We start from the raw sequence: 72,089 nt of genomic DNA on the forward strand, positions 1-72,089 counted from the left end.
TAATCAAAAAAAAAAAAAATGTATACATCGCACTTATGACTAGCACTTCATAATTTGGTTTACTTGAAGCTCTTACTTACTTCTAGCTCTTATTTGTACCCAAATGTTTAAATGCACTTATTGTAAGTCGCTTTGGATAAAGGCGTCTGCTAAATGACATGTAATGTAATGTAATGTAATCGATTACTAAATTAATTGACAACTTTTGAAAATCGATTAATCGCTTCAAAGCTTTATTCATGATTAAAACAAGATTTCTGATCTTAAATTTAAGTCTAAGCTTTCATCACTCCTTTGCTCTGGATAACAAATAAATTATTAAAAGTGCATCAGTTTGGTTTGTGGACAAAACAAGACATTTGACAACATCATCATTTCTCAATTAATCTCAAATAATAATAAATATAATAAATAAATAATAAATAATCTCAAACAATTCTCAATTCATCGAGAAAATAATGGACAGATTAATCTATTATGAAAATAATCGTTAGTTGCAGGTCTGGCATTGTCAGTGCTACCTGCTTTGATGAGTGGCGGTCTCTCGCTGGCAGTGGTCCTCTAGAAACACTGAGGCTGGAAGCCTGAGATCCTAGGGGCATCTCATCCTCAGTGGATGATAGTGTTGATGGGTGGTTGTCTGAGGAATCTGACTTCACTGGTTCAAACGCAGTCTCTGTGTTTTGCATCTTGTCACAATCAGAGTTGTAGAATACATCAATCAAATTGGACACTTCCACCTGGGGGGAGAGTAAAGTTTTTCACTCAACAGCTCAAACCTTAAAGACATCTGTTTAGAAGTGAAACAATTAATCACAATAACAATAAACACTCTATATCTCTATGGTGCAGAATAACTCAGACACACCATTATTCTGCTCTCCTAGCTTTGGATAATTAACTATCGATTTTCAATGAATCATTAATATTTTTATCTTAAAAATCCAGCCTCTGAAGTTATTAACAGTATAAACACAGGGAATCACAACTTTAATGACTGCTATTGACATTATTGTCAGTCTGTTAGAAAAACATTTAATTTTATTAAAATCGAAAAATAATATTTATAGTCATTATTGTGAAAATTATAATTATTATTATTAGTAGTAGCAGTTATAATGACAATAATAATATAGTATTATTATTATTATTATTATTATTATAATAATATAATTATGCTTATGCAGTGCTTGTAGAAGGCCCTGTGTTCACTTCACCAATGAAGTCCAACCAAGTTCAAAATACTCTGACTTTAATTTTGGAACGAAAATCCCTGCGCAAATAACAACGATTTACTTGTTTTTCAGTGTTGCATTTTAAGAGCCACAGGCAGTATATGTTGTGATTAAATAGTATACATAGTATACTTGGAGAGTAAAGGTTTCCTCCTTGCACACCTCCTGTGAAAATGAAACTTGTGCAGTCTCTTTCTGATTGTAGAGGCATGCACTTTCACATCAACAGTCGCCAGAGCCTGCTGTAGGTCCCGTGATGACATTTTAGGGGTTTTGGAGACTTCTTTTAGCATCTTGAATGTCCTCCACTTGTACACTATTTTCCGGACAGTGGAATGGCTGATTTCAAACTCTTTTGAGATCTTTTTAAATCCCTCTCCAGACTGATAAGCTGCAACGATCTTCTTTCTGAAGGCCTTAGACAGGTCTTTTGATCTCACCATGGTGTTCACGCTCATGTCAACAGTCAGGAGCACACCAAACTGAACGTTTGAGGTTTAAATAGGGCAAGCCTTCTTCAAAATGTTGAGTAACAATGTTCTAATCATGTGCACTTGATGTGATACACCTATGTGTGATATCAGCCAATTTAACTGGGGAAAATGTGGGGGTGTCCTAATTTATTCCTCACCAGAAATTGCATGTTTATTTTATTACATTTTACAGAAAGTTTTAAAAAGTATTTTCTTCAGTTTTACTTGTTTAGTTATATTACTTGAATCTCTCAGTATTGTTAAAATTGTCAGTATCAGTATATGTCTAAATATGTTAAAAAACACACATGTTTTCATAGGGTGTCCTATTTTTTTCACATGACTGTATATATATATATATATATATATTTATATATATATATTCATATATATCTATCTGAATAAAATACTTTGCTTATTTATTTATACTAAACGAGATACAGACTTCAGAGCCAATCAGAAACATTACACATTAGTCACAGAGCAGACATGAGAGAGCACAGGTGATGTTCACATGACAACACAGCACTGAGTTTTAGGTCCAGACCTAAAACAGTCTTCGGCAGACCAAGCCCACTGTGGCCCACTGTAGCCAGGGGTCATGACCCCTCCTTCCATGACATTGTTTCCCCCAAAATAACATAGTTAATATACATAGTATTGAAAGCATAATATATCCTGTATTATGTAGATCAGAGGTCAGACAGTTTTTTCGAGGTATGAAGCTATGAGTAAGTGCATTAAACCCATTATGAATAAACAATAAGTCATGTATCACTCCACTTGTTCAATAAGTATGTGCAGAACATGAAAAGTGATATTTCAGCTGCTTTGACTGAAGTTGGGTGTTTGTTTTTTTCTTACATAACCAGAGTTAGCTGCTAATAATTGCTAACAAGGAAAACAGGGAAATTCTGTTCATATTCTGGTCAAATATTATGTATCATTGGCACTTTTGTTGTTGTAAATTCCTTATTATTTGTGCAGTGAGCTGCCTGTTGAAAAATGTTAAAAATGTTATTTTGTTCAGGCATTATTGTGGGCAGTCTAGTTTGCACTGTGGGGTCCTGGTGCTCTCTCACAGAGAACCAGAGTCATGTGATTATTGATGAGTCAATCCTCTCCCTCACCTGCAGAGAATGTTTTCTGTGACAGATGTAAGTAGCTCATGTTCTGCAGACACATGGGTTGTCTGTGTTTAAATACCTTTACCTGATCTGTTTTACCTGGGGAACACGTCCCCGGCACTATTTATGATCAACAGTTTTGTCCTCACCGCTTCTAAAAAATGTTATCAATTTATCATTAACACTCAAACTACCGTAAATGATGTACCTCTTCGGTGTAGGTCTTCCTCTTGAAATAATTTCCTTCTTTTCTCCAAACGATCGCTGTGAAAAGTGCACACGAAGGAGATCAGAAACATGATGGATCGGTGGTGTTAGTGCAGTGATCATAGCTTACTTCAAAACCTGGCAAAGGTTCAAACGTCGTTGATGACATCACTGGGGGCTAGCGCCAGACACATCGCTGGGCCTGGGGCGTTCTGTCACTATGCATCACATTTTGATTGGCTGACGACACACGTCAGTCAAAGTTATAACCAAATAGGAAATGGCAGCTTCAACAAAAGGCCAGCAATACTACTAGAGCAGGTCCACGGAGCTATGATGCGTTTAATGACATCCAGGAAAATCCAGCTCAGCTTCACAAAAAATAACCATATTCTTTCTGGAAATATAATCATAACATACTGAAAAAGTAATTGAATTCAGACACGTTCAGACACACATTCATTTGATTATTAAAAAATAATAATAATAATAAGATAAATACTTTTTGGATATTGTCAGGGCCAGCAGAGAAGGCCCTGCTGGCCCTGACAGCCCACCACTGATTATTTAATACATTTGAACATGCCGAGAGCTCAGTACTGTAAAATATGTTTTAATGGAGAGTAAGCGGGAGAAAATGCCAGACAACACCGTAAATAAATAGCTCCTTTTTAAAAAATGTCCCCTTCAGGAATTACCTTTTGTGGTACTTAGATCATCATTATCATTTCTGAACAACATAACAAAGGAGACAAAATGTCCAGCAGTACCTAGCCCTGAAACTAACTAGTTATCCTTTAAGCAAGCTCACATGATGAAATTCATGTCTGGGATGCCAAATAATAGGAAACATGAACTGGTAATTAATATTGTAAGTCAGATACAAGTCTTAGCAGTTTACTGCTCAGGCATACAGTATTGACCAACCTAAATTAACTCGGATAACTCAAAGAAAAAAAAACTTTGTACAGCAAAATTAAATGATTGAACTTCCTCTGAAATATCTAAAAAAATGATGGCTACACATTTAGATGAAGTTCCATTAATTCAGTAATTTATGTTATTTGCAAAAGCTAGTGAGAATTACAAATGTCTACTTCATAACAATGCAATGGTTATGCTTGTAAGCAGCAATGGATGACATCTATAAAGAACTACTGGGTGCCATACCATAAAATGTCTGCAGGTGGAGCGGCGAGCAAATAAAGACATTTGGGTGCAGTACCATTAAAATTTATGCAGGTGGAGCTCCAGAGCAAAAAGTGTGTGAAACACCAGGGCTGGAAATCAGGTTTTTGTACCAAATTGAGGACCTCTGTTAAAACCAGAGTATAGCATGTTTACAACCTAAGGAAGTGATTTCAGTGAAAACAAAGTGAGGACCGGCCAAAATGTCCTCACTTTGTAAAAATGACCTCACACACGCACTCACACACACACACACACACACACACACACACACTCACACACACACACTGTGACGGCCCCTGCCTAGTCAAGCCTCAAGTGTGTTAATGCTGGTATGAGTCGTGTGTATTTTCCCCGTAGATCAATGGGTACCTGGGAGAGTGTGGGTGTGGCAGCCAGCTGAATTTGGAGCACCTGTGCCTTGCTGCCACAGAGGATAAAAGGCCCTTCCCCAGTGCTGTTCGGACTCTCTCTGGTTTTTGACGCTTCCACCAGCTGCAGGCCTTTTGTTTGTTTGATTCTGGTTCTGTTTTCACTCCGCAACACCATACACATCATTCTTCACGCACCCACACTTACATGGCTGATATCACTGACTGACACACTTCATATTTGCAAATTATTGTTTAGTTGTCTATTTTGTTATAATAAATATGTTTACTTTCCTGCCATCCATTGCGTCTCTTCCCATATATGTCATGGCCTAGGAGCCGGGTTATGACAACACACTGCTGCCTCCATCACTAAGTTCAAATGTCTTATTTTGTCACTTCAGTGTTTGAAATCCTTTGTTCAGATTGATGTCAGTGACACAAAGTGACCACACGAGGCAGCAGAGGACCAGCAGCTCCTGTGTCCCCGCAGCTAAAATCACTGGTTTCCTCTATGGGCTTTGGTGTGGGAGAGTGAGTGGATGGAGCTGTTAATCTATGACCTAAAAGAGCGTAGACTTAATCTGACATAGATTGTATTAGGTGTCAGTACCTCGTCATCAACACAACAAAGTAGATTAAAGTGATATGATGTGGTTTTTATTGATGTTGAAAATGTCATTCTTCATTAAGCCACAGAAACAGAAACCACAGACACTGATGATGTTTGGAAAGTGCAAAAACCCTCTGAGTGTCATGAGTTTCCTGTCACTGTGGACACGTTCTTCACTGTCGTTCACAGAGCAGCAGGAGGACAGAGGTCATCCTGAGGTCACGCACACTCAGTTTCACCTGCATCACAGCAGAAACCACACTTCCTCATTCATGGACTTAATCTGCTCATGTGTGGTTCATTTTCCATGTGTGTGTGTGTGTGTGCGTAACTCTGATTTTGTTCTGCTCACACGCAGCAGGGGGCGCTGTTGTCAGGCAGCATGAAGAGGAGGAGGAGAAGCAGTGCATGTTGGGACAGAAAGGCTCGTCAGTGAGAAGATGATGTTCTTCAGACAAAGAGTCAAACTCTTAACATCTTTATTTACTTTGTTTTCTATTGGATTGAAAACCTTGAATTTTATTTTATATTATTTTGACATAAAGCATTTATTCATTTTTAATTGATTTTACTTTCTGTATCTTTTAATTTCACTTTCAAACATTCACTTTTTGTTATTTTTATCTCAGTGTGTGTGAACCTGTGTGTTTCAGGCTGGTTCTCAGCAGCAGGGGGCGCTCACAGCGCAGGACGGCGGCTCAGTTAATGACAGACATGTTGATTTTTTAAGTCTTTATTTATTGATGGTTTCAACAAAGAATGACTGAGACGAGCTTTGACCTCGTCCACCACTGAAGCTGCTGTCTCTTCATGTCCTACAGAGGACACAGAGACACTGAGGAACCAGGACAGACCCAGAACCCAGGATAAACCGGTTCAGTTAATGTGGTCCTGAAGGTGTGGAGGTGGATCAGTGAGTCAGAGGAGACGCTGTAGAAGGACAGAGTCCCAGCAGGACAGTCCACATACACTGATACTCTGTGAGAGACAGAGGACATGATGGGTGTTCGTGTCCTACAGTGAAGGACAGAGTTACCATGATCATCAGAGCAGATCAGACTCCAGGACTGATCATTATCTCCAAACCAACAGTCATAACTGTGGCCTTTCCTCTTGATTCCTCTGTAACTCAGTGATATATTAACTCTTCCTCTCCACTCGACCTCCCAGTAACAGCGACCAGTCAGACCAGGTCTACACAGCAGCTGAAACCAGGACTCAAATCTGTCTGGATGATCAGGATACGACTGATCTTCTGTCACACGGGTCACTTTCCTGTTGTCGTCAGACAGTTTGAGGTAACTGTGCATTGTGTTTGTGTCCAGTTCCAGTTCACATGAATCTGATGAAGACAACGAGACACAGCTGCAGTTTATTGATGATCAGCTGATATGTTGTTATTTCCCGTAAATCCATACTTACACTTCCTGAGACCAGGTTTTAACCTGTGCTCTCCAGCATGGTCCATCCTGGAGGAAGAAACAGTCTGAATGAGTTTCTGTCCAACATGAGTCCAAACTGTTGTCTTAATGACGCACTCTGGTGGACACAATGATGAACTACAAGGACAGGTGTGTTTCAAAGAGAAGACGGTGGCTGTTTCTCAATACTCAAGTAAGCAAGTATGTACTTGCTTACTTGGGAAGTATATACTTGAGAAGTACGCTGCGAATATATACTTGCCAAGTACGGGAGTACACATGTAACAAAGGGATTTTATTTAGTCACAAGTCAGGCGTCAGAACCAAGCTCTGCAGCAGCTCGGGAGAATGTGTTCTTGCCGAATCTCCGTACAATTCTGCCTCAGAAAAGCAAAACTAACCTTGTATAGATTTTCTAGCATTCTTATTTGCAGGCATCACATGTTTCGACCCCCGCCTTTCTCCTGTTTCCATAATGCAACAACTTGAAAAACAAGTTGGGTCCGGATATACCATACTGTCCCATGATCTTTAAATTGGACAATATCACCATTTAGTCAAACAAGAGACATCTATATTTCCTAACTAACCATATTCAAAACAGACCCAGAAGTTTCCTGTCCTATACAGGATGCCTATTGTAAAACGTATGGTCTGACTTGTGTCCAAGAGACCCTCTTGTCTCATGTTTACTTATTAATGTCAATCATCAATACATTTAAGTATTAAACTTTAGCTGTGTTAATGTGTTCTTCTTAGTTCATATACTTCAGTATTCTGGGATACATGGCCATCCCAAGTACGCTTAAGTAAGTCACGTCCGATGCATACCTGGTAAAAATGGGCGGAGCGAGAATACTTCCGGGTCCTCGCTGTTCGCTTACTTGAGAATTGGAACAGCACTTGAACAGTACCGGAGTACGCACAAGTACGCACAAGTATGGATATTGAGAAACGGCCGGTGTCTGCAGAACCAGAGACCACAGTTTCAGGAGGCTATGCATTTACTCAACAGCGCCACCACGTGGACAACACAGAAGACAACTTCTGTTTATACATTTAAAACCCACCACGAGTAAACCAGCAACAAGTTGGCGCAGCACAAACCAAGTAAACAAAGAAAATAGATAAAATAGAGGGATTTCATTTGTATTTTTTACAGTGTATCAAATCGCAGTATAGTGGGTCTAAAAAGCATAAACTTTGTATTTGAATTACGGTTGTTTGATCGCTTGCTTGAATCGAGACCTAGTTTCCAGTGCTTTCGTGGTTTTTTCAGCTGCGCGTCACAGAGGAAACACATGGCTACTTATGCAGCTGCTGCTGCGGAGGCTCGTCGCTGTTACTGCTGCTTCCAAAACTTGTGTGTTTTCACCGTTGAATGAAGAATGAAGAACAACTTGATTGTAGCTGTTAGATGACGAACATCTCGTACACAACTCACTACAAACACCACAGAATAAAGACATCTTTACTTTAGTTTGACCGTAGACTGTTTGAAGTGGACCAGGACTGTTCTGTACCCAGTACCAGGACTTCTCACATGATGCTGCTACTCTGTGCAGATGATCTGTCCAGTTCATGGTTCTGGTCGTTTCTCAGGCTGAACTACGTGACATTCACTCGTTCTCACGAGGTGTTTAAAAAGTGTCACTAATGTTTGGTTATACTCTCTGACAGAGGAAAACATAATAACAGGACATCTTCAACCTGAACCTGCTGACAAGTTTGAATACTGCTGATGAACATGAAGAGGAAGGAGGAGGAGGAAGAGGAGAATACCTGAGAGTGTCCAGTCTCCAGTGAGGACTCTTCAGTCCAGCAGACAGCAGCTTCTCTCCTGAGTCTCCTGGATGATTGTAGCTCAGGTCCAGTTCTCTCAGATGGGAGGGGTTGGAGTTCAGAGCTGAGGTCAGAGAAGAACATCCTTCCTCTGTGACCAGACAACCTGACAGACTGGAGTTAAGAAGATATGATGAACTCAGTGATTCAGAAAAAACATCTTCATCAACAAGAACCTAAAGAAGCAAAGAGTCTTAGTCAGAGTTCTGACCTGAGAGTCTCCAGAGAACAGTGAGGACTCTTCAGTCCATCACACAGCAGCTTCACTCCTTGATCCTGCAGGTCGTTGTTACTCAGGTCTACGTGTCTCAGACGAGAGGACACAGAGCTGAGGACTGAGGACAGAGCTTCACAGCTTCTCTCTGAGAGTTTACAGCCACTTAGTCTGAGGTAGAAAACAGAGATGAACAAAAGGTTAAACATGTTTGTCTTGTGCTCTTTAGAATATGTCTTATTAATATTTATATACTGATCCACGTACAGAGCTTTGTTGGAGGCTTTGACCACTGGCAGCAGCTTCAGAAGAGCCTCCTCTGAAGCAGAGTATTTCTTCAGGTCAAACTCTTCCAGATCTTTTCCTGATGACAGTAAGATGAAGACCAGAGCTGACCACTGAGCAGGAGACAGTGTCTCTGTGGACAGGCGTCCTGATCTCAGGAACCATTGGATCTCTTCAGTTAGAGAATGGTCTTTAAGTTCATGTAGACAGTGGAACAGGTTGATGCTTCTCTCTGCTGACAGATTCTCACCAATCTTCTTCTTGATGTACTCAACTGTTTTCTGATTGGTCTGTGAACCACTTCCTGTTTGTGTCAGTAGACCTCTTAAGAGCTTCTGATTGGTCTCCAGTGAAAGACCCAGGAGGAAGCGGAGGAACAAGTCCAGGTGTCCATTTGGACTCAGTAAGGCCTCGTCCACAGCACTCTGGTGCAGATGATTCAGTTCAGGTTTGTTTGTTTGTATGGACCACTGGCTCGTTGTTGGTTCTTCTGACAACAGATTTGTTCCAGAGGTGGTGAAGGTCAGATGAACATGAAGAGCAGCCAGAAACTCCTGAACACTCAGATGGACAAAGCAGAAGACCTTGTCTTGGTACAGGCCTCTCTCCTCTTTAAAGATCTGAGTGAAGACTCCTGAGTAAACTGAAGCTGCTGTGATATCGATGCCACACTCTGTCAGGTTTGATTCATAGAAGATCAGGTTTCCTTTCTGCAGCTGCTCAAAAGCCAGTTTCCCCAGAGTCTCAATCATCTTGCTGTTCTCTGGACTCCAGTGTGGATCTGTCTCAGCTCCTCCATCATATTTGACCTTCTTCACTTTGGACTGAACCACCAGGAAGTGGATGTACATCTCAGTCAGGGTCTTGGGCAGTTCTCCTCCATCTCTGGTGTTCAGCATGTTCTCCAGAACTGTTGCAGTGATCCAGCAGAAGACTGGGATGTGACACATGATGTGGAGGCTTTGTGATGTCTGGATGTGGGAGATGATCCTCCTGGCCTGCTTCTCATCTCTGAACCTCTTCCTGAAGTAGTCCTCCTTCTGTGGGTCCGTGAACCCTCTGACCTCTGTCACCATGTCCACACAGTCAGGAGGGATCTGATTGGCTGCTGCAGGTCGTGTGGTTATCCAGAAGCGAGCAGAGGGAAGCAGTTTCCCCCTGATGAGGTTTGTCAGCAGCACGTCCACTGAGGTGGACGCTGTGACGTCAGTCAGGATCTCAGTGTTGTGGAAGTCCAGAGGAACTCGACACTCGTCCAGACCATCAAAGATGAAGACCACCTTAAAGTCTTCAAACCTGCAGATTCCTGCTTCTTTGGTTTCAGTGAAGAAGTGATGGATGAGTTCCACCAAACTGAACTTCTTCTCTTTCAGCACATTCAGCTCTCTGAAGGTGAAGGGAAACATGAGCTGTACGTCCTGGTTGCTTTTGTCTTCAGCCCAGTCCAGAGTGAACTTCTGTGTTAACACTGTTTTCCCAATGCCAGCCACGCCCTTTGTCATCACTCTTCTGATTGGTCCGCCTCTTCCAGCTGAGGCTTTAAAGATGTCTTCTTGTCTGATGGATGTTTCTGGTCTGTCTGGTTTCCAGGAAGCTCTTTCAATCCGTCTGACCTCATGTTCTTTATTGACCTCTCCAGTCCCTCCCTCTGTGATGTAGAGCTCTGTGAAGATCTCATTCAGAAGGGTGGGGTTTCCTGCTTTAGCCACGCCCTCAAACAAACACTGGAACTTCTTCTTCAGGTTTGATTTTAGTTCACGTCGACAAGCTAAAGCTCTGATTTCTGACAGAACACAAGAAAATAAATCAGTGAGTGGAGAATGAGAAAATAAGTTGTTCTTCCTTTCACATTAAAAGTCCTCTTACTGTCAGCTAGCTTCTCCTGCTTCATCCTCCTTAAGAAGTCCTCTGTGATCTTCAGAAAGGCCTCTCTGCTGCTCTTCTGCTCCTCATCCTCCCTCTGACTCTCTGAGACTTCTGTGTGATCTGTATCCAGAACCTTGTGGATCTTCTTCAGCTCGTTCTGCACAAAGCAGATGATGGTCTCCTCCAGCAGCTGGAACAGAACATGTGAAGTTTAACCTCAGATGATCAGAGTGAAGTCCTGCAGGTCCACAGAGCAGCATCCAGACTGTCAGGACCAGGAGTCTCATGTATAAAAGAGTGCGCATCTTTCATACTAAAAGACGGCGTACGCACAAAATTTATAATCTCAGATTTATAAAACTGTGCGTACGCCAAGTACGCCAAGTACTCCTTAAATAACTTTTTCGTAGTTATTTCGTTATTGTGTGGATTAAAATGGGATAAAGAAAATGTTCTACTCAACGTTCAAGTCCCGTTTTCTTACAACAAATGAGTCTGTAACTTTATTATGTGTTTAAAACATTATAGACTGACGTGTGTTCATGTGTTCATGTCAGCAGCTGTGTTTGCATCCCTGTGTTACATAAAGAAAATATTCATCTGTGGAAAATTAATTTCAGTAATTTGCTCAAAGTAAATAAGTGAGTCTCCCTCTCTCTCTCACACACACACACAGGTTTGTAGTGTGTGTGTTCGCTCACAGGATCAGTTTCGTCTTCAGTGTCCTCTCTGATGTTATCCACATATGTTCAAACGTACGTGGTGTATCAGTATTGTTTGTCACAGAACATTCATGTTTGTCACTGTAGACACATTAATAATATTATTTTCAAACACTGTGATAAGTTTCAGAGCTTAATATTGCAGCGTCTCCACCTGACAAGAGTTTGCGGAGCTCTCGGCAAATTCTCACGGCAGCTCGAGAGTTTGCGCTGCGATGCGCAAACATCCACGCCAAGTTCATTCATTCATTCACAGTAAAAACATCACGTCCACTCAAAGTCACGTGTGATGAGATGAGTTTAGTTTCGTTACCTTGTGAAAGCAGGAAATGATCGTCATGAAGCTGCTGAACGTCTGTGAAGTGATTCTGCTGCTGAACAGGAAACAAACCACAGACCAAAGTTTTCTCAAGTCTCATCTGAAGGAAATGTGATGAATGTGATCAAATAACTGCTCTGATCTGAACTTTACACTCAACTCCATCAACTGCATTCAAATATTAACAGAATCAGATCTTATCACTGAACAATGATCTCACTCAGACACATAAACTTATACAGTTCTAACTCTAATCGACTCGAATTTCCCATCAACTGCTTCCTTCTCAGCCCCAGAGGCACCTCTCCCATCTCTACCTGTAACGCAGGTACTGGCGTTGTCTTAGCCCCACTGCAGACTCTCAGCGCCTGTGCCTGAATCACATCCAGCTTCTTAAGCCTTGATCTAGCAGCTGACCCATAGGCAATGCTGCCATAATCAAACACTGATGGTATTAAAGCCACATACACTCTTTTCAGTGCCGAGCAACTAGCTCCCCAACTCCTACCTGTCAAACATTTTTGCATTTCTCTTCTATTCTACCAATATGCCCTGCCCATGTTAACTGTGAGTCAAACACTACACCCACAAATGTAAATGTTCCAACTCTTTGCAGCTCATTCCCGTACATTTTCAGTTTCATTCCTTCCTCTCTTCGTTTCCTGCTAAAATACACTGTCTAGGTTTTTTTCCACTGAGAACTGGCATCCCCAGTCATAGCCCCACTCCACCACCTCATCAATAGCCCCTTGTACTTTGCCCACAACATATGCCACATTCCTTCCTCTTTTCCACAAGGCCCCATCATCCGCAAAGAGTGACCTACCTATCTCCTCTGGTACTTTTGAGAACACGTCATTGATCATTACTGTAAAGAGTAAAGGGCTAATCACACTCCCTTGAGGGGTCCCATTCTCTACCTAATCCAGTTGTACACCCTTCCTCTTATACCCATCTTGCACAGCTTTATTAATAATCCTTCCTTCCACATCATATCATATGCTTTCTCAATATCAAAAAACACTGACACGACTGCTTCTTTATTTGCCTGTGCCTTTCTTATCTCTGTCTCTAGCCTTATCACTGCATCCATCGTATTTCTTCCTTTTCTAAAACCACTTTGATAATTTGCCAGCATTTCTCGTTTTTCAAGATCATATGTTAATCTGTCTGTTATCATCCTTTCCATTATTTTGCACAGATTTGATGTTAAGGCTATTGGCCTGTAACTAGTGGGTTGTGTGGGATCCTTACTGGGTGTTCTTATGGGGACCACTACTGCTTCTTTCCAGGCACTTGGTAATCTTCCCTCTTTCCATACCTTGTTGTACAATAGCAGCAACTTTAATAATGCTCTCTCCCCTAGTTGTTTTAGCATTATATTGCATATCTTATCTTTCCCTGGGGAGGTTGGTCTTGATTTATTTATTGCCCTCGTCATTTCTGCCATAGTAAATGGTTCATCAGTTGTTTCTCCTGTTTCTTCCCTCCTGTCTAGCACACCTGGATACTGATTCATTGTTTTCTCTCTCCTCCTCCTCCTCCTCCCCTCTTCTGATAGATTTTCAATGCCATGTACTCTTGCAAATGACTTTGCCATCATTTCTGTCTTATCCCTGTTTGAAATTGCAGTCTCCTCCCCACACGTCATGACCGGATAATCCCATACCTTTCTATCTCCCCCCATCTTTTTTATCATTTCCCATACTTCTCCTACAGGTGTCGTTCTTCCTATTTTTTCACATAATTCTCTCCAGCTTGCCCTCTTGGCCTGGCGTATTGTTCTTTTCACTACTGTCTGTGCCTTCTTATATTGGACTAGCTGCTGCACGAGTTCTTTTGAGTTGTTTAAATTCTCTGTTTCTTTTTTTAACAGCTTGACGACATTCTTCTGTCCACCACGGTACCAGTTTCCTATTTATCTTGCTCTTACTCTGGGGGATGGCTTCCTCTGCTGACCTTAAAATTCCTGAGGTTATGTTCTCATTTATCTCCTCTATATCTCCTGAAACATCCACTCTTGTCACTTCTTCCTCACTCAACTCCTGAAACAGATCCCATTTTGCCTTAGCGTATACCCACTTTGGGATTTGTCCACTCGCACTTACTTCCATTCTCTCTCCTACCGAACATGTCACTGGGTAGTGGTCACTACCTACAGTGGAATCCACACAGACTTCCCAACTACTAACGCCCGCAATGGCACTTGACACTAGTGTTACATCTAATGCTGACTCATAACCTGTAGCTGTGTTCACCCTCGTTCCTCTCCCATCATTAATACATACCAAGTTCCTTTCATCCATCAACTCTTCAACTACTTTCCCATTTGAATTAGTTTGTAGTAGTAGTTAGTAGTTAGGTTTTTTTTGAACGTGTGCATCATGTTAATAGTACTTATTGCTAACACTAGCTAATGTTAACTCAAAGAAGAGTCAGCTGAATGTTAATGTTCGCTTTGTGTCCTCAGTCTGAGGACGGCTCACATACCGGCGAGTGTGCGCGACTGTATCATTTCTATAACCGTGATTTTACGCAATAGAAAAGCGATTCTACCGCTGTCTGGGTAAAGAAGTGTAGCAGGCGCTATGGAGGAGGTTACGTTGCGAACACCGCGAGCTGCTTGCAGCGCGTTGATCCGCTTGACCCGTCCTTGGCCGCTCTTTTTCCCTCTCACTCACTCTCATACACACGCTCGTTAACATGTCAGTTTTCTCTGTAACATCGGCGTCGTTTCGCTTCTAATACCTTATTGTATTTAACAGTGACGTTGTTGAGCTAAGTTGTTGAACTAAACAGATCCCTGTGGTGTGAGGAAGCTTTGGAAGTGTAAGTATTGTGAGTTTATCTGTGATAAAAGGGGTCACCTTTTAAAACATTATCGTTTAAAACACGATCAAATAAAAGTGAAACTGCTCAAGTAACCTTTCACTGTCAGTCATGTGATTTTTCTGCACCCTGCACAGAAGCGATCTTTCTCACTCACTTGCACAGTACACATTTAAAGGTAAATCACAGAGTCCAGTGTAACCTTCACACACATGTGTATTCTACATTTAATGCACACAGAAGTAAGGAGCACAGAACACACAACTGGAAGATGTTCAGGCCAGAAATAGTCTCTAGTAGTGTAACTCATTTAGTGTGTAACTCTTTATTTATCAGGTGTTCATGGAGTTCAGCAGGATCGTGGGCAAGAACCTCAAGCAGGAATCATCTCCTGGAGTTATTTGGATCCAAGAGAGTGAATGTTGGACAGTTGTTGACACAGATTTCACAACAGACCAATGTAGGTCCAAAGACATTTTGTACTTGGCATTGTTTTTCACAGGTTTTGATAAACATCATATCACAATGGTGCTCTATTAGTTGTATATATGAATCCAAACATTGCTTGGTTTGTTTAAGCTTTCTTATAGATCATTATTTGTTTTTCATTTTAGCTATCTAACTTGTGCTACTGTGTTTAATTCCCAAAAGACTCCAGAGCCAACTGCGCTCCGGACACAGGTGCTCAGAGGGCTTCCTATCATCCTTGGGGACAACCCCACAAACTTCTTTAAAGCAGGCTTTGTAAGTAAGCTCTTGCTTTCTTATCATTTTTGCCATGACACTCTTATATTGATGAAACTTGTTTTTCAAATGAGAACTCTAATGTAATGATTGTGCTCTTCTGTTACTCTTTATTAAGGAATCTGATGATGATGATGATTCTTTTCGTGACCTTGACATTGGGACACTTGTCATTGAGCGTGAAGGTGCTGTGCACACATCTTCCCAGCATCTCAGTCCAGCCTCGTTGCAAATCATCATTGAGGGAGAAGTCGTGATGGACAACATTCAAAATCTGCCGACAGCAATGTGCATTCTGTTTGGACTCACGTATGCACTCCATCTTAACTACCCCAAGACTATGAAGCTCACATTTCAGTTCATCCAACAGGTACTGCTCTCATTAGACCTAAAGCCAAAGCTACAGCGTTTGAAAAATCAGCTTGAAATGTAAAGAGATGTCAATTCTTCTGTAAGAAGCTGTTGACTCGTTTTTTTTGCCGCACCAGTAAAACAATTTCTGACGTGTGGGGAAAACCTTTATATTTTCTGTAAAGCACGCAGATGAACAGACACACGTACAACGCAGACACACACGTACAACGCACACAAACAACACTGACACACACTTAAATGCTGTAGGAAGCGTGCTGAAGGATGGGAAAATTGGACAACTGAAGACATAAGACATTATTGTTTCAGTTCTTCATCAGTCTATGTTGATGGAATCAGATATTGTTCTGATATGATGGCCTGTTGGTTCATGCTCAGGGGGGTATTCCATCAAGCAGGCTAAAGGCAAAGCCAAGCTTAAATGGCCAAGTCTGGCTAATATGAGTGAGAGTTCGGTTCCATCAAAGAGGCTGAGATTAGCCCCAACTCAGTAACCATGGAAACTATGACTCTGGCTAAGCCTCAACCATGGCTAAGCCATAACTGTGGCTCAGGTTTCCGTTCCATCAATCTGAGCCTCAACCCTGTTCCACCAAGGTGGCTAATGTGAATGCCAGCCATGTAACCATGGTAACTTATCCTGCCGGGCAAACCTGGTCTGTAGCAGGCTAAAAGTGAAGCTTAGCACCATCTATGATCAAAGAATGTCCAATAGACAGAAACAGAGACACACAACTGTCATGGAATGATAAAATAATATGTAAAACATCAAATATATAGTAAAATGTATTAAAGAAATGATTTATACTAATAATTATATATTATCTATAAGTACATTAAAGAACACTATCACCAAAATAAAATATAATAAAAAATAAGACACAAGTAAATACAAAATTAAACTAATTAGCAAAAAAATATAATAAAAGGAAATTGAGGCATTGAAAATAAAAGATGGAATGTGTACACCAAACCACAATTAGATGATTGATTTGCTGTCACCTGCATTCACTTACTGTAATAGGGGTCCTCGTCTCCATTGAATTGCTTGATTTGCTAAAATGATTCTAGATAAATAATCAATAGTTCTGTCATATGATTATTTCCTATAGAATGATAACCAACATTGCATTTCTTCATATAATGATCTACCATCAATTGTATGATAAATGTGATGAGTCATGTAAAATACGTTGATTAAATGTAGCCTATTATTATCAAAAATGTAGGCAAGGCTACTTTATGTAGCACATTTTAGCACAAGGTGATTCAAAGTGCTTTACATAAAATAAGATGAAAATACAACAATTCAACATATAGCATCTGGGACAAAATACAGAAGTAGCACAAATACAGCATGTAAAAATGACAGGCTTAAATGAAAATGATATCAATTCTATACAATTGGCCATGCAGGAAATAAATGAAAGCTATCCCATCGATTTGCAAAACAATCAGTTGATAATGTGGCGTCGGCAGTGAGGCGTCTTTAACTCGTCTGACTGGTGTGTGTGTGTGTGTGTGTGTTATCTGTCACGCCCTGCAGACGAGGAAACGTGTTGTTTGTTTTTATTTAAGTGCAGACAGAGGCTCGTTTACCCGTCGCCCGCTCTCACACGGTTAAAGAGACGCAGGCGTCTGCGTGTGTCTGTGAATAAACTGCAACGTCTTCTTCCATCCTTTTGTTTTTGATACTTTGGTTCATTAAAACAAAAACACGACAAACGTCTGGTTTGAGAAAAACGCTTCAGTGTCACAGTAAATCTCACCTTTAACGTTCTGCAGGAGATTAAAACCAAAGTGTGAGTGAAACTACACTCACTGTTCATCTGTGTGTGTGTGTGTGTGGACACTAACTTAAATCGAGCTGAAAATACCTTTAATACTTTTAAGTTATGGACTGGAATCATGGATGTATTATAAGAACTGGATAGAGCACCGCCCCTCTGGTTGTGTTCATTCCTATGGAGTTGCTCACTCAGCACATATGCCAAAAAAGTTTCTGACTTCTGCGTTTATTTCCTGGTTGTGTAGAGCATGAGCATGCGCAGTAGTGTTACCCCCCATGATGCCTTTCAGCTATGTGAACAGTTCTTATAATACATCCATGACTGTGACCTGTGTGTGTAACAAAGTACAAATATGTACAAAAAGTAACAAAGTTCAAATACTTTGTTACTTTACTCAAGTTCAATTCAATTCAGTTTTATTTGTACTGCTCCAAATCATAACATCCATTATCTCAAGGCTCAGTACAAAGACATCATGGAGAAATCTGTGACAGAACCAGACTCACAGACGTGCAGCAGCTGCCTCGACCGGTTGGGGTGAAAGAGGAGAGGAGGGGGAGAGACAAGGGGGGAGAGGTAGAGACCAGGAGCAGATACACAACAACTGTATCACGTTCTAAGTTTATACAGGACACTTAGAGTCAGAGATGTGTGATGATGACATGTTCATAGGACTATGATGTCATTTATATAAGCAGCAGCAGAGACTGTTGATACAAGTTATACTGATAAGCACTTTTAATGATGGCATCATTATAATAATGCTGATGATCTATTCACACCATATTCATATATATTCATATTCACACCCTGAGTGTGAGAGAGTGCAGTCCAGGTCTACAGCAGCATAACCAAGAGCTGCTCCAGGTTTATCAAAAAGGAAATATTCCTCTATTTAAATATTCATATTTCATTGCTCTTATGACTTCTCATGTGTGACATGTCAGGTGTCAGCCTCGTTTCACAGCTGTTATATTTAGTGTTAGTCCAGTTTAGTTCTAGTTATTTTAATCACAGAACAGGAAGTGCTGCAGGAAACGGCTTGAATTAAAAAACAGAAGAAGAAAAGAAAAGTGGCAGCAGTGACCTGTTCTAACGGAAGCATTTTTAATCTGGTCCAAGGATGAGGATGAGGATTTGACGTGAGTCATGGTGTCCGTGTGGGCGCCAGAGGAAATGAAAGACACTTATGGTGGAAGAAAGTATTTAAAAAAACAAAAAACGCAGCATCCAAGACAGGAATGTTTTTTTTTTGCATGAAAGAACTCAAAAAAAGTTACTTGAGAAAGTTTCTGTTTGTTGTTATTAACCGTTTAGGTCGGTATAATACATGATGTATTTGTTTGTGTTTCCATACACAGCAAAAACGTCAGTGTTGATTTAACACCCACAGTGTTAAATTTAACACCAAGAAAGTGTCTATATGTGTCCACACTAGCTGGTGTTAAAGTAACATTTTTGAAAGTGTTAAAGGATTAACACCCATTTTCTTGTTAACTTAACACCCCATATTGTCAAAAATGTAACACTGCACAACACTCCCCAGTGTAGTATTTACACTACACTGGTGTTGGTGTTAAAATATAATGTTAAAAGTAACACTGTAGTTTTCAACACCAACGCCAGTTAGTGTAAGCACAACATGTGGTGTTGAAAATGTATGTAATGACGACACTTATGGGTGTTAATACCAATACTTTTCAGTGTATAAAAATAACATTATTTTTCAACACCAACCCCAGTAATGCTAACATTATTCAGTGTAAAAATTGCCCACACCCAACTACCTTACATTAAAGACATAACACAGAATTGTAACTCTGAATGGATTTAATACAAAGTTCAGTCAATATTGCAGACCTAAATAAATGTACAGCTCATACAAAACAGCAATGGGGCACAATATATGTTCTTTCATCATTTTCTGGCGAAAACTGTCTGTCATAAGCTCGATAATAAATAAGCTCAGACACACAAATATTAGCAAAGACATCATCCACATCCTCAATTCTGAAACCATTAAGGTGATCATCAAAATACAGTGTGATAACTTTAGTGGTCAAAAGAAATGCATCACCATCCATGATAATGATATTGACAATTTTTTTGAACACAGGCATTTCATTTTCAGTACTCGTACAGACAAACATTCCAATGCGGTATTCTGTTCCATAGTTTTTCACCCATGAAGTAGTAGAGACACAAGGCATATTTAAGTTAGAGCAAGACCTCAAAACCTCACAACCGTCTAGTTCACTTGTTGGGGAATCCTTAATCGGGCCAAACTGAAACCTCTGGAAATAAAAATTCTCCCAATGAAAAGCCAACTGATTCTGGTGTTTCTTTACCAGTGTTTTGGTTATGTTCTTAAAATTCTTAACAGACTTCTTAAAGAAATTGTGTTTGCCTTCAAACCTCATACACCACATATGTATTAGAGGCCCTATTTTCCTAATACATCTGGGATAATGAATCATAAAATGATGCTTCGGAATTAGTCTCTTTTCTGTAAACAATGACTTGAAGAGTTTGTGATGGTCAGAAATTAAATGCTTTAAGAAATAAGTCATACCATTTGTGATGATTGGCGAGAACACAATATTGACAATTTGAATTAAAAGAAGAATTACTCGCCAGTAACTGTTGTCCCTGTCAACCAGATCTCCAAAAATCAAGGGAGTGTTACGCAGGAGGCACCATGACTGAATGGCATTGAGGCCAAGGTCATTGCTACCATCATCAACTTTGACGGCACTAGGTCTGTTATTTCGCTCACTGTATCCATAGTCAAAGCTCTGGATCCTTTCCGAAAGGGTGTTTTTGTCTATGGAATTCCTAACTAAGTACTGAAAAAGAAGCTTAAGTTCAAACTGCACAACTCCCTCCAACAGGTCGTGCATAATATCGACTGCATAATTGTCTGAGGAATGAAAAAACTGCAATGCATTAAGAGGACAGGCTTTTTTCACACCAAATGAGTGAACTAGATTGGGATTTTGTGCCATATTATTGCAATGTTCTAAATAGAGCTCTTTTGTGCGAAGAATTAGGTCTGGGTCATCCTCACTAAATACAGACTGCAAACTTGTTTTGTCAGTTAAACAAAATCGGCAACAGTAAGTTGCACTGAACGATTCAACCATACCAAAAAGGCCATGTAATGCCAAATTATCACCGGTAACCTGAACAACAGACCCCCTCAATGGCGTATCTGAAAACGGTACCTGGATTCCCTGTGTCTCCAGAGTTTTCAAATCATTAACTAGAGGTTGTAAGATTGGACCAAAACCATATTTCTTAATGTCATCAGAATGAAAGAGAGACACCAGATGAATGTTCATCAAAACAGAATTAAGCTTAGTTGGCAAATTTCTTAAAATAAAGTAAACACAGCCAAGTTTATGTACTCCCTTTTTAGATCCAAGCGGATTGGCAGTTTCGAAGTCATCGTAATAAATCTGAATTTGGAGTGCATGTTCTTTCTCTGAAAATAAAGGGTGATTCCTGAAGTATGAACCATCATTGATGTCTCTATAAATGCCATCTTCATGACACTTAACTTGCTGAAAGCAGGCACAGAGTTCCTGGTTGGTAAACATTGACTGAAGCGTTCCTAAAATTGGTACGTACATGAATTTATCATTAACAGGAATTTGACTGTATACACCAGTGGTTTTATCTAAGCGTGTATCATAACGTACACCAAGAACATGCTCTACTGGCTCAACAATTTTCCATTTTTTTTCAAAATGTCTTTGCCTCTTTGTTACCGTGTTTAGAAGCGAGAATGGATTTTCTAAGTTCTCCAAACATTCTTTGACTTTGTCTAAGGTCTGTTCATTCACCTCAGACGAAAGACATTCAAGAACAGCATCCTGTGCTTGAATATGGACGTCATTCACAACCTCCTCCATTGAACAAGCTAAAGATTGCACTGTATTTTCAGCAACTCCAGCTGCTTGTACTTGAGCGATAACAGAGCTACACATATCTACAAATGAACTTTCTTTCAAAAGATTTTGGTGACTAACAGAAGAATCTGGACCTGGCAAAGGCTCAGTGGCACAAAAACTGTCCATGTCAACACTGTCCATACCAACACAGTCCATATTATCAACAATATCTCGGGCCAAACTGTCTCCATGTACCTTCAAGAGGTGTTTCTTGAACCCAGAATAAGTGTAAAAAACAGATGGACAACCATGTTCCCCACATTTCAAACGCAATGTGCGCCCCGGATACAAAGCATGACTAAACTTCAAATGCTGGAAAAGAGCAGAACAATTTCTGTGCTGAACCTTACACTTGTAACATGTTAACATATTTAAATTCAAATGTTACTAATTCTCACTCTGATTTCCTTGACTCTTGGGCTCTCCTTTGCGGTGGCCACATCAATGCCATAGATGGTTGTTTGGATGAAGGTGTAGAAGTTGAAGAGGGTCTCATCATAAGACACAGCAAAGATGAAGTGCGCCTTAAACAGTTTGTCGAAGGCAGCCACAGCAGTCTGTGCCACACAAGGAATAGGCTTCTGGTCCAGAACGATGTAAAACTTTTGGATGCTGCTCTTCTTTTCGCCAACGCAGAGAAGGAAGGGTTGTGCAGATCCAATTCTGCCAAGGAAAGTCGCCATGCTCGTCCCCACCTAAGATTGAAAGACAGAACATTAGAAAGAGAGATTTGTGCTTGTTCACTCCCAAGTGATAAGATTTACTATTTTAATTTTGAACATTTTCCCACTTCCTTCACCTGCAAACATATGAAAAAGATCTAAAAAGAGGATGAGCTGTACTAAAGATTACATAATCAACAGTGAATGAAACAAAACATCCATTAATTCATGTCAAAAACATACCTTCATGAACTTGATTACGTGGTCAGCAGCCTCAGATGCACTGATTTTCCCGTGTCTTTTCCCCTTTGCCGTCGGAGGTAAGAGATGAACCAGCAGGAGAATAGCGGCCACGTCACTGCCCCATCCTAATTGAATCACAACACACAGCCCATCTGTAGTCAGATTATGCACAATTGTTCACGTACAGAACATAGGTGAACGTGCTCATCCGTTAACAACTACCACAATCATTGGATTCCTCCTGAGCAGACAGGAGGTCATCCAGATGAGTACTCTGGTGAAGGCTTTTGCTGATGGTGATGACCCTAGGCTTGTAGAACGTTGGCCATTTTGCAATAAACTTGCCGGAGATGTCTTTCCCAAAGAGCATGGTGAAGTCCTGATCAATCTAATACAGACAAAAATCATATCAAAATACAATTCAACACATCAATTAAGATGTACATCAACCAGTCTCAATCCCTTACCAAGCCAGGTATATCCAAGAATCTTGGGAAGTGATCTAGGATGAGTGAAGACTGGTCCGGACTGTGTAGCATTTGTTGTCTATACTTGAATGTTGCTTTCATTTTCTCCTTGACGACTACCAGGTCTGCCGAATGCTTCATCATGGACATTGCTTCTTTGCAGTCATCACCAAACAGCTGTTCAGATGTTGAGGTCTCACGTAGAGTCTTTGGGCCACCTTGATAAGTAGCTTTGGAGCGCCTTTTGGTGTCACTTGCACTGTTGCGCTGAACCGTCTTCAATCGGTAGGCCAGGTAGCCCTGTCCACTGTGAGGATCATAGTAATGCTCCTATCACACAAGAAAACAGAAAAGACATACTGTATTAGATTCCATACAAAAGAACAACCAAACAGATCTAGTCCCTACATGACGAAATAAGGGAAAATGAATTGATCTTGAAATTTCATACTCACATAACCAGTGGCTGATTCCTTATCTCTCAGATTGGGGAAAAAAGTGATAATTCCAAGGGCATAGGTAATGCGTACATTGACTGGAGGGATCCTCCTAAAACACAACCAATTATCAAATTGCATTTTAACATGCAGTTCAAACAAATTGACACAAACTGTGGAGAGGGTTGAGTGGTAGAGTAGAGTAAAGTAGACTTTACTACTTACCCATGACTTTCAATCATATCTGCCACCAGAATGTTGACAAGTTTCCTTCTTGTATGATCAGAAAGACCATTTGTGTTGTTGTACTCTTTGAATACATCTTCACCCCCTGGTTTTTGATGCAGAGCTACATAGACAATCTGCAATAGAGGTCACATGTCAGCCTGCTATGAATTTTGAAAAAAGATTAACATTACACCAAAAACCTGAAATCAACTCACATTTTTTGCAACCTTACTGTCAGGTGGTCCCTCAACTAGTCGCCTTTTCCGTGCTGTGGTGCTCTCTGTTATCACTGTGGAAGAGGAACTTGCAGAGCTGAGAGACTCAACTGATGAGTATGACCCCTCCTCTGAGCAGAAGGAGGCCTCGGTTACCTGGTCCTCATCTATGGAAGCTATTGAAACAAATGTCCCAAGATTTATCACACGGCATTGTATCTGCATTGGCACTACTATGTGTAATTGTTTTTCACAACTGCAGTTGTACCAAATTGATGAATACAAAGTCAATTTTTATGCTTTCATGTCTTACCAGTGTGCTCTGTGACCACTTTGAAAGACATTGTAGAAGATCTCAGCAGTTCATCAAAAATATCAGCATCCACACCGACTCCAGATGAGTCATTCAGCTCTGCATGGATTTCATTTGGCAAGCTGAATTTAGCATAAACTAGAGGAGAACAAAAACACTTGTCTGTAGTACACTACAATTTACAACAAATTATTTGTAATAATTAATCAAAAAATAATAAACTTAATCATGTCCATCACTTTTGACAGAACCCACAGATTTATATTAAAATATGAGCTGTTGGCTTCAAAAACATATTTAGTAATTAAATGACTTGACACTGAGGGAGGCGAGTAAACAAGCAGGATGCATGTGAAAGACAGATGGATCCCTCTTTGAGAAATACCACATTTTAAAACCAAAATCATTAGCCTTCCATTTGCATTCCAACTTGCCAATGCCAACATTGGGTCCTCGTCATCTAATGTGGGACTGTAGCTGAACTGTTGAATCGACTAAGCTACAGGCTCTGAAGGACAACTAAGCGAAATGGCGTTGTCCCTAATTATTTCTAGCTTACAATGCGCGTATATGTCTTTTAAGTTTGCCTTACAATTAAATAAAGGAGAACCCACCAGGGAATTCTGAAATAAACGTTACTGACTTACACTTGTAGGTGGTATAATAACGTGACCTACCAGGATTCTTGGACTGTCTGTAAAACCATGACATGGCGCCGTTAACTAGGCTAATTTCGCGCCATTCAAATCGATAGAAGTTATGCTATCCTGACGGCTGTTGGCCCCGTTGCTGTTCCATAGTAGTGTAATAACGTGACTAACGTAACTTCTATCGATTTGAATGGCGCGAAATTAGCCTAGTTAACGGCGCCATGTCATGGTTTTACAGACAGTCCAAGAATCCTCACGTTATTACACTACTATGGAACAGCAACGGGGCCTACAGCCGTTACGATAGCATCATTTCTAGCGGTCTGGGGTAGATTATCATACCAGTTTACAAACCAACGAAATTAGCATTGAACTTACCCTCTTCTTTGAATTTCACGTAATCGTAGCAGTCGTCAGTACTTGGAACACGAACCCATTTCTTGACATTCTTGTGCTCCACTTGGACTAGCATTTCTATGAAACACAGCAAAAAACTCAAAGAACTTATCCAGACTAAATGTAGAACACGTTTCCCCCTCGGCTAGCTGCAATGTAGCTTAAGCTTAGTCATGCCCTATAGGCTACATATCACTATTTTAACATTAACTTACCGTTGGCTAGATGTGAGCAGAAGGCACGAGACTTCAAATTTTCTTGCTTTTAGAGTTTTCTGTTAACATCCATGTAAAATAGGCAGTCAGAATTTAAACCATAATAGAAGTTGCTGAGCTAAATCATATTCTCATCAAAAATACCTCTCATGTGAGCGTTTTGCTTACCTTCAGAAACAAACATTGTCCTCATGGAAAATGGAAAAATAATGGCGTCGACAAAAAGTGGATTTCGCATTTGACAGCCGTTACGTGAAGGCGTGGCTTAATTTAACACCAACAAGTTAACGGTCCAATTTGACAACATAAAAGTGTCACAAGCAACACCGCCAATGTTATTTTAAAGCTGTCTAGTGTTAAAACAACATCAACACTCTCTATTTAACACTGTCCCCAACATTTTGACACTGGCATTTTTGCTGTGTAGCAACAGTACCAAAATGACCAGCCCCAAGTTTGTCCAACAGTGAGATAAAGACGTGAAAATGTTCTGGAGATATCGTAGACTAAAACTGACGTAGTTTTTAATCAGGTTTTCACTCAGGAAACTGAAGTTTGTAAACCACACACACGCACACGCACACGCACACACTCACACACACACACACACACGCACATACTGGTTTATATGGTTCCTGGGGACCAACTTTTTAATCATCACCTGCGGGGACCACCCTTTCTAGAGGTCTTAGAGGTCTTTAGCTCACTCATCAGTGTGTAGTTAGCTCATACATGCCTTAAAATCTTTAAATTTCCATTGAAATGTTCTCCCCATCCTTTTTGGGGACCTCTGAAAAATCTAGTCACCGTGTTAATAGGGGACCACATTTGCATATCATTTGCATCTTTCACACTATCATACTTCTTTGTGGGGACCATGCTGGAATTATTAGTATCACATTTATTATCAATATTATTGTTGTAATAATAATAACAGTAATAGTAATAATAATAAATCATGCATCTTTTGCAATTTACGTTTGATATAACTATGTCAAGGTCAAACCACAAATTATAGCATTTGATTAACTAAACATTGTAGGATCCATCAGAGAGAGAGAGAGAGAGAGAGATGTAGGAGGAGTCGGGCAACCCATCCATTTCTCACCTGACACAAAAGCCTTCTACCTGCCACCTGGACGATGTTGTGTGGTCCACTGGCAAAGTAGCAACAGCACATGATATTAGTACAGTATGAAGCACATTATGTGAACTGTTGGGTTTCTCTGCTCTCCATAATTTATTATTATCGTTATTATTATTAGTTCATTTGTATATTTGATTTGTTTTTGTTATTTTCTACACGACTTTGTTTCAGCTGTTGTATTTTAAAGTGCTTTATAAATAATGTTGGATTCGACATCATCACCCCTTCATGTGATGTAGTCCTTAGTAATGAATATCAATAAGGGCCAACTCCTAATCAAATTGAAGATGTCCACTGTTTAATGAACAGAGTTATAGCCAGAATTAAAGCCACCAGTGAAAATAAACAATACAACATCAGAACCAGCCTTTTCATTTGTCATCACCTTACAAATTACGCTGGACTTTCTTTTTGTAGGCTGTGATGCGGTTATACACATAATATTTCAACGTTTGCCAGTCACGGTTCTTAAGAGCTGCCGGCTCAGCCCTTAAACATTTCTCACAGTCATTCTTTGTTGGTACAATGCAAGAAGTGATAAACTGCTTCATGTTCCTTTCAACAGCTTTTACCTCTTCCTCCTGCCATGTTCTTTTTTGAGTAGATTTACCTGTAAGTGGGCAGAAAAAAGAGATGTAAACACAAATAGACCTTATACCTATGCAGCACATTTCTTGTTTTTTGCCACCATACAAAACACTGAACATGGGTGCATTCACCATTTCACACACATTCACACACAGGGAGCTGATACCACCTTCTCATCAGGAGCAATAGCCATTCACACACTGAAGGGAGAGTCATTAGGAGCAATTTGGGGTTTAGTCTCTGGATCAAGGACAACTTCACTGCAGGGTTGAACTGCGCTATGTTAGAATGAAAAAGATAAAAAAAAAAGAACGAATAATCACCTTTGACAGACGTCACAGCTCTGAGTCTGTCATCCTTTCCTGATGGTGGCTTGCTTCTCTTGCTTGTTGATGGGACTTTATTCCTCGTCTCTGATGACGATTCCAACAAAAAGTAAATAATATATTCATCAGGTATACAGATAGAGGGAGATGCATGAGAAGCAGATGCCTCTGTGCAGCATGACTTATTGAATGCTTGATGAGGGTTAAAAATGTGAACTTAAATTCATCTGTTGAAGAGCTGTAGTTCTGCAATGGCATTACATGTACATTTTAACACAATATAAATGATGATAATGTTTGATGTTCTTTGTATCTTAACAGTTATATTTCATCCTTCTTAGTGAGGCTTTTGAATGACATTGAATCTGTTTCATGAAACAAAGCTAGTTAAGTAAGCAGGTAACAAAATGTCAGCACTTAGTATTCGTATCAGCACCACTGTTTCCGTCCAATTCTTCTTACTATCCATTAATCCGATTTGTAATTTATTCAGACTCACAGGCGCTGTGACCAAGGCCATATTTAGGTTTATGTGAATTGGGCTACTGTGTTCTGATGAAGAGAAGGACATGTTTAAGATGTTTATCTGTTACTACAAAAAACCTTCAACAGGTGTCACAGCTCCAACGCTGTCATCCTCTGCTGATGATAGTTTGTGTCTCCTGCTTAATATCTTCAAACTGCTGTATGCACAGCTGGTTGAAGTGTGAAGTGAGTCGTTATGTCGTCTTCCAAAATAAATGCACATCGAAAATGGTGACCGAGATTTATGCTGATGGTCTCATAGTAGAGCTGAAACAATTCATTGATTACTAAATTAAACGAAAACTGTTTTGATAATCAATTAATTGGTTTGAATTAAAACAAGATTTCCAATTGTTCAAACTTCTCTAATGTGAGTATTTTCTTAATTTCTTTGCTCTGAATAACAAATAATCATTAAAAGTTCATCATTTTGGTTTGTTGACATTTGAGAACATCATCATTTCCAAGTTTGATAAACACCAATCAACATTTTTAAGTTTTTCCAATATTTTTCTAATGTTTTCTAATATTTTATGGACCAAAAGATTAATCGAGATGAATCGATTATAAAAATAGTCGTTACGGCTCTATCTCATGCTGCTCTGACCAGAGTAATCAACTGAAGGTAAAGGTTCTGGACAGAAGCTTTAACTTGAGATTTATGAATGCATACCTTGAGATGAATAGTGTCCTTCTCTGGTCTCATCCGTGTCATCTGTCTCATCATGACTAAGAACTGTGTCTGTGGGAGACACAAAAAGAACAGTTTAATGTCAGCAAACTAAAATAAAATCATGGTAGACCAAAGAAGAACGACAACACACCATCTGGACCTATGGTGATTTCATCCAGGTTCTTGCCATGGAACTCGGCCAGTCTTCCTTGCTCGAGGGCCATTAAAAGTTTGCTGACCTTGGCAAGCTGCAGTGTTTTCTCAGGTCGTCGATAGAACTCACGATGGACTCTAATGTCATGCCCAAGAAAGTTGGCCAGCTGGTCCATCTCTGTGTCTGTCATGTTGAGGACTGTTGAGAGTGTTGCAGCATGTTTCCGTAGCCTGGTGGAAGTCAGTGCCTTGGGACACGTTGCACCACATGCTCCTGAAAAAGCACGAAGGCAATCTGAGCCACGGAAATGCGTTTTAGCTGCTGGTCTTGCAAACATGTAGCCATTCTCTTCGAGAACCCCGCATGCCTTTCTCTCTAAAACCAGGAGTTCCAATGCATTCAGCATTTTCTGAGTTACGAGAATTGGAACCAGTCTACCTCTTTTCCCTCTGATCACAATCCTTGTGAAATGTCTGCAGAGTCTTTTCTCTACTTCAGAGAGTGCCCAGTCCAAATCCTCGAGAGGAGTGGACTTGTCCCTTGACAAAAATGCAGACAAGGGCATGCTTGCCACCTCTCCTTCCCTGCGACGGTTAAAGAGGATGATCTGTGCTTAGCACACCTTTGCCAGATCTATCCAAGTCTTTGTGGAAGGACTGTCAGAGAGTTCACTGATGCACTCATCTTGCTTTTGATTGAGAAACGTATGCAGTTTCTGAACATCTTCCTTAAATGGCATCAGAGTGGGCACGTTCCACTTTGCTTCATTGATGTTACGCAGTGCTGTCGAAGAAATCATTTCATTCCATCTGTGATTGTGGACTTCCTGAAATTCAGTGGCTTTTTACACACGCTCAGCGTTGTCCATTATCAAGCCCTGAGCTTTTAGGAGTTTGCTGGCTTTAACCAATGTATGGCCAAGTTTATTGGCAAGTGATGGAATTGCAAATTTGTTGGAATCACTGTCATAGCCACACGTCACCTTGACAGCTTTGATCACCTGCAAGTAATTCTTTGGAATTATGAAATCTTCCATTGTTTTTAAGGAGGTAACTCTTCTTGCATTATGAATCAGTCTTCCTATTTCTCGCATCTTTTCACGCACACACTGTTGATTTTTGGCCGACATCCCACCCTTGTTCAATAGGTGCTGTCCAACTTGGATGATGACATTATCATTTTTCACAACATCGGTGATCGGATCAGGAATCATGGCACTGATGACTCCCCACATCTGTTTACCGATGTGCGAAGGCACAGGTTGCATGAATGTGCACATGGACTGAACACGATTCTTTCCTGGTTTGACAGGTACGGATGCAGGCTGAAGTTTGCAACTTCGCATGTGTCGCCACAGGACTTTTCGTGTAAAAAGTGCTTGGCAGTATGCACAGTGCATGAAATCCTTCCCCTGTGCATCTTTAGTTGGGCTTTTAAATGGAACCAACTCCCCTTTCCCTGACTCTATAACAGCAGCATTGTGGGCATAGTTGCCTCTGTTGTGAATGTACTCGAGCTGTTTCTTTCTCTCCAAGGAACCTTTTGGTAAACTAAGAGCTTTCGCCACATCCAGTTTATTATGGTGTGCACGTTCTAGATGTCTTGCCATCTTTGCATAGGCCTTCTTACAATACAAGCAATACTGTTTCTTGTTGTACACTCTATTGCCATTTCTCTTTTGGCAAGCTTGCACAACTATGGTGTCAATTGCATCCTGACTTGAACAGGGTTCTTCATTCACACCGATGTCAGATGTACTGCTGTTGTATCTCAAGCTTTCAAGGTGTGGTGTCGTGGTGTCACACACTGGAGGACACGATTCAGATTCAGAGTCATGACATCATTCAGTCAGGGGCCACGGTTTTGTCCCAATGACTGATGTGAGGTTGAAATCACTGTCATCACTTTCAGTGGTGGAATCTGGCACATACTCATCACCACTATCTGATGTAGAATCATATAATTCATCAGGGTCTTCGAAATCAGTTTTTTCCATCTGAAAATACATTAATGGACTTAGATGATAGAGTGTATATTAGACATTAATAGCATACAATGTATCATTTAAACATAATTACATTAAGTGCAGTATGATACGACATTTCAATCAGCTCCAGACATGAAATTGAGTACTTACTATGATACTTTTTGTCCGTCTAAGTTTTGGGACAAAAGTCCCATCTTCATTTCCGACGTCTGTCACAATCTGTGATGAATAGCAAAACAACAGACCATTAAAACATCTTAGACATGTTTGTAAAGAGTCAACAATGGTTACCAAATCAGAATTGTTCTATTGTAGGAATATTTTAAGGTATTAACACTGGCATTGTTTCTGCAAATGGTTTATACAGTATTGCCTCTATTCTCAGTTTATCTCAAGATAGGGAAAGTTTATTATTCATATTACTATTTATTTTACTAAAGACACAGCTCTGAAATTAGATACATGGTAAGAGAAACCAAATATGAGAGATGAAATATCAACTGCAGCGATTCTTGCTGCTTTGTGAACCACTTGCTGATTTCACACTAACTGAAGGAACAAGCTTTGTGGGGACATGTCAAACACACACTAGAGTCACCACTTGTGGGGACCGCTTGTTAAGATTGAAGCAAGTCAAGACTTCACACAATCTACAAGCTCACACTGAGGGGAAAGTGTGTTGTGGGGACGTCGTAAATGCCCCCGAATAGAAGGATATTTTATCAAATGTACAATCTCTACAAAAGGTAAAATTGTGTCCAGAACATCCCATTATCATTAGCCATCTTTCAGCATAATGTGAAATTAGTGTAAGGGATTCACTCAGGACAGAGCCCTGATCTGAAGTAAATTTCCATTAGTTTAAATAAGTTTCAAATTAGTCACTGTCATTCACTAAGTTATTCCAAAACATTTGAAAATAGTGCAGAAGTTCCACATACTTGAATTCTCCAGGGGCAGTCATCCCCTCCGTAGTCATAGGTCATTTCCTCCCCCTCATTAATGTCTTTGATGGCGAAAAGACACAAGTGCGGCTTTCCATCTACATCGATCTTTTTCATCCTGCAGTTTGGGCTTTTGTGCTGATCATTAACTAGTCGCCCCAATGAATTGTCTTCTCTTGAGGCATCAATGCTTAGAAGGACAAATAGAAGGGAAAGTAAGTGAACCCATTTCATATTCTTATGTACAGTTCCTCTACATAGAAATGCTATTGACATACATGTTAACATACGGTACAAATTGATCAATTGTCCATTATTTTTGAGTTGTTCTTTTTGCATACAAAGTAAAGTTCATTTGCAAATTACCACCATAATTTTCCTCTCCACTTGAAAGTAAAAAAAAGGCAGTGCATGATGGGTGGAAAATCTTTCGTCTTCTTTGGGCTTCAGCATCATTGATCATATCATCCCTGTATTCCACTACAAATTCTCCGCAGCAGAATGTCTTTCTGGCAAATACTCCTCATCCTTTAAAAACAACAAGATATTTTTAGTGGAACAGGAAATATCATCTACTCAAATTCTCAATTACTTGTAGAAATTAAAACGCAAAATACCACATCTCACAATGTCTTACCTTTCTCTGCATTTATGTATTTCACCTCCAGTTTTGATGTTTTATCCATCTTTGAGAGAACATGATGGATGGCATCATTTGTCGGACTGAGCCTTGGTGGCATTTCAAACTGCAGACAAATATCTACAAATAAGAGAGTCTCGAGCTTCACTTATTGTCAAATAATACGATTCTAAACTACTGACAATATGTTGTTTCTTATAATTAGACATTTGATAAACAGAGGGACTGCAAATTTAAAAAGCTTGGAAAAAAAAATTCCATGTCCACTCTGGCACTTCAGGTCATATCACATCACTTCACTTTTCAAACTATTACTTAATTTGACTAAATCTGTTGTGTGAAGAAACATTTAATTCCCACTTTGCTAGCTCAATATTACTAACTTCCTATTGTTAGCTCACGTGATCGTCGCGTCATAACCAATTGCAAGCACCTGGACACGTAGCACTTAGCTACGCTGCTATATAATTAACGAGTGTGATTAGCATCCTTAACGGACAGTTTTTATCAATAAACTGCGTCACACGGCAAACAACTCTACAATGATTGAATAGGTTGCATTGTATGAGAAATACTGCGACACTTACCAAACACAATCGTCTCCAATCTGGATTCTGAGCTGTGTGAACTTGTGCACGAAGCGAGAGAGGTCATTTACTGTTAAGCTGCGGTCAAACGTACAGCCGGCTTCCTGTGTGATTTCAAAGTAAAAGCCTTTCGCCGGAAGTCAGAGTTGCACATATACCCCATCGTATTATATTGCAGAATTATATCTCAGGTACAGAGCCTCTTTTATTAAACACTATTAAATAGTTTTTTCTACAACTTCTCCTCCACACTCAACTACTGTATGTCTAGTTGTGCAACTCTGTTACGTAGAATGACAAATTACCTTCAAATGCTCTTGAGTAATTTTATTGCTGCATCTGTCATTCACATAAAGTGCAAACCCACCTTCCTTCTTCTTCTTCTTCTTCTTATTGTTATGCTTGTGCAGCTGCAAAAACAACATTTCCAGTAAAACACTGAACATTTCATTTGCCTTAAAACCTTACTAATGGGGACCAGGAAGTGGGCGGTCCTAACCATATTTAGAAGATGCGTGTGTGTGAAGTGGAAAGTGCAATTACCAGCAAAGGCCTTAAGGGGGAGCAGCTTCTCTCACACTCACACAAAAAAATACAGAAAAATGTGCTTTTTGGGCCAAGGCTAAAAATCACTTAGGCACCTTCAGAACAACTCCTGAAGGCTTTCAAAAAGAAAAACGTTATGGGGACCTCGATTTTGGTCCCCAGACTGTCAGTGGTCCCCACACCGTGACTGTGTAAACAGACCGATGTCCCCACAATGTGATAATTACCAGAGCACACACACACACAGGAGCTGCTGGTCCTGTGCTGCCTTGTGTGACCACTTTGTGTCACTGAGGTAAATCTGAACAAAGGATTTTAAATTTTAAAACAAAATAAGACATTTGAACTTAGTGATGTGTGTGTGTGTGTGTGTGTGTGTGTGTGTGTGTGAGTGTGTGCGTGTGTGTGTGCCACTCCACTCCACAGAACTACAAAAGCCGACGTCACTTTTATAACTTTGAAAAGTGTAAGATGTCAAATTAAATCAGAGAAGAAAAAAACAAACATGTGACATATTTCATCATCACATTGGTGTGTGTGTGGAAACCTCACGTCCAGTGGTGACATCACACTGAGTTTCACAGAAGAAGAAACGCTGAGTCATGTTCCATCAGCTCCTCCCCCCTCTTTTGTCCCTCTGTCTCTGGACAGCGGGACACGTCCAGTCATGTCCCAGCATGTTGGACAGTCTGTCTAACGTCTGGTAAAAGACAGAAGTTGAAAAGGGACGACCCGCCAAATTAAAAGTCCCTTATGGCACTTTATTGTGAAGGAAATTTGAAGTTGTCAAACTTTTTCTACGTGTAAAATATTTAAAAAAAAGAAAATAAGTGTTTATGAATGATTTATTCTTATTTTTCAGCTTCTTAAATGTGAATATTTTACTCCACACAACAAGGAAATCATTCGATCAATAATCATTAAATCAACATTTCCAGGTTTGGGAAACAATCTTCAGATTTTTTTTTGTGTCATATATATATATATATATATAATTATGAACAGCTGTAATTAGTCTTGACATTGTGTTATTGTTATCATTATCATAATAATTAAATTATTATTAATTATTTAAAATTAAATGTGGTTATTAAAAATATTTAAGGCATATAATTCGTCATACACAGTCATTCACGACATCTTTAAAAAGCTTTACAAATTCTGGATTCTTGATACAATTATTATTAATATTATTATTATTATTATAACTATAATTATTACTTTTAACATTATGATTATTTTGTAGTAACTTCTACAGAATAAACGCCATGAGCGTCCAACACAAGTCACATGACCCGGAGGTCGTGAGTTAAAGGGGAAATTTTATACCTTATTTCCCCCATTAAAATAGTTCCCTGGTGTCCTAATGAACATGTCAGTGACATGCTTTGGTCAAAATACCATAAGGATGAAGCACCATAGCAGTTCAATAACCCTGCTAAACCCGCCCCTTTCAGAACGCTCGGTTTTGTGCATGGTCCCAAATGAGACACAGGCAAACACACACCCACTTCTTCCAGGGGGTTTCTGATTTGTCCTCTTTACAGCGCTCACTCGCTCAGCTGCTTCTCGTCTCCCCCTCCCTCCACTAGTTCTCTGACAATATCAACATGGCAGCGTGCGCAGAAAACAGCGAGAGTGCCGTCACAGGAAGAGACGTCCTACATAAGGATCGAGCCGAACAGTGCCGAACTGTAAATCAGTTAAATACACTTAGGAACAGCACAGCTGATCGCCACCGCTGATCGCCAGCAGCGTGCGGTGAGCTGAATAAACTGGCGCTGTATGTGGCTGTATCAGAACGGTGACTGTATGCTCTGGAGCTGGCGATCAGTTTAGGCAGCTCGCCGCTGGCGATCAGCGGTGGCGATCAGCTGTGCTGTCCCTAAGTATCCATGTGTCGGAGGTCTGTTCCTGTGACGGCACTCACACATACATCCCCAGTTTAGGCAGCTCACCGTTCGCCGGTGGCGATCAGCGGTGCTGTCTTTTTAACTGATTTTCACAGAGAGTGCAGCACCGCTGCACAGAGAGTGCAGCACCGCTGATCGCTACCACTGATCGCCAGTGGCGAGCGGCATAAACGGCCGCTGTATGTGACTGTATCAGACTGAGTCTGTGCTCCGGTCATGGAGGACGTACTGAACCAATATTTTTAATTAGAACGTGTCAGAATGGTTAGTTATGAGCTCCATTTGACCTTTTCTTAAAAATGTGTGTGTTTGTACGTCGGTGAAATGCGTTCGCTGACTAAATACGGCGACCGCTGGCCGCAGTCTGATGTGAACTGGTGCGAACACACGTTTGCTGACTTTATCCGACACATTAGCTTCATATATAAAATCCTCTGAGGCTGGAAGTTTGTGTAAAACACTGTGCTCCACTGTGCAGCCACCAACAGCACACTTGTCCCTCCGCGTTGACATAATACCGCTCTTCCTCCCTCGCCTGCACTCTCGCAGGGTGGAGCTAAGGTGGAGCTCTGGAAGTAAACTTACTGGTGGGGCGGTAACATTCGCGGTGAAATGCGCATGCTGCCGTCATAAGCGCAGGGAATTCAACATCGAGTGTTTTATCGCCTATACTTACACTAATGGGGACCACGAAAACATGACGGAGTATTCTTTTTCCACACTTTGGCGACTGGTAGGGCCGCCAGAGTCCCAAATATAAGTATTAAAATGGTTAAAAAGTTGATTTTGCATAATATGGCCCCTTTAAGGAGAAGGGTCTAGCTGCAGACCCGCAGACCACTCAACGAAACGCCCCTTTACTCAACGAAACACCCCTTTACTCAACGAAACACCCCCTCACACTCAACGAAACAACCCCTCACACTACACGACACTCTGATTGGGTCTCAAGAGACTGCGTCTGAAACGTGATGAAGTTTACGTTGACCGAGTATGAAGAGAGAACCCGAAAAAGTAACACGGGAAAAACACGGGGAAATGACGGAGGAAAAGGTAAGAATGGATAAAAAACACATTTAGATATTGAACACTGGATGAATATCATTATTTGTATCCATTAAATCAATTAAGTGCGGTTTATTAACCAGTAATGTCTGCATGCTGTAACGATAGCGATTGTAACAGCAAGCAAGACGCAGCGATTTTCTCCCTTTTTTTCCTTTTTTTCTTTTATTTATATGTACAGGTTATAACATTGACAATATAACATTGTCTCATTTTCAACCAAGAAACGTATAAGATAAACTATATGATCTCTATATATTAGTATTTATCTGTTTTTTAATCTTTAAATGAAGTTGCACACACCTTTGCTCATTTAAAAACATGTGACCTCAGTTCTACAATTGTTAAGATAAAAGATTTAATGATGAATAATATTTTTCATGTTTAGAAATTAGAAGTTCTGTTGAATCACGGTCAACGGTGTCATTTGATTTGATTTATTTTAGTTAGCCTGCATATATTTTAGGACAGGGAAAGTCTTAAAGGCAAATGCAGTCCAGTTCATTACTACTTGATTCTGGATTAATAATGTTTCCATGATAAAAAATACAAAATACAATTTTAATTTACATTTTCTCTTATAGAGCAACACTACGTTCAGTGAAGGAGCAGACCCTGAGCTGAGGAGATGCGACTCGGACTAAGTGTCCGATCTGCACAACAAAGGGGAGCTATGCAAAGCTTGTGTCCCATCTGCAGGGACACCAAAGGTCAATGGTGGAGTACGGTGGTAAGTCCTAAATTATCAAATATTTTTTCATTTCAACGCTGAAAGGCTTTAAATTCCCCATGAGCCTTATGTATTATTAAATGTGATGTTATTTCTGTTTGTCCTGACCATGGATAACTGTGACCATCAAACTATTCAACTCATCCATTTGAGTATCAGAAACTCAAAATAAGTAAAGTAAAGTAAACTAATGCTGGAGCCATTTCATCTATGTGTACTGTACTTCATGTGTGTAGAATCTTAAGTCCATGTGTATTTTATTTTCACTCTTGTTGAGAATTTAGATATTGAGAAAAAGTTTCAAGATTCCTGCATTTTTATAGATGCCCCTGATAATAATGATTGTTCTCAGAAGTAATGTAACAATTTGCCTCTCAGACAGGCTTATCTGTATATCCATTTAGGGCAGTGATGTTACTGTGGCCAAACAAGTTGCCAGCCAGGATGACACCTCTTATCAGAGGAAGTGCAAATAATCAGGGAAAGAAAATGTCTTATTCAAAGTTCTTAATCACATGTATTCAGTGTTGCATATTATGTGTAATTTAATTTTAGGAAAGGGCCCAACAAGCCCAACAGAAGCGACGCGAGGCATGTTGTCTGTTAACCAGTGTAATCACAGAGGATCAGGGCATGCTGCAACACCTTAAAGTGAGTGACAATGGCATTTAGTGTGGTGTTTGTGTATTTGCATATGAATACCCAAACTAAAATCCTATACAATTTTTATAGAACATCATCACAGGTAACACGGTGTCTCCTTGGGCCAAGAAACAGGACAGGGTCATCCTTCTTTTTGAAGATGATGAACAAGTGGACAAAGTCATGCACTTCTTGTCTGAAGTACTCTAACGTACTGAGACAGACAAGAAGTCTGCAGATCCAGTGGCATTCGTAATGGATGTACTTTTGCCAGAGGTGAGATCTCAGACACTGACACTGATTTGTAGACTACATGTTTTATATGACTGCATATGTCTCCTTTTAACACATGGTCACTGTCTAACACAATCTTAAATCTTAATCTTCATGCCACAGGCAACAGTATACGCCCTCGGAGCTGTTCACTCCATCTCCCTGGACAAAGCCAAGGAGATGTACATGCGTGGCACAGAGTTTGACTCAAGGTAAGCCGGATAGTTTAGGAAACTGTTAATCCAATTTTCAGTTTATATCTTATTATGCATTTGAGTGTCTTTAACGACTTCATTATTTTGCTATATCATTTTGTCTTGTCAGCGAGATAACCCAGCTTGGGGAACAGCTTCAGAGCCACATTTCCTCAAAAGCGAGGCAGAACCTGGATAGCTTCCTGAGCAATTACAAGAAAGCCTTGGAGTGTGAGGAATTCCTCAGGCGCCTGTAATCCCTGGGTAGTGAATGTGTCTGCTGGATAGTCTGTTGTCTATAAAATAAAGAAAATATATCATTCATCACTTGTATTCATTACATGGATTTGAAAGTTATACAACTTTCTGTGCAGAATCAAGGGTTTCAGTGCATTTGTTTTACTTTCATCAAAAGACCTACTGATGTCCAACTGGCTGGGTTTGATTCAGATACCAATGTTTCACATATCTTCCTGGAAATAGGTAACATCTCCTTAATGACATACTCAGCAGATCTTGTCTACTTAACTTCTGTCTACCGCCACAGAATTTTAGGAGGGTTTCTTTCAGGTTAAAAACCTGATCAAGTAGACTTTTATTAGTTCTAATCGTTGTTCTGTCCAGTTGAACAACATGTCAAACTACAGACTAATAAGACATTCAATAAATGTAGGCCTATATTAAACACACCTTTTTGTAACAGACAGGTTGCCATGATGCTGGAAGTTTGCAAAAACAAATGAAATTATTCAAAGTGTGTGTTCAAAGTGGAATTTGTGATATTATATTGTATAAACGTGATATTATATTGTATAAACGTGATAATTATGTTGTATAAACGTGATATTATATTGTATAAACGTGATAATTATGTTGTATAAACGTGATATTATATTGTATAAACGTGAGAATTATATTGTATAAACGTGATAATTATGTCACATAAACGTGATATTATATTGTATAAACGTGATAATTATATCACATAAACGTGATATTATATTGTATAAACGTGATAATTATATCACATAAACGTGATACTATATTGTATAAACGTGATAATTATATCACAAAAACGTGATACTATATTGTGTAAACGTGATAATTATATCACATAAACATGATATTATATTGTATAAACGTGATAATTATATCACAAAAACGTGATACTATATTGTGTAAACGTGATGTTCAAAGAACTTTTCCAATCAGCATTTATATATTTTAGCAGTTTGGCTATAACATTTCATACTTTCATACAAAGTGACATTAATTATTCACAAATTTCACAGAAAGTACATTTCTGTGTTCATAAAAGTCAACACGAGTATTTATTCTTCTCTATTCCTGTCGCACACCGGGATAAAAGTCTCTTGTCATCAAGTGTCTGTGAAATACGCGTGTGTAAATAAAGTTTCAATAAAAGAAGACGTTATCACGTTCGTAAACGTCATTGTGGCAGTGGGGCTTGGTTAGAGCGACGGCTGCTGGAGGAAAGGAAGGAGTGGCTCAGCCGGTGATCAGACAGCTGGACAGAATCAGGTAATTAGTCAGCTATATAAGCATGTTTGTAACCTGGTTCTGATCTCTTGCAGTAGGCTGGGTCCTCACGCGGACACACAGAGAGAGAGAGAGAGACGGAGAGACACAGAGACACAGAGACACAGAGAGTGAGGGCAGCGCAGCGCAGCAGAGCGCTGACAGCACCTTCAGCACCTCGCTGCGATGCAGGAGAGCACCACCACGCTGCAGCAGCAGCAGTCCCAGCTCCTCGCGGACATTGCGGCGTCACAGCGGGACGATCGTGCTCTCCTGCGGGAGCTGCTGCAACGCCCGGCTGCCCACGGCGCCGACCCGGAGCCCGGTCGAGGACGGTCTCCGGCCGTCGCCCTGCAGCGGATGACCGCGGAAGATGACCCGGAGGCATACCTGGACATCTTCGAGGGCACGGCGGAGGCGTGTGGGTGGCCGGAGGAGGAGAGAGCGCTTCGGCTTCTATCCCTGCTCACCGGCGTGGCGCAGCTGGCCGCGCACAGCCTGCCGGCGGCCGCGCGCCACGACTACACACAGCTGAGGAGAGTCATCCTGGACCGGCTGGGCAGTACGTCGGAGGGACACCGGCGGCGGTTCAGGGGGCTCTCCTTTGAAGGAGCCGGGCGCCCCTTTGCATACGCGCAGCAGCTCCTGGACGCAGCGAGGGGCTGGCTCCAGCCGGGGACCCACTCCGCTGAGGACGTCGTTGGACAGGTGGCGCTGGAGCAGTTCATCGCTGGGTTACCATCGTCCACAGCCAATTGGGTCCAGTGCCACCGCCCGGCCAACATCGAGGCAGCGATCGTCCTCGCGGAGGACCATCTCTCTCTTCCCCGGCGGAGCATGAGGGAGGAGACCAGGCCAGCGACGATCCCTGCCAGCCGTCCCACTCCAGCCCCGAGGAGGAGGTTCCCAGCGGCATCGGCTCCTGCACCACACCCACACACACACACACACACACAGCCGGAGCATGCATCGCTCCGGTCGTCTAATTACCCTCTGCCGTCTTTCCCTCAGGGCCCAGCCTACGCGTCTGATCACCTGGCACCCCGGGGGGCTCCTCAGACGCCAGGGCAGGTGTGCTGGCGGTGTGGGCAGCCCGGCCACATCAGAGCGGAGTGCCCGCTCATGGAAGTGGGGCAAGTGGTTCGGGTTGCCGGGCCGCCGGCCCCCTCCCCCGGTTCGGAAGGGACGTACCGTATACCGGTATGTATACAAGGGGGTACACATCAAGCTCTGCTGGATTCTGGTTGTGAACAGACCATGATCCATCAGCGCTTGGTTCGACCGGGGGCATTGTTAGAGGCATCGTGGGTGAGGGTGAGGTGTGTGCATGGGGATATTCACGATTATCCGGTGGTGGCTCTGGAAATTTATTTTAAAGGGAAAAAACATAGAGTAAAGGCTGGAGTTAGTACTCGCCTCACGCACCCTCTAATTTTGGGAACAAATTGGCCGGGGTTTACGAGCTTAGCAGGGGAAACCATGAGGGTGCAGTCACGTAAGTCAGGGAAATGTGAGTTATGTGCTGTCCTTAGTGGTGAGGCGGAGGTGCCGCATCCCGACGCTGCTGGGGGGGGGGGCACAGATGGCGCCCATGGAAGATTTTCCCCTAGCACAGTCTCGGGATGAGACCCTCCGCCACGCCTTTGACCAAGTGATGGAAATTGATGGTTGTCCGGTTCACCCTAACGCAGCACTCTCTCACCCCTACTTTGTTGTCGTTAAAGACCGTTTATACAGAGTGAGTCGTGACGCTCGAACAGGGGAAGAGCTCTCCCAGTTGTTAGTCCCAAAAAGCCGCCGAGAAACGATTTTCCAGGCGGCTCACCACAACCCCATGGCGGGTCACCTCGGATATGATAAGACACTGAACCGGATCATGGCCCGATTTTACTGGCCGGGCATTCGGGCGGATGTAAGTCGGTGGTGTGCATCCTGCCGCGAATGTCAATTAGTCAACCCTCAGGCCACCCCAAAAGCGCCCTTGCGCCCATTACCATTAATGGAGGTCCCTTTTGATAGGCTTGCCATGGACCTCATCGGGCCATTAGACCGGAGCGCACGGGGATATCGCTTTGTATTAGTTCTAGTGGACTATGCAACGCGATATCCCGAGGCAGTACCCTTGCGCAACATCTCGGCAAAGAGTGTTGCACAGGCACTGTTTCAGGTCATCTCCCGAGTTGGGATCCCGAAAGAGATCCTGACTGACCAGGGCACATCGTTTATGTCACGTACACTACGCGAGCTATACGAATTACTGGGCGTCCGCTCAATCCGGACTAGTGTGTACCATCCCCAGACTGATGGCCTGGTGGAGCGGTTTAACAAAACGCTAAAGAACATGATTCGTAAGTTCGTACACGAGGATAGTCGTAATTGGGATAAATGGTTGGACCCTCTGTTGTTTGCAGTGCGGGAGGTGCCCCAGGCCTCCACGGGTTTTTCGCCCTTTGAACTCCTGTTCGGCAGGAAACCTCGGGGTGTCTTGGACCTGGTTAAGGAAAACTGGGAGGCAGGTCCAAGCACCAGTAAAAATGAGGTACAGCACGTACTGGACCTGCGAGCAAAACTCCATTCACTGGGTCAGTTATCACGGCAGAATTTGCTCCAGGCCCAGGAACGTCAACAGCGGCTGTACAACAGAGGGGCTAAACTTAGACAGTTTTCACCGGGAGATAAAGTGCTTCTATTGCTACCGTCGTCTAGCTCCAAATTACTCGCCAAGTGGCAAGGGCCCTTTGTGGTCACACGGCGAGTGGGGGATGTTGACTATGAGGTTGTGCGTTCTGACAGGGGTGGAGCAACACAGATTTACCACCTTAACCTCCTCAAAGCCTGGAGGGAGGTGGCGTCTGTTTCTCTGGCCACCACGGTGATTGAGAGAGATGAGCTGGGACCGGAGGTGACTAAATTAAACAGGTCGGCGCCGGTCCCCGTTGACGATCATCTCTCGCCGGGCCAGAGAGCAGACGTGGCCTCGTTGCAGCGGCAGTTTGCCGACGTGTTCTCTCCCCTGCCGGGACGCACAAACCTCATACACCACCACATAGAAACTTCCCCGGGTGTGACAGTGCGTTCACGACCCTATCGCCTGCCGGAACATAAGAGGAAAACTGTTCAGGCAGAACTTCAGGCTATGTTAGAGATGGGAGTAATAGAAGAGTCCAACAGTGACTGGTGTTGCCCCATTGTTCTTGTTCGCAAGTCTGATGGGTCAATACGGTTCTGTGTGGACTACCGTAGAGTCAACGAGGTGTCCAAATTCGATGCCTATCCAATGCCCCGGGTCGACGAACTCCTGGATCGGCTGGGCACGGCTCGCTTTTTTACGACACTGGATTTGACCAAGGGCTACTGGCAGATTCCCTTGTCGCTAGAGTCCAGGGGAAAAACGGCCTTCTCCACTCCGTATGGTTTGTACCAATTTGTCACGCTTCCATTTGGGTTGTTCGGGGCCCCAGCCACGTTCCAGCGCCTCATGGACCGGGTGCTGCGGCCTCACTCTGCATATGCTGCGGCCTACTTGGATGATGTCATCATTCATAGTGAGACCTGGGAGCAGCATATGCAGCAGGTGGGAGCAGTGCTGGAGTCCCTGAGGAGGGCGGGGCTCACGGCCAACCCAGGGAAGTGTGCAGTTGGACGGAGGGAGGTACGGTATTTGGGGTACCACTTGGGGGGAGGGCAGGTGCGGCCACAGATACAAAAGACCGCAGCGGTTGCAGCCTGCCCAAGACCCAAGACCAAAAAAGAGGTTAGGAGGTTTCTGGGGCTGGCCGGTTACTATAGGAGGTTCATCCCGGCCTTCTCGGAGCTGACCAGCCCCCTAACCGACCTGACCCGAAAAGGTGCCTCAGATCCGGTCCAGTGGACGGAGCCGTGTCAGCTGGCGTTTGAGAGGGTTAAGCAAGCCCTCTGTGGGGAGCCACTTTTATACACACCTAACTTTTCTCTCCCTTTCATCCTGCAGACCGACGCCTCGAACAGCGGGCTGGGGGCCGTTTTGTCCCAGGAGGTGGAGGGGGTCGACCGCCCCGTACTGTACATAAGCCGGAAGCTAGCTCAGCGGGAGGTGAGCTACAGTACGGTGGAGAAAGAGTGCCTCGCCATACGGTGGGCGGTCGGTGCCCTCCGCTACTATCTCCTGGGGCGCCCATTCACCCTCTGGTCGGACCATGCCCCGCTCCAATGGCTCCATCGCATGAAAGATGCCAACGCGCGGATCACTCGCTGGTATCTGGCTTTACAGCCTTTCCGGTTCAAGGTGATCCATAGGCCGGGGAACCGCATGGCCGTGGCCGACTTTCTCTCCTGCTCTGCGAAGGGGGGGGGGAGTGGGCTTGCGGCCGGCGGGGTCCCGGCCTAAGTCGGGCGGTGGGGGTATGTGGCAGTGGGGCTTGGTTAGAGCGACGGCTGCTGGAGGAAAGGAAGGAGTGGCTCAGCCGGTGATCAGACAGCTGGACAGAATCAGGTAATTAGTCAGCTATATAAGCATGTTTGTAACCTGGTTCTGATCTCTTGCAGTAGGCTGGGTCCTCACGCGGACACACAGAGAGAGAGAGAGAGAGAGAGACGGAGAGACACAGAGACACAGAGACACAGAGAGTGAGGGCAGCGCAGCGCAGCAGAGCGCTGACATCACAGCCAGCCACAGCTGACTGCTTTTGTTTTGTTTGGTTAATTGTTTTCAGTTGACAATAAACTGGTATATTTGCTCCCTCAACGCCGCCTCCTCGTCCTTCCCGAACCCCAGTGAGTGGGAAAAGCTCACAGTCATCACGTTAGTAAACGTCATCACGTTTCAGACGCAGTCTCTTGAGAGCCAATCAGAGTGTCGGGTAGTGTGAGGGGGTGTTTCGTTGAGTGTGAGGGGGTGTTTCGTTGAGTAAAGGGGTGTTTCGTTGAGTAAAGGGGCGTTTCGTTGAGTGGTCTGCGGGTCTGCAGCTAGACCTACTTGTGCATCACAGCAGAAACCACACTTCCTCATTCATGGCATAATCTGCTCATGTGTGTTTCATTTTCCATGTGTGTGTGTGTGTGTGTGCGTAACTCTGAGTGTTGTTCTGCTCACACGCAGCAGGGGGCGCTGTTGTCAGGCAGCATGAAGAGGAGGAGGAGGAGAAGCAGTGCATGCTGGGACAGAAAGGCTCGTCAGTGAGAAGATGATGTTCTTCAGACAAAGAGTCAAACTCTTAACATCTTTATTTACTTTGTGTTCTATTTGATTGAAAACCTTGAATTTTTATTTATATTATTTTGACTTCTTTCTTTTTATTTTATATAAAGCATTTATTCATTTTTAATTGATTTTACTTTCTGTATCTTTTAATTTCACTTTCAAACATTCACTTTTTGTTATTTTTATCTCAGTGTGTGTGAACCTGTGTGTTTCAGGCTGGTTCTCAGCAGCAGGGGGCGCTCACAGCGCAGGACGGCGGCTCAGTTAATGACAGACATGTTGATTTTTAAGTCTTTATTTATTGATGGTTTCAACAAAGAATGACTGAGACGAGCTTTGACCTCGTCCACCACTGAAGCTGCTGTCTCTTCATGTCCTACAGAGGACACAGAGACACTGAGGAACCACGACAGACCCAGAACCCAGGATAAACCGGTTCAGTGAATGTGGTCCTGAAGGTGTGGAGGTGGATCAGTGAGTCAGAGGACACGCTGTAGAAGGACAGAGTCCCAGCAGGACAGTCTACATACACTGATACTCTGTGAGAGACAGAGGACATGATGGGTGTTTGTGTCCTACAGTGACGGACAGAGTAACCATGATCATCAGAGCAGATCAGACTCCAGGACTGATCATTATTTCCAAACAAACAGTCAGAACTGTTGCCTTTCCTCTTGATTCCTCTGTAACTCAGTGATATATTAACTCTTCCTCTCCACTCGACCTCCCAGTAACAGCGACCAGTCAGACCAGGTCTACACAGCAGCTGAGGCCAGGACTTAAATCTGTCTGGATGATCAGGATACGACTGATCTTCTGTCACATTGGTCACTTTCCTGTTGTCGTCAGACAGTTTGAGTTCTCTGCTCATTGTGTTTGTGTCCAGTTCCAGTTCACATGAATCTGATGAAGACAACGAGACACAGCTGCAGTTTATTGATGATCAGCTGATATGTTGTTATTTCCTGTAAATCCATACTTACACTTCCTGAGACCAGGTTTTAACCTCTGCTCTCCAGCATGGTCCATCCTGGAGGAAGAAACAGTCTGAATGAGTTTCTGTCCAACATGAGTCCAAACTGTTGTCTTAATGACGCACTCTGGTGGACACAATGATGAACTACAAGGACAGGTGTGTTTCAAAGAGAAGACGGTGTCTGCAGAACCAGAGACCACAGTTTCAGGAGGCTACGCATTTACTCAATAGCGCCACCACGTGGACAACACAGAAGACAACTTCTGTTTATACATTTGAAACCCACATCGAGTAAACCAGCAACAAGTTGGCCCAGCACAAACCAAGTAAACAAAGAAAATAGATAAAAATGAGGGATTTCGTTAGTATTTTTTACAGTGTTTCAAATCGCAGTATTGTGGGTCTAAAAACCATAAACTTTGGATTTGAATTACGGTTGTTTGATCGCTTGCTTGAATCGATACCTAGTTTCCAGTGCTTTCGTGGTTTTTTCAGCTGCGCGTCACAGAGGAAACACATGGCTACTTATGCAGCTGCTGCTGCGGAGGCTCGTCGCTGTTACTGCTGCTTCCAAAACATGTGTGTTTTCACCGTTGAATGAAGAATGAAGAACAACTTGATTGTAGCTGTTAGATGACGAACATCTCGTACACAACTCACTACAAACACCACAGAATAAAGACATCTTTACTTTAGTTTGACCGTAGACTGTTTGAAGTGGACCAGGACTGTTCTGTACCCATTATCAGGACTTGATGCTGCTACTCTGTCCAGTTCATGGTTCTGGTCGTTTCTCAGGCTGAACTACGTGACATTCACTCGTTCTCATGAGGTGTTTAAAAAGTGTCACTAATGTTTGGTTATACTCACTGACAGAGGAAAACATAATAACAGGACATCTTCAACCTGAACCTGCTGACAAGTTTGAATACTGCTGATGAACATGAAGAGGAAGAGGAGGAGGAGAATACCTGAGAGTGTCCAGTCTCCAGTGAGGACTCTTCAGTCCAGCAGACAGCAGCTTCTCTCCTGAGTCTCCTGGATGATTGTAGCTCAGGTCCAGTTCTCTCAGATGGGAGGGGTTGGAGTTCAGAGCTGAGGTCAGAGAAGAACATCCTTCCTCTGAGACCAGACAACCTGACAGACTGGAGTTAAGAAGATATGATGAACTCAGTGATTCAGAAAAAACATCTTTATCAACAAGAACCTACAGAAGCAAAGAGTCTGAGTCAGAGTTCTGACCTGAGAGTCTCAAGAGAACAGTGAGGACTCTTCAGTCCATCACACAGCAGCTTCACTCCTGGATCCTGCAGGTCATTGTTACTCAGGTCCAGTTCTCTCAGATGGGAGGGGTTGGAGTTCAGAGCTGAGGTCAGAGAAGAACATCCTTCCTCTGAGACCAGACAACCTGACAGACTGGAGTTAAGAAGATATGATGAACTCAGTGATTCAGAAAAAAACATCTGCATCAACAAGAACCTAAAGAAGCAAATAGTCTGAGTCAGACTTCTGACCTGAGAGTCTCCAGAGAACAGTGAGGAATCTTCAGTCCATCACACAGCAGCTTCACTCCTTGATCCTGCAAGTCGTTGTTACTCAGGTCCACGTGTCTCAGACGAGAGGACACAGAGCTGAGGACTGAGGACAGAGCTTCACAGCTTCTCTCTGAGAGTTTACAGCCACTCAGTCTGAGGAGGAGTTCAAGAAAATCTATTCACATATGCAATTAAAAAAATAATCAGAGTAGAATTGTCCATATAAATCAGCTGAGCACCAACCTGAGAGTGTCCAGAGAACAGTGAGGACTCTTCAGTCCATCACACAGCAGCTTCACTCCTGGATCCCGCAGGTTGTTGTTACTCAGGTCCACGTGTCTCAGACTAGAGGACACAGAGCTGAGGACTGAGGACAGAGCTTCACAGCTTCTCTCTGAGAGTTTACAGACACTCATTCTGAGGAGGAGTTCAAGAAAATCTATTCACATATGCAATTAAAAAAATAATCAGAGTTGAATTGTCCATATAAATCAGCTGAGCACCAACCTGAGAGTCTCCAGAGAACAGTGAGGACTCTTCAGTCCATCACACAGCAGCTTCACTCGTGGATCCTGCAGGTCATTTTTACTCAGGTCCAGTTCTCTCAGATGGGAGGGGTTTGAGTTCAGAGCTGAGGTCAGAGAAGAACATCCTTCTTTTGAGACCAGACAACCTGACAGACTGGAGGTAAGAAGATATGATGAACTCAGTGATTCAGAAAAAACATCTTCATCAACAAGAACCTAAAGAAGCAAAGAGTCTGAGTCAGAGTTCTGACCTGAGAGTCACCAGAGAACAGTGAGGACTCTTCAGTCCATCACACAGCAACTTCACTCCTGGATCCTGCAGGTCATTGTTACTCAGGTCCACGTGTCTCAGACTAGAGGACACAGAGCTGAGGACTGAGGACAGAGCTTCACAGCTTCTCTCTGAGAGGTTACAGCCACTCATTCTGAGGAGGAGTTCAAGAAAATATATTCACATATGTAATTAAAAAAATAATCAGAGTAGAATTGTCCATATAAATCAGCTGAGCACCAACCTGAGAGTCTTCAGAGAACAGTGAGGACTCTTCAGTCCATCACACAGCAGCTTCACTCCTGGATCCTGCAGGTCGTTTTTACTCAGGTCCACGTGTCTCAGACTAGAGGACACAGAGTTGAGGACTGAGGACAGAGCTTCACAGCTTCTCTCTGAGAGGTTACAGCCACTCAGTCTGAGGAAGAAAACAGTGATGAACAAAAGGTTAAACATGTTTGTCTTGTGCTCTTTAGAATATGTCTTATTAATATTTATATACTGATCCACGTACAGAGCTTTGTTGGAGGCTTTGACCACCGGCGTCAGCTTCAGAAGAGCCTCCTCTGAAGCAGAGTATTTCTTCAGGTCAAACTCTTCCAGATCTTTTCCTGGTGACAGTAAGATGAAGACCAGAGCTGACCACTGAGCAGGAGACAGTGTCTTTGTGGACAGGCGTCCTGATGTGAGGGACTCTTGGATCTCCTCCACAAGAGAACGATGGTTCAGTTCATTCAGACAGTGGAACAGGTTGATGCTTCTCTCTGCTGACAGATTCTCACTGATCTTCTTCTTGATGTACTCAACTGTTTCCTGATTGGTCTGTGAACCACTTCCTGTTTGTGTCAGTAGAGCTCTTAAGAGCTTCTGATTGGTCTCCAGTGAAAGTCCCAGGAGGAACCGGAGGGACAAGTCCAGGTGTCCATTTGGACTCAGTAAGGCCTCGTCCACAGCACTCTGGTGCAGATGATTCAGTTTAGGTTTTTTTCTTAACAGTCTGGGCCACTGGCTCGTTGTTAGTTCTTCTGACAACAGATTTGTTCCAGAGGTGATGAAGGTCAGATGAACATGAAGAGCAGCCAGAAACTCCTGAACACTCAGATGGACAAAGCAGAAGAACTTGTCCTGCTACAGGCCTCTCTCCTCTTTAAAGATCTGAGTGAAGACTCCTGAGTAAAGTGAAGCTGCTGTGATATCGATGCCACACTCTCTCAGGTCTGATTCATAGAAGATCAGGTTTCCTTTCTGCAGCTGCTCAAAAGCCAGTTTCCCCAGAGACTTAATCATCTTCCTGTTCTCTGGACTCCAGTGTGGATCTGTCTCAGCTCCTCCATCATATTTGACCCTCTTCACTTTGGACTGAACCACCAGGAAGTGGATGTACATCTCAGTCAGGGTCTTGGGCAGTTCTCCTCCATCTCTGGTTTTCAGCATGTTCTCCAGAACTGTTGCAGTGATCCAGCAGAAGACTGGGATGTGGCACATGATGTGGAGGCTTCGTGATGTCTGGATGTGGGAGATGATCCTCCTGGCCTTCTCCTCATATCTGAACCTCTTCCTGAAGTAGTCCTCCTTCTGTGGGTCCGTGAACCCTCTGACCTCTGTCACCATGTCCACACAGTCAGGAGGGATCTGATTGGCTGCTGCAGGTCGTGTGGTTATCCAGAGGCGAGCAGAGGGAAGCAGTTTCCCCCTGATGAGGTTTGTCAGCAGCACGTCCACTGAGGTGGACACTGTGACGTCAGTCAGGATCTCACTGTTGTGGAAGTCCAGAGGAAGTCGACACTCGTCCAGACCATCAAAGATGAAGACCACCTTAAAGTCTTCAAACCTGCAGATTCCTGCTTCTTTGGTTTCAGTGAAGAAGTGATGGATGAGTTCCACCAAACTGAACTTCTTCTCTTTCAGCACATTCAGCTCTCTGAAGGTGAAGGGAAACATGAACTGTACGTCCTGGTTGCTTTTGTCTTCAGCCCAGTCCAGAGTGAACTTCTGTGTTAACACTGTTTTTCCAATGCCAGCCACGCCCTTTGTCATCACTCTTCTGATTGGTCCGTCTCTTCCAGCTGAGGCTTTAAAGATGTCTTCTTGTCTGATGGATGTTTCTGGTCTGTCTGGTTTCCAGGAAGCTCTTTCAATCTGTCTGACCTCATGTTCTTCATTGACCTCTCCAGTCCCTCCCTCTGTGATGTAGAGCTCTGTGAAGATCTCATTCAGAAGGGTGGAGTTTCCTGCTTTAGCCACACCCTCAAACAAACACTGGAACTTCTTCTTCAGGTTTGATTTGAGTTCACGTCGACAAGCTGGAGCTCTGATTTCTGACAGAACACAAGAAAATAAATCAGTGAGTGGATCATTGAGAAAATAAGATGTTCTTCCTTTCACATTAAAAGTCCTCTTACTGTCAGCTAGCTTCTCCTGCTTCATCCTCCTTAAGAAGTCCTCTGTGATCTTCAGAAAGGCCTCTCTGCTACTCCTCTGCTCCTCATCCTCCCTCTGATTCTCTGAGACTTCTGTGTGATCTGTATCCAGAACCTTGTGGATCTTCTTCAGCTCGTTCTTCACAAAGCAGATGATGTTCTCCTCCAGCAGCTGGAACAGAACATGTGAAGTTTAACCTCAGATGATCAGTGACAGAGTGAAGTCCTGCAGGTCCACAGAGCAGCATCCAGACTGTCAGGACCAGGAGCCTCATGTATAAAAGAGTGTGCAGCTTTCATACTAGAAGACGGCGTACGCACAACATTTATAAAGTACGTACGCAAAGAAAATCTCAGATTTATAAAACTGTGCGTACGCCAAGTCCTGCGCACCTTTTCTTTATACATCCCATCAAAGGTGAAACTGAGCGGAGATGAATGAGGAACACACCACGCCCACCCACAAATGAATATACAGATGACTCTAAAACGCCTTTGTCCTGAAGAAAAAGGACAACTGTGGCAGCAAAGAAAGAGGGAAATAAAAGAAAAAGAAGGAAAGTGCACGATCAACTTGTCAATTTATGATGTATAAATCTGTAAAAATAGATTATTTTGGTCGGGTTTTTTTGGAATTAGTGATAAACACAAAGGAACTAAATGTCAGGGTCACAGCGACTGCTCTTATATTAATATTGATGCTTAAAAAACTGGCTGTGCATTGATAGTTGATCCTGTGCATGTTTTTTTCTGGTGTAACATGTATGTTTAGACATGAATGATCCATGTGAGCTGAATTTACAGATTATTTCAACAATCTATAAGTGTCACACGTCATCATCTACACACATTACGCACAAAATAAGCAGACAGAGTTCACGGAGTTACTCCATGTAACCATTCATTACTGTCACTGATTGTGTTGTGGATGCTGCGCCTTTCTCTTCCGATGAAAGGCGCAGCGGTGGCGGAATAATTTTTCGTAGTTATTTCGTTATCGTGTAGATTAAAATGGGATAAACAAAAATGTTCTACTCAACGTTCAAGTCCCGTTGTCTTACAACAAATGAGTCTGTAACTTTATTTTGTGTTTAAAACATTATAGACTGACGTGTGTTCATGTGTTCATGTGTTCATGTCAGCAGCTGTGTTTACATCACTGTGTTACATAAAGAAAATATTCATCTGTGGAAAATTTATTTCAGTAATTTGCTCAAAGTAAATAAGTGAGTCTCTCTCTCTCTCACACACACACACACACACACACACACACACACACACAGGTCTGTAGTGTGTGTTCGCTCACAGGATCAGTTTCGTCTTCAGTGTCCTCTCTGATGTTATCCACATATGTTCAAACGTACGTGGTGTATCAGTATTGTTTGTCACAGAAAATTCATGTTTGTCACTGTAGACACATTAATAATATTATTTTCAAACACTGTGATAAGTTTCAAAGCTTAATATTGTAGCGTCTCCACCTGACAAGAGTTTGCGGAGCTCTCGGCAAATTCTCACGGCAGCTCGAGAGTTTGCGCTGCGATGCGCAAACTTCCACGCCAAGTACATTTTTATACATGCCGTCTGTGCGTGAAAGCAAGCGTACGCCGTCTTTTTGTGCGTACGCACGGTTTATACATGAGGCCCCAGGACTCTGCTTCAGTATTAACAGTAGTGTCATGTTTGTACATTTACACACCTTAAATATGGAGTCCAGGTCTGCTCCATGCTGCTGGACAGACTGACCACTGAGAACCTCTGTCCTCTGCTGATCAACTCTGAGGAGAAAAGATTCAGTGTCATTTACTAAACAATCATTTGTTTCTACGAGGTTTTCAATGTGCTGCACCTACGATTCTTCTTCAGCCAAGTTCACATGACATGAGTTTGACAGGTTGAAGACAAAAGTCCCTGAAGGACAGTCTCTAGTGTTTGTTATGTGTGAAGTCTCAAAGACACAATCAGAGAGGCTTGTCCATGAGTCCCTGACCAATCACGGACTCTGACTAGATTTACTGCTGGAAACGTATTCAGAGACGAGGACAGGCTGAAGACGTTTAGTGGAGACAGAAAAACAACATTGGTCCACCAAAGAGAAGAAGAGTGTTCTTCTGGATTAAACATGTTTTGGACTAGACAGGCTCCCCCTGGTGGAGGATCATGTAAGTGTGTGTTACTATGTGTGAAATTCTTACATCAGTTCACCATGTTTTTGTCCATCCTTGAAGTTAAACATACGATCTATAGACAAGTCACTCTTCATGGACACACAGCTGAGTCCAGGTCCAGGACTGGCAGAGTCTGGTCCCTGTTGATGGATCCTCCTACAAACTCAGGACATGACATGTAAATACAACATCTGCTGTGATTGATCTCATTAATGATCTACAGTATCAGGAGACACAAGGAAAACAGGTTTGTGTCAGAAATGGTTGAGTGTGACCCAGATGGTGTCAAACACTACACTGATTAACACATTTAAGACTTCCACATCTTCAGTCAGATCACTTTACCCAAACCCAAGCACGTGACCCAGGACTGTTCCACATTTATTCAACATTTCTTATTTTTCATGGGTCCAGATCTGAGATTAAATGGGGACGGGTCTGTTTGGGACTTGGGTCCAGAATGTCTTAGGTCTGCATGGGTCTGGGTCTGAATTCTCAAATATTAGGTGTCTCTGGTGCTACATGGTGGGTCATTTGAGTTGTTGACCTGTGAAGACCTCCACCCTCCATCATCTGACCTCTGTTCTTGTTTGAAGGTCACAGGTTCATCCATGGACCAGTCACTCTTCATGGACACACGGCTGGGTCCAGGTCTGGCAGAGTCTGGTCCCTGTTGATGGATCCTCCTACAAACACAGGACATGACATGTAAATACAACATCTGCTGTGAATGATCTCATTAATGATCTACAGTATCAGGAGACACAAGGAAAACAGGTTTGTGTCAGAAATGGTTGCTGTTGGGTCCAGGTCTGACCTCTGTTCTTGTTTGAAGGTCACAGGTTCATCCATGGACCAGTCACTCTTCATGGACACACAGCTGGGTCCAGGTCCAGGTCCAGCAGAGTCTGGTCTCTGTTGATGGATCCTCCTACAAACACATGATGTGTAAATAAAACACTGAGCTGTGACATGGAGACGAGTCACATGATCCATGAGATCCTCATCTCACCTCTGACCCTCATGTTCCTCACACAGAGTGGTTTTAGAGGGCGGAGCTTCCTCTTCACTGTCTTTGATCTGATTCATAGCAGAGCGCCACCTGCTGGGAGAATAAAACTCGCTCATTACAAGTTCTGCTAACATGGGTGGACCACATTGACCTAATGTGGGCCGGTCCGCAAGAAGACTTTTTTTAACCACAGAATTGTCCGACATGAGCCCTCATTGGCTGACTGAACAATCGGCACAGCCCATTGGTTTATGCTAATAATGGACTGTCAGTCACTCAGTTACTGGTTCATTTCAAAGAGCCGTTGAAAAGATTTGACTCGTTCGTGAACGTCACAGCTCGACTCACAACTCACTCAAGACGCTGTTTGCATCACACTTCACAGCCCTTCACTGCAGGTGAGTCCACTGGTTTAACAGAAGAGCCCGCCCTCTGGTGGTCAGGTAAGAAGCTGCATAATAGATAGATACATATGTATGTTAAACATCTGGACTTTGAAGAGATGTCGTTAATTGTGATGATTGAGAATAAACGTTTATTTAACTTTAGTTTCTTAAATCTTATCAAAATATGACCTCGTCCTCTGGATCCTTTTTTTTCACCTACAATGGCTGTAATCTGTTTTCACCGGAAACATAAAATTATCAGTCACTATCTGATCTTTCAGTCCAGCAGAACTTCTCTTTCACCAAAAGCACAAATGTCCTCTAAACCAGTGATTTCCAAACATTTTAGTCGCTGAACAACAGAATCAGTGACGTGAGATTCATGAGCTTCACAGTAAAAATATCACTTCGAGAAAAAGTTACAACTTTTTCATTTTCAGTGCATTTCTTTTTCAATCCGTGTTTCTGCTGCACGTCACATGTACTTTTATGTGTTATCGTCTATGTGTTTTTTTATATTGTTTATATGTGAAATAAACTAAACAGCTGATGGAGACAGAGTGAGTCAGAGGAGGCGGAGTTAAGTCATAAGAACATGATGGATCTGTAACAGGGAAGTGATTGTTTTGCAGTTAGCAGCACTAGCCAAGTTAGCTGAGAGAGGATCCACTTTTCAGACAAAGGTCAAAGTAAAAGAAAACAAGTTCATATCTTAGGAATTATTGAACAGGAAATTCCACTTTTCACTGTAGCTGTCACTTTTACTCCATGATTGATTCTTTAGCTGTGACAAAGGAACACGACTCTCTCTACAAAAACAAACACAGTGAACTTGTAGAAAAGTCTTTTGTTACAACCAGGTGACGTTTGAGCTCCAAACAACATCTGGTCGTTAACAAGAGTTTGTGTTTATAGATGTTACATTTAAATATGTTTGATGTCAAACCATCACTCAGTGAATTAAGACCATACAGAAGTTCAGCTCGTGGGTTCTGAGCATCCACATGATTCCAGTGTGTAATATCACATGTCAACCAGCAGATGTCAGCGTTTATACTGTGTCAGCAGAGCTGCTTCAAAAGGGTTGGGCCTTCTTCACGGTCAGAGGAACCAGGACATGTTCACATCCCATAATAAGACAAGTTTGCAGTATTACACCAGACATTTAAGCCTCTCTAAGTCACTACAGGGTCAATTCATTCTGTGTAAAAACCTCAGTCACTGAACAAGAGTCAGTGACGTGAGATTCATGAGCTTCACAGTAAAAACATCACGTCCACTCAAAGTCACGTGTGATGAGATGAGTTTAGTTTCGTTACCTTGTGAAAGCAGGAAATGATCGTCATGAAGCTGCTGAACGTCTGTGAAGTGATTCTGCTGCTGAACAGGAAACAAACCACAGACCAAAGTTTTCTCAAGTCTCATCTGAAGGAAATGTGATGAATGTGATCAAATAACTGCTCTGATCTCAACTTTACTCTAATCGACTCGACTCACTTTAGTATCAGCCATGTTGTTTTCATGACTTCATAGCGCCTCCTCAAAGTGGGCGGAGTCATCACAGCAAGCCTGCGTGATACTATGGTGACGTGGTTTTCTATGGGAGACTAGTAAAGGATTGTCTCCTTAATGAACCTGTTTCGTTCTACTCCATGTTATGTGGAGAACATTTGTGTTTGTGGTTAAAGGAGGTTTTTGCTCCATCACAGATTATTGCTCCATTTTAAGGCACAATAAAAATCAACGGTCAACTACTGTCTCTGCTGTTTGGCAGCAGAGACATTCGCATTTATTTAATCATTTGACCCGCTCCATCCCGCACGCACAACCGCATCTATTTTCACACCCCGCCCCGCCTCTATTAAATACACGTTAAATATGTCATTGAATAAGGCTTTCATTCTGTCTGACAAATGTGCTTGAAAATGTGGTTTTTAATCAGGCTTCCTTCTTCTTACGAACGATAGGTGATGAGTTGATGGTGTAGAAAGAACCCCTCTGACACAAGACTCGTACGGAACAAAAGGGATTTGATTTGGTTAAGTCCAGCATCAGACCGAGCTCTGCAGCAGCTCGGGAGAATGTGTTCTTGCCGAATCTTCGAACAATTCTGCCTGCTTAGGAGCAGGTTCCTACTTTTAAGGGTTTCTCTTACATCCTTATCTTAAACCCCACATTTGACGGTTCCCCCTTTTCATGGGAAACAAGTTGTGTCGGCTCATTCTATACATTCTCACGATCGTACATCTTAGAGTGCTCAGGTTTTGACGTCGGTGCCATTGAGTCAACACAGGAAGCATCTGCGCTTCTTTTACAAGCATTGTTTTCAGGTCTGGCATACAGACTTCTGTTGTACCCAGATTGTAGGTGATGCAAAGTCAACTCTCTCATGAGGAAGTTCCTGTTTACTTCTCAATGCACATCTCTAACACAGTCTAGACAATTTAGCTGAATCAGACACTACATTTCCCTCCTCCGGGACTTCATAGAGTCCCGAAATGCGACACGGCCAATATTCTGTCACAGTACGTTGACATGCTTGCCTGCTTGCTTCAACAAAATCCACTTCATTCAGTTTTATGTCTAATGTAAGAAACTTTATTCAAAAACTTAAATTTTGGGATCAGCTAATTAAGTAATTTCCTATTTGGTGTCCTAGTAGCACATTATTTTAACTATTTTAGACTAGGTAAACTAATCACTTATCTTAATCAGATCAAATTCGGCTACACTTAGCCACATCCGTCGATCTCCTTCCAGTCACACTCCTTTAAAGCAAATACTCTTCACGTGTGGGTGTAAGGGAACCCAAGGATCAGCTGTCATCTCCCAATCAGGAAAACCACCTCTCCTAAAAGGTTTGGAAAAGACTAGGAGACCTTTTCTAAGTGAAATTGGAGAAACCTATCCTTAAACCAATCAGGACAAGGAGTCTCCATTAAAATTAACAATTACCATTTACCTTCTAATTTTATGACCCTTTTTTTGGTCATGTAACACTTTCTCTATCAATATTATCAAAGAGTAATATTGGTGTACAACAAAAATGTTTCAAACATCTATAACAGTGTCAGAGATTATATCACAAAAAACAAAATTCTATGCTATAAAAGATACATAGTGAAATAAAGGAGAACATAAGAAATACAGGTTTCTATATGTAAACAATTCACAATCATATGATTCCATGTGTTATTTGAACATTAAAACTTCAGTAGTGTTGCCTCCTAATGCAATGTAATATAATATAATGTCCAGAATAGGTTGAATCATCCTGTCGTGTTCAGGGCCCACAGTCCATGCTTTCTGTCCACACTTGAGCTGTTGCTCCCTTTTACTTGAAGATGTTTCTTGGAAAAACATCCAAACCAGTTTATTGGATTGAAAACAGCTCTCATCCTTGATTTTGTCCAACACTTCTATGCACTGGCTCAGTTGACACAACGCCACGCTTCTGTAGCCTAGACTGCTCATGAAGTTGGTCTCATCTCATAGTACAGGATTCTTCTCTCACTGGCTCATTCCACTTCTCTTTGGACCCCCTTCAGGTGCACAGGTTCACAGGCAGCATCAGTCACTCAACTTCCTGTCTCCAGCAAGGCTCCTCCCACCATCTTTTCTGAAAGTAAACAGACCTACGGTCAAGCCTACGGAGGGTCAACTAATGTGGGTTATTTGATGAAGCAATTGTGAGTCTTTTCAGCAGCAGTATTAGTAAAGATCGACCTGTTAGCATTTCATGCAGCGTTAACACCGGTGTGAATTAGCATGCAGTGACTCAACATACACTCAATTTAGTGTAGTGTTAGTACACGTTTCATTTAACTTAGTTGTCAACGTTGCATTAATTCTCTTAAACCAAACCTTGGCTTTGAATATGATATGATATGATACTTTCACGTGCTGTTTTAGTCTTAGTTACCTTAGGATATTTAATACATGTCAACACAAATACTGAAATATACACAAACCATCCATCCATTTTCTACCGCTCCATCCTCCATATGAGGATTGCAGAGATGCTGTGCTAATCTCAGACATACCTTAAGTAACAGTCAGTCCATCGCAGGGTCACATATAGACAAACAACCACTCACTCTCATACTCACACCTATGGTCAATTTAGAACGTCCAATTTACCTAATCCCCAACTCAGATTACATTTAGTTTAATAATATTTAATTCAAATCCAATAGTCAATTCAAATCATTTTTTCAAATTCTAAAAACATCTTTCATCAACCGTTTCTGCTCCAAGGTCGTCCGATGGTACTACTTTAATCTAATGACCAACATGGTTCAACACTATCACTATGTATTGCTTTATTGTTTCTAACGCCTACATGGTTCATAATTAAATATCCAAACCGTCCATCTGGGAATGAGATTCTCAGTGTAGTATTAAACTACTCTGCATACAAATTTATTTGATCGTTCCAAAACTGTTCCAAAATGTATTTATCTCCAGTAGAGAACAGTTTATAATCGTTTACTTGTTGAACACATTTCTTGCCAATTGATGAATGGAACTTTGGGCAGAAGCCAAATTTGGCCTTTTTGGTGGTCACTTTTCAAAAGTTATAGAAATATATTCTATAGAAATAGAAATATTATGCTCACAAATGTACTAACACCTTCACCTTGACCAGGCTGAGCTCCACAACCACGTTGCACTCAACCAGGGTCAGCTCGTGAACTTGTGCAGTGTTCCACAATGTGTCCAGTTTCACCACATCCACAGCACACATCTGGTGCGGCAGCGTCCTTTAAGTCATCATTCACTGCTGTGAGTTACATTGTCCACGTCACTGTTCATCACTGGAACTTGTGTCTTCGATCTTGCTTTTATTTTCAATTCCCAAAGCTGTAACTGTGCCAGCTTTCTCGTCATGGTCTCATTTTGTATCTCAAAAATATGTTCACTTTTCAGTGCCTCTGGATCTATTGTAGTGGGAGATTCACATCATTCTCTCCACATCATCTTTTGAGAAGCCTTGAACTTGGTCTCATCTCATCTGGAGTGCAGTAGGTTCTCCACTGTTGATGTCCCAAGACCTTGAGTCCCCAAGTGTCAAGATTGTCTTCCACTGTTTTCTCTTCATATGCTCTCATCCACTCACTAGCCCCCTCATGAATGTCTAGCAGTCAGGACATCAGCCTCCCAAGGTCAAGTGTATGGTACCTAACGACCCTGAGTACCTTTAATTAAAATAGTATACTAACCAGGAGAAAGTCTATCTGGTGGGTGTATGTTGGGCCTGTATATTAGATCATAACCTGTCTTTTAAGAAACATATTATTACAAATTCCAATTTCTTTTCTTTTGTTGTTTTCTGTTTTCTGCTTTTTGCCTTTTCTTTTGTTGATCTGTAATGTGGATGTCCTCACTCCACACATTTGGCCATGCATTCTAATCCTGTATCTCCCATTTCACTGATATCTTTTGAATGCCCTTCATGAGGTCAGGATGTTTACTCCCCACACCAATATCTGATATCATATACATTGTTAATCTCTCCAATATTGTTTAAATCTCCACATTTGTTCCTTTAAACTTTTAAATGACATCCCTGATCTCATTCAAACTAGGCACTAGTTGAAAAGTGTTTCAATGCTACAGCAAAATACAATTCATAGAGAAACAGCCTAAAGATCTAAATCCATCTACCAATATATTTGCATATATCTGAAGTCTTTTAAATATGTTCAGTTTAAATGTCTTTAACCAAATCTCTCTTGTATGTTTGCAGCTTACATACAGCGGCTTTAATCATCCTGTTTTCTCCTGCTCAAAGTTTTGAGTCTGTGCTGAGGAAAGGAAGAGAGAGGGCGGAGACTGAGGTCTCACAGAGGAACTGGGAGGTGACTGTACAGAATTATAGGGTAACATAGATAGCCCCGCCTTCTTCAAACTGACTTCTCCAGTTTTCTTTTTTCTTTTTTTTAAGACAGCGAGGAGAATACTGCTCCAGGCTATGCCCAAAATCACAGAAATTCTAACTTCACATTCACTTTCTAGTTGCTATTTGCACCATTTCTAATCACTATAACTCCAGTCACTAAGCAGCGATACACTGTTAATTTATCCGTTAATTTTATTCCAATCAGCTGTAAATATGTATCTTAACTTTACCAATAAAAGTAATAAATGTCAACACCATCATAAACACCATTTCCAGATGAATACATTTGATTTAGTAACTGAGCACATTCAGATTACGAGGTTCAGCTGTAACACAGACAAGTTTGACTGCCAACACACTTTGGACAACTTTCAGCACAAACGCTGATACTGTTCAAAACACTCTTCACATTACACACAGACACACACACACACACACACACAGTACAATCTCTTATTTTACACAGTTTTCTTTTTCTCCTTTTCCTTCTCAGTCTGTCAGGTCTGTTAGTAGAGTCAGGGATTGGATCACAGTAGTCAGTCCACTACAGTATATTAAATGTATGCATGTATGTTTTCAGGAGATCCTTCATGTGGGCAGTGATTGTGTTTACTTAAGGCTTGAGAAGAGACAGAGCGTCCCCCGTTTTCTTCTCTGCCGTGGGATCCCTGAAGAGAACACAGCGTCCTGTGTCTCTCCTCATGACTTCTGATATCTCCTGAGCCTAATTGTAGATAATGTGTCCAAATGTCGTCAAATACCCTTAAGACGTGTCAATGAAGATCATTCTAGATTACACAGATTATTTCATTTTTTAACAATTTTAATCAAACCTTCAACCTATTCTTTGAATTTTGGCTCATTTCCACAGTTTTTTCTAACAAGCTTGCTTTTGTATCTGAAACTCTTCTTCTCTCTGTCACTGTATGTGAGTCTAACCAGAACAGCTGTTCTCATTCACCTCAAGGAATCAGCTATTAGAACCAGTTTGTGTACTATTTCTTAATCCTATTATATTATTAGTTATAGCCTAACGCGCATGCTATAATAAATTCAGCTACAATAAAAACTTAAACAAGGTTTTATCATTTCATACAGGTCTCTCTGACACTCAAGACTCAAAAGCACATCATTTCCACCCAAAATAACAAAAAGTAACACCCCGTTTTTCTCATGCAGTTTTATGCAAAATGTCACACCCTTTGAGACTAGACTACCACAAAAACTATACCTAAATGAAATAAGCTATCTCCTTTGTCTATTTTATTCAACTTTCTTTCATTATTATTACTATTATCATTATTATTTTCCCAATTATTAATCTGGATTCTAAATGTTTCCCTGTTTTTTCTTTCTTTCTTTGTTCCTGCTTTCTACTGTATTCCAAGACACATTTTGTTTAACTATGCATCTGATTTAACAAACAACTCCCTAATAAATTCCAGTCATCACTCATCAGTTAACAAACACCATCTCTCCCTCTGTAGCCCTTCTCGCTTCACAGCCTGCAATGACCACATGTCACAAAACACAAGCTCTGCAGACTGAGCTTATGTCAACACACACATAAAACAACACAGAACAACACAAGACAACACTTAGTCCACACTTAGTGAACTTTTACTCAGTCCCAATTGTAAATGATGTCGACTTTAATAGAAATGTTAATTTTAAGACTCTTTTTAAAACGATTCCTCTTCTTCTCTTCCTCTGCCCTCAGTCGTCTAGGATCGATCCATTTATATACCGTCTTTTCCTACCGAATCTTGTTGCCTGACCTGGTGGATTAAGTAACATTTACTCATCTTTGTCTCTACTGAATTTGTCTGCGGGTTGGATCCGATAACTAAGACTATCCCGACTGAATTTTCATACCTAACCAGCCCTTCAACGATTACCTAGCCATTACATAACATAAATGTTCACGCTGCCATCTGATTCACACATGCAGGTACTTTTCATCCTCTAAACATGGCTGTTTAGCCTTCACGTTACTCACTATACTACGTACCATGTGGTGCACGCTATTTATCATCCTTTTTATCTGCAGTTTCACTTCCTTGGTTAAATAAACCCATGCATGGGATTTCACTTCTTTCCTTTAGAGATTTTCCTTTTCTTCTTCTCTTTAACTTAAGTTTTACAACTTCTATGCTCAATTTTCACTAAGTAGAAGAATACCATGTCTTACAGTTTCTTTTGAAATCTGGCACCGCATATTCAACTTACTGTGTTGTTACTCATTAGCTGAATTTTCACACTTTCCGCCCAAAGTACATGACTTACAGGGACTTTATTCCCTTGCAGTATACAAATAGTCTAGTCTGCACAACTCATTATTCTAACTTTTTTCTCTTTAACTTCTCTTCTTTGGTTAAATAAACCCATGCATGGGATTTTACTTTCATCCTCTAAAATATACACCTGTGCACAGGTTTTTTCCTTTTCCTTACCGCTTAGATTGTCCCTACTGAATTTACGCTCAATTTTCACAAAGTAGATGAATATCATGACTCACAGTTTCTTTTGTTAATCTGGCACCGTATATTCAATTTATTCAACTTGTTACTCATTCGATAACTTTAGCCAAACTACTAGCCTAATTTTCTTTCTCTCTAATTCCTTATTCTTTACATCTCTTAAATTCTTAATTCTCTTAACATGCCATGTTTAATTCTTCATTCTCTTAACACTCCTTAGAGGGGACCTTCCTCCCCCCTTTTTTATTTATACCTAAATAAATTTAGATGAGGCCTCTGCACCACCAAAAACCTCCCTCACAATCTACAGACATTATTCCTGAACAGAGGGGAGGGACACAATCTAAGAGGGAACATGAGGTTCAGGCAGAGAAGGGTAAGAACTACATTAAAATCCTTTACTGTATCGGTCACGGGGGTCAGACAGTGGAATAATCTGGATGAGGAGATGAAAAAATCAGCAAAACTGAGTGTATTTAAAAAGAAGTATGTAGAGATGACTATTAATAGATACAGAATGACACAGAAGGAAAGTATGACAAAGGTCAGGGACAGAAATCTGTAGACACTGTGGGAAACGGCAGGGGAAGCAAAGTTAACCAAAAAAAACAAAAACGAAATGTATGATGTTAATGGGGGCGGGACTAGTTAAGCTTTGCTTCTCCCGCATTCCCTTTCGGTTATGTATATTGTGTGAACTGCACTGTTATGTGATGAGTGATCTAAATGTCATGACCGAAATAAATAAATAAATAAATAAATAAATAAATAAAACATCAACACACCGCAGCCTGTCCCCACACAAATGACTCTTTACAGCGTGCCCACAGGACCGCTGCAAAACAACAGCCAAATCAACAAACCCTCACTGGCTCCCAATGTGAGAAAAACACTCACCCTTTTTAAGCGCCGGCTGGGAGCAAGAGTGGGTCCATGTGAAGAGGCCGCTGGAACCGCTGACCCAGAGCAAAAATACCTTCCCAAAATGTGGTTTTTAGTCAGGCTTCCTTCTTCTTACGAACGATAGGTGATGAGTTGATGGTGTAGAAAGAACCCCTCTGACACAAGACTCGTACGGAACAAAAGGGATTTGATTTGGTTAAGTCCAGCATCAGACCGAGCTCTGCAGCAGCTCGGGAGAATGTTCTTGCCGAATCTCCGAACAATTCTGCCTGCTTAGGAGCAGGTTCATACTTTTAAGGGTTTCTCTAACATCCTTATCTTAAAGCCCACATTTGACGGTTCCCCCTTTTCCTGGGAAACAAGTTGTGTCAGCTCATTCTATACATTCTCACGATCGTACATCTTAGAGTGCTCAGGTTTGGACATCGGTGCCATTGAGTCAACACAGGAAGCATCTGCGCTTCTTTTACAAGCATTGTTTTCAGGTCTGGCATACAGACTTCTGTTGTACCCAGATTGTAGGTGATGCAAAGTCAACTCTCTCATGAGGAAGGTCCTGTTTACCTCTCAGTGCACATCTCTAACACAGTCTAGACTATTGAGCTGAATCAGATACTACAAAAACAGCCCATAGAGTGGCACTGGAAATGAGAAATTAAAATCTTAATAAAAATAAATATATATAGCCTACGTATAAAAATAAACAATAAATAAAATGATGCTTGCATTTGTGTAGGTATTAGTTGCAATAAAAAGAATAAATAATAACATATTAACCACATATGCTATAACAGAGCGCCCATCTTCAGGCTACACCTGTTTTCTAAAGGTTTCTTATAGCACATATAATATTATAAACTGTACCACATATGGCTATTTTCTTGAAGGCATTTAACTTGCAGCACTGTGCAAAAAAAGAATGGCATCAACTGTGCCCAAGACAGTCTAGTTAAATACTCTACCCAAATGCAGGGTCAAATTAACTACAAATATGGGTTGTTTCAACTACATATATGTGTTATATTATATCCAAATGCTGGATCAAATATACCAGATTAATTCTAACACATTACAGTACAATCTATAAGAAAATAAATTGCAATACCGATATCTATAAAATTGTTAAACTACAAACCTACATGCTAGATTTGGTCATGCAAAGCATATATTATGCAATAAACACTTAAACAATACTGGAATCTTGGAAAAAATGTATTATTATCCACAATATAAATGTTTTCTAATTCAGGTCACTGCATGGAACAGTTCAAATGAGTATCAGTAAACACCTAAACATGCTCCTTGCATGCAAGTACTCTTGTTTGGAGGAACTTGACCAGTTTTCACTCCCGGACAACTGAAGAATTGATCCTTCTTGAGAAACTTCTTGAGAAACTTGAGCCTAGGACCAGCTTGTGATCAGCTCTTTGATGGTGGCCTCATCTAAAAGAAGAAAACTTTCCTCATCAATCCTCTTCTGAAAGACAAAAATAGAAAAAAAGACATCTTTGTTTTTACAACAGAGGAGCAGAAAACAAAAATGTTACATGGAAGCTACATGCATATTCCATCATTTATTATTAAAAAAAATTGAAAGCCTACAAAGGCATGTGCCCTATTCATTTATTTGAGTCACTTTGACACTTTACACGGACGCTATTGAAAAAAAGAGGAAATAGAGATAGAGATATAGAGATATTTCATAAGAATGTATACAAAAAGGAATGCAGTCAACTCAATGACTATCCAAATGATCACTATGAAAAGCAATGCAGACATTGATATGCTGTGGATGGGAAAAACATGTCTTACCTTGGAATCTTTCTATAAGGTCTGTCAGTTGCCACTATGTCAAAGTATTGATGACAAAGCTGTCCATTGATCTGAAACAAACGCACAAATAAAATCACTATTAACTATTCACATATCACCATGCCAAAAGCAACGCAGACAAGAAGCAGAATGTAATCCAATGCTAACACAACAAGGTTGTTTGTGGGTGAACAGTGAACCAATCCTCCCTCTCTCCCTATGTATGTGTGTATGTGTGTGTGTGTATATACTTATATATGTATATATATGTATATATGTATATATACACACACACACACACACATAGTGCAAAAAACACCACATTAATACTGCCTAAAAAACTGCGGTATAAATGACATATAAATAGCATGGTTAGCTGTTATACATGTCAGAGAACAGCATACATTAAGACTTTAACCGTAAACTGTACAATGACAACCTAAAAAAGTGCAAATGTGAAGCAGCATTGCTACAGCACAACTTACCCTCATCAATACTTGCAGCACTGTGAGGGAGAGCGGGCGAGAGCTACCGAACTTACTTATAGTATATATACATGTGTGTGTGACATGTAGTGTGTACAAACCTTTTATTATCTGCTTCACGACGACGACGATGCTGAGTCAGGTTCTGATTCGCGTGAGCGCTTGGTGCTTGGTGTGTGAACCTTCTGTCCACGTGATGACGTTCGAAGCACAAACAACCCAGGTGCTGAGTTAACCGATGTATGTTGGGTTGATGGATTTTGACCCACCACATGAGTTGCACAAACGTGACCCATATCCTATATAAATAACCCATAATGGGTTAAACATTTCATAACCCGGCAGTTGGGTTGTTAAAATAAGGGGCGTATGTTCTAATGCCGATTACTAGTGAACGGAAACTTTTTTTTCCAGATGAAAGAAGAGAGCCTACTCTTTCATAGAAGTCAACTGGAAATCCATCCAGCCCTGGAGCTTTATTATTTTGTATTAATTTAAGACAAGAAGTTAATTCTTCCAACTGTATAGGTTTTTCCAACTCCTCTTTAATACGAGGATCTATGGTAGGTATATCAATGTTATCCAGGAAATGATCCATTGTAGTCGTATTTGCAGGAGGTTCGGACTGATACAGGTTAAAATAATAGGAAGCGAAGGTGGAGTTTATTTCAGCTGGGCTGTGAGTTAGGGAATGAGAGGAGTCATATATTTTTGATATGAAATTCATTCCAACTGCAGTACGACAACAATACAGTGTATAGCAATACACTTCTCCTGTCTCACCGTTTGTGTTTGCTCAAGCCCCACTTCTTCACTCTCATTATGCTCATCACTGTCCCTTCTTAATCTCTTCTTCCCTTTTGCTTGGCTGCGTTGGTTCATACCCTTATATCCTCTCCACTCTCCCTCATTGTCCCCCTCTCTCCCTTCACGAGTCGTACACAGATATCGTATACCGGAGCTTACAGGTCATTGGCCGATATCCATCCTACCACTCAATCCAACTCCTCCTCCTCCCACACTCCTTCAAACTACTTTGATATGTTGTTAAATCACTCGTTATTCCAAAAAACTTGCTTTCTCCCTCCAACCGACCGCCAAACACCCTGCCGACCCACTGTGACGTCCCGCGTGTCAACACACCCCAAACATTGTTTACGTCAGCGGCGCACTTAAATGACGACGATGGCGGGACGCTTAGTGTGTCGTCACTTTTGTTTGTAGTTTTTTTTATCTATCTATTCTATTCTATTCTATCTATTATCTATTCATTTGGTTTATTAAAGGTGGGGACAATAATTATTGTGGCACCGTTAATTTGGGACATATTTTGGCTTTATTTTCATCTGGGTTGTTTGTTATAGTAATCATGCTTGTGTTCATTTATTGTGATTTTTGGATAATTGATGTTTGGATGGGAGGGGCAGAGGACCTATATAAAGAGCGCTCTACCTCCCCCTCGAGCAGTGTATATTGGGTTACAGAGGAGGTAACACACCTATTTTTGCTCACAACTGAATTCAATTATTTTGATTGAGACTTGTACAGGTTTTTTCTTGGAAATATCATTTTGGGACAATTTTCATATTTTTTTAGATTTTCACCTGTAAATATTTTTCACAGTATGCATCTTGGGTTGGACAAATAAAAAGGGAAACATAACATCAGTCAAAGCCATTATCTTTGGGTCTATTGAGGAGTTGCAGCAGAACCCCGTGACACATGTGAGAAATCCATTCATTTGACTGAAGATGGCAGCATTGTTGTTCTGTGTTAACGTCTGTTCTGTTAATGTTTGACTCCAGTTGATGCAGAGATAAGAGCTGACACTTGGTTTCCTGTTCAAAGCAGCAGCCATTTTGTGCTCAAATCAAATGTAGCAAAATAAACAAACACAAAACAACCATGTGGATATTAACGCTCTCTCACTTGCACATGAACAAGAAGTCGGTGCCATTTCAGCATTGTGACTTTCTTTAAAAAAAATTTAACCATGCAAGAATTTATTATTTCATCTGAACGAGGAATTATTAAACTGCAAGAAAATGCTATTGGTCCAGCTCAGGATATTGAATTATTATACTTTTGACCAAATTCTTGACATACAACATGGGCCAAATGTCCACCCTGTTATGGGACATTCTCATCTTTATTAATAAGTGTCTTGAATGCACAGTCATGTGATATTTACATTTTCTAAGAACAAAAATGTCCCTCATTTGCTCAGTGAAAGTATTTAAAAAAATATCCATGTATAAGCATTATCTTGAAAAAAACATGTTCTAATTTAAGGCAAAATTTGGTTTCAACATATTTCTTTTGCAATAAAAAAAGAAATGAATTGAATTCTGTGCCATTTTTAGACAATTTGAGTTTTTCAATTCATTCACCACATTAGTAACCACAAAAACAAGCACAAATATTATTCCATTTTAATTTATTATCATAAAAATACAGGGGTAACAGGGTGGACACAGCAGTAACAGGATGGACAACATGTAACAGGGTGGACATTACATTACTTTTCTCTTTTCTTGTTCTTTTCTCTCTTTGGTTGTTCGATTTCATTCTGTAGCCTCCTTCTGCCCTGTCTGGCATTCCTCTGCCCAACAACATATTGCCTAAAACACAAGAATGTTGTTACAATTTACAATGACTAGTGGATACATGTTCTGTATACAACAATACAAGGATAGACGGTCATATAGTCACATTAAAATAAATTGTATGGCCACACACATAGTCAGGGCAAAACCATCAGATAAGACAACTTTAGATTTTACTTCTCTTATCATTAAACTATCAACTTTCGTCTAACCTTGAGGGCCCTGGTTTGGGGGTATTTTCGTTATGTGGGGGACTTTCAGGTGTTGAAGGAGGCGTTGTGGATTTCTTTCTCTGTGCTCTCTTCTCTCTTTCACTGAGGTCTGACACTTTCCTTTTTCTTCCTTCCTCTCTGTCACTTCTCCACCTCTCTTTCTCTTTATTTAGGTATTGAGCCCGTTTTTCAGGGTCTGCATCACGCCGTGCCCTGTAGCGCCGTTGCTTTTCTGCAGCAGACAGCGGTGCCATTCACTGACAAAAAGATGCATGTTGTTTAATCAGACATTTTGGTAAAAAACAACAACAACAACAAATGTATAAAAAAATGATATAAAAAAGAAAAAATACAAACAAATGCTGGAAATAATTATTCATTAGCCTTCTTAGGTCCACCCTGTTATTATGAGTCCACCCTGTTACTGTGCAAAATGGTAACGGGGTGGACAGTAACAGGGGGGACATTTTTGGCTAAAGTTAGCCATAGCTGCTAATGGGATGAACAACATGCTAGCACGAGGTGTCCACAGAGGAGGATTTATAACATATTTATTAACCATAGTTTAATATTTGCAAAAAAATATAAATTACAACAATAAAATGGAGTAACAGAATGGACGTGTTAAGCTTTGCCGAGTCAGTGAGCCATTCTAAAAGGCTAAAAAACAGTAGATTGAAGAATGATACTTACTCTGCTTCTTGTTGAAAAGTTCCCTCCAAATATCTCTGCTACTTCCTGAGGATCATGTGACTTGAGGAATAGTCAGTGGGTGTATTTAAAGGGTTATCCATCAGAGTAACGGGGGGGACGTCAAAACCGGGACATAAATCATTTTGAAATGTTAAAGCATTAAAAATGAATTCATATAAAAAAATAACATTTATTCAGAAAATTGACAAATAAGATCATACAACAATAATGAAAAAAATATATATATTTTTATTTTTATTACTTATAATTGTAAGTGTAGTTGAGCAAACATGAATGGGGACACATCACTTTGGCCTGTTTGCAATAAAATCTGATAAATTATTTTTAATTAATTCATCCTTTTTATATATTGCTATGTTTTATGGTAGAAATGATCTTACTATTTAAAATGTGATTTTCTAAATGAATATTAGCATAATTTTAAACAAAATATACCATATAATGTCATGGGGACTGAAATGGCACCAATTGTAGGAATGACCCTGTTGCTCATAGCCCATTCTGGGCCTTGTTTGCCTTTTCATTAAAAGCAAGAAAGGCAGAAAGTGTTCCCATGATTTCTTTTTCACTTGAACATTTACTGCTTCATAAATCCAACACAATGATAAGTAGACTGACCACATTTGCTCACTTTTGTTGTATGAACATGTGATATTTCTTACCAGGTTACCTGATTAGTGAGCATATACATGTATGATTATTATGTAGATATTTCAGACGTATATAACAGAAGCAAAGTTGCAAATTCTGACTCTATCCCTACTTGGTCTTTATAAGTCACAAAAACCTGAACATTGTGTATATCTAAGGGTTTCACAATTCACCTTTTTTCCATAGTTAACTCGCGATTAATCTCTATATAAAAAATATAGTTAGAATCAAATAAACACAAAGAAAAAATGTCTTTTATCTTTGATTTCTTCTTTCAAATAAAAAAGTGCATTGTAGACCCACTTGATATTTCTTTTTCAAAAACACAGCACATAAAATGCCACAACAATGTGGTCTTAAAACTGAAGAGGGAGTAGACAACAAACGACAAACAGAACAGGGCCTAATGACAGTTAAATGAATGAAAAACTGCAGTCATTAGACACATCAGATTCAGAACTCTGAACTCTTAGTGCTAACTTTTCTCCTATTTATTAAGCCAATTGCTAAGGTAACATTTTCAGTGGACCGTTATCAAAAAAAATTAACGCGTTAATTTTTTTAATTAATCGCATTGCGATTAATTAAAATCGCAATGCGATTTGTGAGTGTGTGTGGGAGAGTGTGTGGTTTACAAACTTCAGTTTCCTGTGTGAAAACCTGATAAAAACTACGTCAGTTTTAGTCTACGATATCTCCAGAACATTTTCACGTCTTTATCTCACTGTCGGACAAACTTGGAGCTGGTAATTTTGGTACTGTTGCTAATGGAAACACAAACAAATACATCATGTATTATACCGACCTAAACGGTTAATAACAACATACAGAAACTTACTCAAGTAACTTTTTTTGAGTTATTTCATGCAAAAAAAAAACATTCTTGTCTTGGATGCTGCGCTTTTTGTTTTTTAAAATACTTTCTTCCACCACACGCACACACGCACACACACACACACACACACACACACTGCTGCCTCCATCACTACGTTCAAATGTCTTATTTTGTCACTTCAGTGTTTGAAATCCTTTGTTCAGATTGACGTCAGTGACACAAAGTGACCACACGAGGCAGCAGAGGACCAGCAGCTCCTGTGTCCCCGCAGCTAAAATCACTGGTTTTCTCTATGGGCTTTGGTGTGGGAGAGTGAGTGGATGGAGCTGTTAATCTATGACCTAAAAGAGCGTAGACTTAATCTGACATAGATTGTATTAGGTGTCAGTACCTCGTCATCAACACAACAAAGTAGATTAAAGTGATATGATGTGGTTTTTATTGATGTTGAAAATGTCATTCTTCATTAAGCCACAGAAACAGAAACCACAGACACTGATGATGTTTGGAAAGTGCAAAAACCCTCTGAGTGTCATGAGTTTCCTGTCACTGTGGACACGTTCTTCGCTGTCGTTCACAGAGCAGCAGGAGGACAGAGGTCATCCTGAGGTCACGCACACTCAGTTTCACCTGCATCACAGCAGAAACCACACTTCCTCATTCATGGCATAATCTGCTCATGTGTGTTTCATTTTCCATGTGTGTGTGTTTGTGTGCGTAACTCTGAGTGTTGTTCTGCTCACACGCAGCAGGGGGCGCTGTTGTCAGGCAGCATGAAGAGGAGGAGGAGGAGAAGCAGTGCATGCTGGGACAGAAAGGCTTGTCAGTGAGAAGATGATGTTCTTCAGACAAAGAGTCAAACTCTTAACATCTTTATTTACTTTGTTTTCTATTGGATTGAAAACCTTGAATTTTATTTTATATTATTTTGACTTCTTTCTTTTTATTTTATATAAAGCATTTATTCATTTGTAATTGATTTTACTTTCTGTATCTTTTAATTTCACTTTCAAACATTCACTTTTTGTTATTTTTATCTCAGTGTGTGTGAACCTGTGTGTTTCAGGCTGGTTCTCAGCAGCAGGGGGCGCTCACAGCGCAGGACGGCGGCTCAGTTAATGACAGACATGTTGATTTTTTAAGTC

The 72,089-nt window shown here is 41.3% G+C and overlaps 1 protein-coding gene and 1 long non-coding RNA gene across 3 annotated transcripts; both read right to left on the minus strand.

Annotated features, from left to right (window-relative positions):
* Window positions 1-5,931: 5,931 nt before the first annotated feature.
* On the minus strand, window positions 5,932-53,867 carry LOC131443390 (NACHT, LRR and PYD domains-containing protein 3-like). 2 transcript variants are annotated; one of them, XM_058612990.1, is made up of 10 exons: window positions 53,764-53,867; window positions 53,525-53,632; window positions 52,974-53,102; window positions 52,478-52,556; window positions 10,843-11,032; window positions 8,959-10,759; window positions 8,689-8,862; window positions 8,418-8,591; window positions 6,637-6,683; window positions 5,932-6,556 (listed from the first exon to the last, which is right to left on the minus strand). In XM_058612990.1, the coding sequence occupies exons 1-10, from the start codon at window positions 53,814-53,816 to the stop codon at window positions 6,030-6,032; spliced, it is 3,282 nt and encodes a 1,093-aa protein (XP_058468973.1). In that variant the 5' UTR covers window positions 53,817-53,867; the 3' UTR covers window positions 5,932-6,029. The 2 variants fall into 2 exon arrangements, with proteins under 2 accessions (XP_058468973.1, XP_058468972.1); XM_058612989.1 differs by having other exon boundaries at window positions 8,689-10,759.
* Window positions 53,868-64,793: 10,926 nt separating this feature from the next.
* Window positions 64,794-66,248, minus strand: LOC131443524 (uncharacterized). The gene is made up of 3 exons (XR_009233634.1): window positions 66,028-66,248; window positions 65,442-65,512; window positions 64,794-65,106 (listed from the first exon to the last, which is right to left on the minus strand). It is a non-coding gene; the product is annotated as an uncharacterized LOC131443524 (long non-coding RNA).
* Between the last annotated feature and the right edge of the window lie 5,841 nt (window positions 66,249-72,089).

The sequence above is a fragment of the Solea solea genome, chromosome 17 (genome assembly GCF_958295425.1).
Source record: "Solea solea chromosome 17, fSolSol10.1, whole genome shotgun sequence".
NCBI classification, from domain to species: Eukaryota; Metazoa; Chordata; class Actinopteri; order Pleuronectiformes; family Soleidae; genus Solea; species Solea solea.

What these genes read in the sequence shown, in the direction of transcription:
- LOC131443390 (XM_058612989.1), bottom strand. Translation starts at nt 53,816, where the DNA reads ATGAAGAGTGACTGGTCCATGGATGAACCTGTGACCTTCAAACAAGAA. An exon ending in ACCTTCAAACAAGAACAGAG is followed by an intron (nt 53,633 to 53,763) that starts GTCAGACCTGGA and finishes CTGTGTTTGTAG; the next exon opens with GAGGATCCATCAACAGGGAC. An exon ending in ACCTTCAAACAAGAACAGAG is followed by an intron (nt 53,103 to 53,524) that starts GTCAGATGATGG and finishes CTGAGTTTGTAG; the next exon opens with GAGGATCCATCAACAGGGAC.